The 72,089-nt window shown below is 42.3% G+C and overlaps 1 protein-coding gene and 1 non-coding gene across 2 annotated transcripts; one reads left to right on the top strand and one right to left on the bottom strand.

Moving 5' to 3' along the window:
- Nucleotides 1-25,243: 25,243 nt before the first annotated feature.
- On the bottom strand, nt 25,244-25,350 carry LOC126292493 (U6 spliceosomal RNA). Its single transcript, XR_007552227.1, has one exon. It is a non-coding gene; the product is annotated as a U6 spliceosomal RNA (small nuclear RNA).
- A 32,852-nt stretch (nt 25,351-58,202) lies between these two features.
- On the top strand, nt 58,203-64,358 carry LOC126291751 (uncharacterized). The gene has a single exon (XM_049985429.1). The coding sequence runs from the start codon at nt 58,978-58,980 to the stop codon at nt 59,500-59,502; it is 525 nt and encodes a 174-aa protein (XP_049841386.1). The 5' UTR covers nt 58,203-58,977; the 3' UTR covers nt 59,503-64,358.
- The last annotated feature ends 7,731 nt before the right edge of the window (nt 64,359-72,089 follow it).

Below are 72,089 nucleotides of genomic sequence, written 5' to 3'. Positions count from 1 at the left end.
AGATGAAGATGTAATGGGAGATATGATACTGCGTGAAGAGTTTGACAGAGCACTGAAAGACCTGAGTCGAAACAAGGCCCTGGGAGTAGATAACATTCCATTAGAATTACTGATAGCCTTGCGAGAGCCAGCTCTGACAGAACTCTACCATCTGGTGAGCAAGATGTGTGAGACAGGCGAAATACACTCAGTCTTCAAAAAGAATATAATAATTCCAGTCCCAAAGAAAGCAGGTGTCGACAGATGTGAAAATTACCGAACTATCAGTTTAACAAGATACGGCTTCAAAATAGTAACACGAATTCTTTACAGACGAATGGAAAAACTGGTAGAAGCCGACCTCGGGGAAGATCAGTTTGGATTGCGTAGAAATGTTGGAAAACGTGAGGCAATACTGACCCTACGACTTATCTTGGAAGCTAGATTAAAAAAAGGCAAACCTACGTTTCTAGAATTTGTAGACTTAGAGAAAGCTTTTGACAATGTTGACTGGAATACTCTCTTTCAAATTCTGAAGGTGGCAGGGGTAAAATACAGGAAGCGAAAGGCTATTTACAATTTATACAGAAACCAGATCGTAGTTATAAGAGTTGAGGGGCATGGAAGGGAGCAGTGGTTGGGAAGAGAGTGAGACAGGGTTGTAACCTCTCCCCGATGTTATTCAATCTGTATATTGAGCAAGCAATAAAGGAAACAAAAGAAAAATTCGGAGTAGGAATTAAAATCCATGGAGAAGAAATTAAAACTTTGATTTGCTGATGACATAATTCTGTCAGAGACAGCAAAAAACCTGGAAGAGCAGCTGAACGGAATGGGCAGTGTCTTGAAAGAAGGATATAAGATGAATATCAACAAATTCAAAACAAGAAAAATGGAATGTAGCCGATTAGATCAGGTCATACTGGGCGAATAAGGTTAGGAAATGAGATGCTTAAAGTAGTAAAGGAGTTTTGGTATTTGGGGAGCAAAATAAATGGTGATGGTCAAAGTAGGGAGGATATAAAATGTAGTCTAGCAATGGCAAGAAAAACTTTTCTGAAGAAGAAAAATTTGTTAACATCGAGTATAGATTTAAGTGTTAGGAAGTCTTTTCTGAAAGTATTTGTATGGAGTGTAGCCATGTATGGAAGTGAAATGTGGACGGTAAATACACTCCTGGAAATGGAAAAAAGAACACATTGACACCGGTGTGTCAGACCCACCATACTTGCTCCGGACACTGCGAGAGAGCTGTACAAGCAATGATCACACGCACGGCACAGCGGACACACCAGGAACCGCGGTGTTGGCCGTCGAATGGCGCTAGCTGCGCAGCATTTGTGCACCGCCGCCGTCAGTGTCAACCAGTTTGCCGTGGCATACGGAGCTCCATCGCAGTCTTTAACACTGGTAGCATGCCGCGACAGCGTGGACGTGAACCGTATGTGCAGTTGACGGACTTTGAGCGAGGGCGTATAGGGAGCATGCGGGAGGCCGGGTGGACGTACCGCCGAATTGCTCAACACGTGGGGCGTGAGGTCTCCACAGTACATCGATGTTGTCGCCAGTGGTCGGCGGAAGGTGCACCTGCCCGTCGACCTGGGACCGGACCGCAGCGACGCACGGATGCACGCCAAGACCGTAGGATCCTACGCAGTGCCGTAGGGGACCGCACCGCCACTTCCCAGCAAATTAGGGACACTGTTGCTCCTGGGGTATCGGCGAGGACCATTCGCAACCGTCTCCATGAAGCTGGGCTACGGTCCCGCACACCGTTAGGCCGTCTTCTGCTCACGCCCCAACATCGTGCAGCCCGCCTCCAGTGGTGTCGCGACAGGCATGAATGGAGGGACGAATGGAGACGTGTCGTCTTCAGCGATGAGAGTCGCTTCTGCCTTGGTGCCAATGATGGTCGTATGCGTGTTTGGCGCAGTGCAGTTGAGCGCCACAATCAGGACTGCATACGACCGAGGCACACAGGGCCAACACCCGGCATCATGGTGTGGGGAGCGATCTCCTATACTGGCCGTACACCTCTGGTGATCGTCGAGGGGACACTGAATAGTGCACGGTACATCCAAACCGTCATCGAACCCATCGTTCTACCATTCCTAGACCGTCAAGGGAACTTGCTGTTCCAACAGGACAATGCACGTCCGCATGTATCCCTTGCCACCCAACGTGATCTAGAAGGTGTAAGTCAAATACCCTGGCCAGCAAGATCTCCGGATCTGTCCCCCATTGAGCATGTTTGGGACTGGATGAAGCGTCGTCTCACGCGGTCTGCTCGTCCAGCACGAACGCTGGTCCAACTGAGACGCCAGGTGGAAATGGCGTGGCAAGCCGTTCCGCAGGATTACATCCAGCATCTCTACGATCGTCTCCATGGGAGAATAACAGCCTGCATTGCTGTGAAAGGTGGATATACACTCTACTAGTGCCGACATTGTGCATGCTCTGTTGCCTGTGTCTATGTGCCTGTGGTTCTGTCAGTGTGATCATGTGATTTATCTGACCCCAGGAATGTGTCAATAAAGTTTCCCCTTCCTGGGACAATGAATTCACGGTGTTCTTATTTCAATTTCCAGGAGTGTAGTTTAGATAAAAAGAGAATAGAAGCTTTCGAAATGTGATGCTGCAGAAGAATGCTGAAGATGGGTAGATCACATAACTAATGAGGAGGCATTGAATAGAATTGGGGAGGAGAGAAATTTGTGGCACAACTTGACTAGAAGAAGGGATCGGTTGGTAGGGCATATTTGAGGCATCAAGGGATCACCAATATGTTATTGGAGCGCAGCGTGGATGGCAAAATTGTAGAGGGAGACCAAGTGATGAATACACTAAGCAGATTCAGAAGGATGTAGGTTGCAGTAGTTACTGGGAGATGAAGAAGTTTGCACAGGATAGGGTAGCATGTAGCGCTTGCATCAAACCAGCCTTCGGACTGAAGACCACCACCACAACAACAACAACAACACAGACAGAACAACATGACGTGTACATGGACAGGGTTAACTATGAGTTGTGATAGAGCTAACATAGGGAGTTTACGCCCATTATTTTTGTAGTGTGACTTGCGTGCTAGATACAGCAGACAAATACCACTGGAGCGCGGCTGCAATCGCGTATACAACGCTGAGACACACGTTGCATAGTTTTCTGAGCCTTCAGCTGCTCGTTCAACTCGGCACTCTCAAAGTTGACGTTCCAAAACACAATGCTCTGATGGCTGAACACAAGTATTGATGGTGTATCACTTGAATATCTTGTAGTTTTTACAAAGTAGTGTTGCAATTAGAACGGGTGCAGGCGTCTCAGCACTGCAGGTAGGGGCGTGTGAAGTCTGTTCGTGTGTACTTTATGTAGGCAGAAGTCGTATCGAACGGGACGCGGAGAATGAGGAAGAGATAAGCGGGTGCACCGGCGTCTCAGAGCAATATCAGGAAACTGGCATCCGCTGCGGCCAGCGTTGCATAACGGACTCGTGTAAACAGAGCGAGTCTGTTGACACCGGACAAGGTCACTCTAGGTCACAGGAGGCCAGGCTATATCCTGCGCAGCCTTCACGGGAGCTGTCCCCGACTCGATATAGTTGCGGCGTCCGGCGAGAGATGGCGCAGCGGTCGCCAACGCAGACTTCCCAGTATAACAGCGTAGCTTCCGCGTGGCGTTCTTGGCCACGGCCTTGAGGGAAATCCGAGAAGTGTTGGAGGTGGCAGAAGGCCGTTTTCTTTGGTCAGCAGTAATGCGAGCAGGCCCGAGGGAGAGTTTGCTAGCTGTGCGGCAGCCAAGGGAACTCAGATTACACTTGATATCATTACGTCTTCATCCTTCATTTCGCATTTTTTAGAAAATCAATTTTTTTTTTGAATTTTCGTCATTCTTCAAGGACGCCAGCAAAAACATTGAAAACAATAATACTTTCTTAATTCTGGAAAAAGACTTTTTTTACACTTTGCATTTATACAAAGTAGTCATTAACTTAGTCACCCGTACACAACGCTCAGAACTTATGCAAATATATGTGAAATTTACATAATATTTTGTATAGAAACATAGCTTTAAACAACAAATGAACACTTCTGATAGAGATATTAGAACAAATAAGCCTGCAGTCACAAATATTTGTGACCGAGGGCTTATTTGTTCTAATATAATTCTGACACGGTCACTGAACCTTAGCAGCTATTTTCAAAGTTTTACTTCGGATAGAATTAATGTTACTTTTGAAAATTTAGATCTATAGATCTATGGTGGGCAGCGTGGAGGGTAAAATTGTATAGGGAGACCAAGAGATGAATACACTAAGCAGATTCAGAAGGATGTAGGCTGCAGTAGGTACTGGGAGATGAAGAAGCTTGCACAGGATTAGGGTAGCATGGAGAGCTGCATGAAACCAGTCTCTGGACTGGAGACCACAACTACAGAGGTATAATATGTGTCACAGGACACTTAAAAAGAATTAAACATAAAAAAGATGCACTACTTAGGAATTGTCATAATTGGACGGAAACCAATAGAACTGATATAAATGTAAAAATGAAATTACAATTTCAGAAAAATTGGAACATTTGTTCAAGAGAAACAGCTTTACAATGAGCAAATCGATACTTCGTTGGTACACCTCTGGCCCCTATGCAAGCATTTACTCGGCTTAGCATTGATTATTGGATATCCACTTGACGGATTTCTTGCCCATTTGTGTGCAATCAGCGCGTTAGATCTGATTAATTACGATTTACTAAAGAAATGGCACACGAGGCGGAACACAAAACACGAATGAAGGCCTTGATAGCCTCACTTAGAAAAGACACTCAAAGACAACTTTTTTCTCATCTACTATTATTAAAATTTACGCATTTGATGCTTGCCTGGTGCTTATTGGTGGTAATACTGGAAGAACCAGGACTCATATGAGCCTAGGATTTGATGCAGGTTGCATCACTAAAAGCCTATTGAAGAAGAATGACGATCTGCGTATTCAAATTTCGGAAACGATAGTGAAGGGTCTTGCCGAAAGCGCACGCCAGAAAGATCAGGGTAGATGAAAGAGCTACATGAAGACCAAAAAACGAAATGTATGTTCAAATGTGTGTGAGTTCTTAAGGGAACAAACTGCAGAGGTCATCGGTCCCTATACTTACACACTACTTAAACTAACCTTAGCTAAGAACAACACACACACCCATGCCCGAGGGAGGATTCGAACCCTCTACAGAAGGGTCTGTGCAATCCGTGATATATCACCTCAAACCATGCGGCCACACCGCGCGGCCCCAAAAGTGTGGCTGTGGTCAACATTAAGGTACTTGTTTCAGGCATAAATTCTAATAAAATAACTTTTATACATTTACTGTAACTGTCATTGTTCATGTTCTAAGGAACAACTTCTTCTGAACCATTGAAGATAAAAACTTCCTGTGGTACAAAATTTAAAATTTGTGTGGAGACTTCTAAGGCTGATATTACAAAAACTGATACACAGATTTATTTAAGTATTAAGAAGAACCCATCACGTTCTGAAAGTGATAAGTAACGTAACCTTTGAGAAAATGTTCCTTAAGTGGTAGTATGTTTTCTAAAAGTATTCAGCAACGTCTTGATTAGGGCGGCCTGTACGATTTTGTGCTGTATGTGTCCCTTCACTTTTGCACTTCAATATCACATCGGAACCAAGGGATGTTTTGGAGTGTGGAAATCTCGCGTACACACGTATGACACAAGCGACACGTTCAAAGTCTGTGAGTTCCGCAGAGCGCCCCATTCTGCTCTCTTATTATGTCAAATGACTACTGTGGTCGCTGATACGGAGTACCTGGCAATAGGTAGCAGCACAGTGCACCTAATATGGAAAACGTATGTTTGTATTTTCAACCTTATATAAGATTGCGGTAATGAAACCAACTTTTACCTAGGTTTCAGCCCAAGCAATTGAGCCTTCTTCAAAAGATATACCTGAATTTTTAATATGTCTAAAAGGGCATGGTCTCGAAATAAAACTAAAACAGCCTGAATACGCACAGTCACATTTTAAAAATGCGGTACGTAAGTACTGAGTCAACACCAAGACATAACTTAAGCTCTGGAGTGCGCCTCGTTTCCATACATTTTTAAAATGTGACTACGCTTATTCGGGCTGTTTTAGTTTTATTTCTAGACCATACCCTTTCAGAAATATTATAGATTCAGGCATATCTTCTCAAGAAGGCTCAATTACTTGGGCTGAAACCTAGGTTGGTTTCATTACCGCAATCGAGGCTGATAGTTTTTTATATATTAAAAACGTATGTTTTTGGGGGTGTCCGGATAGTTTTGATCACATAATGTATGAGAATTCTCTAACGAATAAAAAGTCATACTCAAGATTCTAATTTCGGGTGTGGGGGATAACCAAATGCTGCCTCTTGCACCCACTTGCGGTCGGCTGTGATAGAAAGATAATACTCACTGATACAGGAAAAAAAGACACAATGGTCTGCTCCACTTACAGAAGAATAAGTCTAACACCACATGTGCCAGAAATATTCGCAAGCATAACGAAAATTCAAATAAAGCTTAAAACAGCGCTACAACTTGAAGATTAGTTTTGTTTTCGACCAAAAACAGGGACACGAGAGGCCACCATTGCACTTAAAAGTTTTGTAGGTACGGTTAGAAATACTAAGGGATACTTTCACAATCTTTTATTGATCTAAAAAAGGCATTTCACAATATTACCTGAAGAAATTTTGTAGGGTAGCCGATTAGATGGAAAGACAAAAGTAGAAAACTAGCTGTACCCAGCCATGTATGTCTGGGTCTCAGTCTAGCAAACACAGCAGTGCATCCTAAATATTGATGGGAATTTGATATTTGTCCTCCATCTCACCCTTACTTATGTCCATCCCCTCCTCCCTCCACTCTCTGTCCATCTCCTCACCTCCCTTTCTTTGTGCATGTCCTTCTTCACTCACTTTGTCGATCTCTTCCTCTCCCATTCTCGTCCATATCTTCCTCCCCCGTCCAATCCATTTCTTCTTTCTTCCTCTCATTGTCCAAATACACCTCCCCCCTCGCACCACCTACCTCCGCCACCCCCTTTGCATCTCTTCCTCCCCAATCTCTCTGTCCATCTCCTTCATTCACCTCTCTTTGTGCACCTCTTCCTTTCTCCTCTCACCTGGAACTGGTGACGAACATTTCGTTAGATATATCTCTAACATTAGACTCTCTGAATAGATTTCGTCACCTCGCGCACTGCTATCCTGCCTACGTGCTGACGAGCGCAGATATTCCATACACTCTGTTTCTCTACTATCTTATCAACATACACTTTCCCTCATATATCTGCCCGGCTCTTACGCTTTTTGCGTGAGCAACATGGCGAGAACACTCATTCTCATAAGAACAAAAATCCTTTCTGTCTCACTTCAATACTTAGCTGCTTTCTCGCAGTCCTTCTCAGTAGCAGGAACCCGACTCGGGAATGATCTTCCACATTATATCAGAGAACAGATTAAAAAGACACCTAACGTCACGTCTTCTAAAGTAACAATAATGTCTGTCTTTGTCTCTTCGAGCAGTCGTTACCCCATCACATTTTTATTTCTAAACGGATCTTCTTCATTTCCCAGTGCTCTTAGCTGATGCAGCCTGCCAAAATTTGTATCCCTCATAACTCACTACTTCAGAAAAACATCACTTTTTTGCACCTGTAAATAATTTTTCGTATTTACTAATATCATTATCATTATTATTGTTATAGCTATTATTGTAGGGTGCCCAGCGTGGGATGCCCTGATTTCAAAATCAAATACTTGGAAAAAAAGTAAGATGGATAAACGAGAGCAAGAAAAGCTAAATTCAAAATCCGTAAGAATTTTATACAGAAATTTCGAAATATTTCGAAAAGCTGCTAATAGATGGTCCTGTACGCTATGCAGATTGTACAATATTAGCGTGCGAAATTCAACTCGTCCTCTGAAAACTCGCAGCACGGAGGGCGCAAACGAACAAGAAATTTGCCATCACACCCTATAGTGTCTCAACGGAAATGGATTCAGAGAAGTTACCAGTTCAAGTTTGTGCACGTTGGTGGGATGGTTCTGGTAAACAGTGTCTTTCTATTTGATAAGTAGTCACAAAGAGTCATATCGGGCGAATGTAGTGGCCAATCCATCACTCCTCCAGTAAAATTGAAATAATGCAACGCAGTAAGTCTATTCACGCAGTATTCATCAAGAAAGCGAAACACCTGGTCGATGTGATGTGAGCTGGCTCCTTCTTGCATGAACCACTCGGTCCCTGGTCGATCCTCCAACGTGTGGCGACAAATTATTACAAAACTGCAAGTTAACGCTCATTGTTGATCGTTTCACGCATTAAAAATGAGCCAATAATTCCTCTGCTGCAAAGAGTAACTTTGGGACATTGCAGTGATTTCGTTTCACACAGGTGAGGATTTTCGGAACCACAGAACTGCTAATTTTGTTTATTCACGACTCCACTCTGGTGGAAGTGTGGTTTGAACCACCGTGAACCCGATGCTGCCAAAATCAAATCCCTCATTGTCAGTCTTTGTGAGAATCTGGTAAAGGCCTGGTGGATTTGCATTTCCTTCGTGCTGGTTCGCTTCAAATCTGTCTACGCTACAGTTTTTTGGACGAATTTACTTGGATTTTACTGAATAATTCCAGAAACGATGGCGAAATTTTCAGGAGTAACAGCACTTTTGTTGGGGCAAACATTTCTCGTTCTAGATAATCAACAAAGCTGCATCCTTTGGAATTTGCCGAATGGTTTCCACATGGAGGCTATCAGGGTCATTAACTCGTGTTTGAAAACTTGGTCTTTTTGCCGTAGGACGGTGTTCTAACCTGTGGTGTTCCAATATCAGAATAACACATTGTTCAATGGAATTTCTACTTCTCCCTTCATTGGGCTAACGTCCTTTCATGTGGAAGCAGCAGCAGCAGTAATAGTAATCCGCTAATGTTAACTGTATTATTTTTTAATCAGCTCTGTTTATTCACAGTGTCTTTATATACGTTCAAATCATGTTTATTCCAATTAACGCAATTTTTCGTAGTAAACTGACTGTTATTTTTAGAAAACTATGACGTAAAAATGCTGTTTTGTGAAATTTTGGTCCTGTGAAAGAGGGAGGGAAGGCCCTAAACTGATCATGTTAAGTAAATAAATAAAAATAAAAACGCAAAACAGAAATACATAACGTGAATACACTGTCAGTTTTATACGTATGGAACCTTTTTCTAGGCAGTGGTCTTTCCGATAATTTTCATTCACACCACTACGTTCCCGTTTTACGGCGGTAATGTAGTGCGTATTTTTTACACAGGTCAAAGCACTGGACAGACACTTGTCAGACTGAGAAGTAGTTTACGTAAATGCAGCCAGATCAGTGAGGGAGTTTGATTCGGTTACGAAAGGAGGAACCTACAGTTTGCCTTGATTAAGCAATATAAATATATGTGAATGTATTTATGTGTTTGAATTTGCAATGGACAAAGAAATGAAGCTTTGTGGATATGCTTGTAGTAGCATAAAGGTATTAAAACTCTACTGACGTCCACTAAGTGACCAAACTATGAGCCCTAATGTAAATAAGGCTACTGTGTACTGCTTCCCTAAGTAAAGAGACTTATCTCCGACAGTATACTGTAGGGGGGGCATTTGTGATGTACCTTTTGCATTTCTTGCTTTTATGTTTTCGTTTCCTTTAACGGCAAAGAGAAACGGTGAAGCGGTAGCCCAGCGTAGAGCCTGCGCCTACCATAATTTATTTTTGATTTTCAAATGTTAAAAAACATGTTTTTCCTGTTCGTCGGTAAGAGGGAGGACTCGCTCTCTGCTAATGAACGATGGTAGACGCACATTATTTTAGAGCGTAATCAGTGGTAGCCATTTTGGGTTGAGAGAATAAGAAAAAAAGTCTGTATTTTTTATGTGTGTCGAAGAAATAATACATTCGTACCTCGTTAGTGGAAAATTGAGTTATTATTCCAAGTAGTACTGTAGTACAGAAGTATTCAAGAAGCCCACCTGTGTACTTTAGAGTTATTACGAAGATCCGATTACAAAAGAAATGATGGACACGGTCAAAATTTTGTACTCGGATACGGCGATCGGACGTAGTATTATAATTGGGAAGCAAGGGAAAGGCTGTTTCGTCCATGCAAAACTAATATGAAATAATATGAATCCATTTTCAGGCATAGCTTGTCCGAGCGCCGAAAAGTTAATCTCATTATTTCCATTTATCTAAAGCTTTGTAATATAAAAAAATATTATATTATAACTTGTAGCGCTTGTAGAAGAGCTAGCTATTTTTTCAGACTCTATGGATACAGCCAGCAGACAGATAGAAATGTTGAAAAAAAACCTGAGAAAACACGCCTACAAATATGCTCTCAGAAAACGAAATTTATAAGAAATATGAAGACACCCCCCCCCCCAAATAAATATAATGAAAATATATGGAAAAGCTGAAAGCAGTTTGAAGTGTTAAGAGAAGTAACTGAACTAGACATAGTGGGGGACAGTATTAACGCAAGAATTAATAAGAAGAAAACAATCTGCTTCCTTACTAGGGATGTATGGAATAAGAAATCAGCATCAGTCATTGCCAAACTTAGTAAATCGTCCAGAACCTCTTTATGCAGCCAATTGATGAATCCCAACAGACTGACAAAAAGACCGTTTGCTTATTTCGGTGAATTAAAAATGAACAACACACGGTTGAAATAAGTTGAATGGGTATTAAACCATAATTAGCTATTTTTCTTGAATATTAACGCATTTTATTCGGTAAATAATTTCTTGCAGTACACAAGCTGCTAGAACGTTTAATATTACATCGTTAATTGAACTTCGTGTATCACTTATCTACAAAGACCAATAAATCAATACCAATCGCCGTTATTTAGTTTCCTAACATCATATTTCTGGAGAGTATCTATGTTATGAAGATAATTAACGGTATTTGTGAATTTTCTTCCCAAATAACTGATGTGGGTTCCATATTCCTAACAGTGTTCACATAAATAGAAACATAAGAACCTTGTGTTACGTTGAAAAAGGTGTCCTTTTTGAAAAGGTAACTTACGTAGTATCCACTTTTCGGCTGTGGTATCCATGGTCTTATCACATGGGTGGACACACGTTTACTTTTTATTTTTTACGTATTTACCTTTCGTATTTTATTTTTATTTTTACTTCTTATACTCATCATCCTAGAGTGTTCTTATGGTTCCTCCTTGTTGAATAACCATCGAGTATATTTATGGTGTTTCCATAGGTGTACTGGCTTTTTAAGGTATCGTTTCATTATGTATGTCTACTATAGATGGTACCATTGCTTATAGTACTTTATCCGATATATGATCATGTTACCTACTTTACATATGGTTAGTTGGTCACTTTCGCCGTCGTTTACTTTTTGACAAAATCTGTAGAGACTGCCGCGTATAGCGATATATTTTTACAGACAACGGATATACTGGACTGATGCTTGCATTACTGTGACACTTCTGTTTCATAAATACTTCCATTAGGTTACTGAGGATTTCACAATGTGCATGAATAACTAATTAATTTCTGATAGAACATGTCATGGTGTGTCATGTAGATTTTAATTAAGACTGAGTTCTTTTAATTATGCAAATTAATATGAAACGCTTGCATCTTTCACAAAATTCGCTCTGTATTTTAGTATGTACTTATTGCTCTGGAATAACCTTCACTGTTCATATTTTAATTAAGCGTATTGTCTAAAGGATGCAAGTGTTGCATATTAATTTACATTATTAAAATATGAACAGTGAAGGTTATTCCAGAGCAATAAGTATTGTCTAAAGGATGCAAGTGTTGCATATTAATTTACATGGTATTTTAATTTTAATATGTACTTATTGCTCTCTTATAACCTTCTCTGTTTGGGCCTGAAGATGACGTAATGTATCGTCAAAACTGGTAGCCTAAAAATAAAAACAAAACCTAAATAGCCGGCCACGGTGGCCATGCGGTTCTAGGTACTTCAGTCCGGAACCGCGTGACTGCTCGGTCGCAGGTTCAAATCCTACCTCGGGCATGGATGTGCGTGATGTCCTTAGGTTAGTTAGGTTTAAATAGTTCTAAGTTCCAGGGGACTGATGACCTCAGATGTTGAGTCCCATAGTGGTCAGAGCCATTGAAAACCTAAATAACGGCGATTCGTATTGTTTATTGGATATTGACCACCAGAAGATGGAGTTACATTTATCAACAAAGATGTCCGAAGTTTTTACTCTTCTGTCTTCACTCTTTCCAGTATCGGCATTGGTACGAGCGGGATGCAGTTCTAACTGCTCACATAATTACGAGTTATATTCGTACATGCGAGTGGTGTGAAACGCTCAGGGACATAGAGAATCACGTATTACTAATGTGGACGGATATTTCAATAATTAAAATTACGGTAAGCTGACAGACATGTTTGTATCTAGTAACCTGCATGTACTTTTTTCTGTTGAGGACTGTTCTTAATATTGTAGGGTTTCGCGAGTCTTAAGTCATCACTCTTACTGGCTTGAAGCGACCAGCCAAGAATTCATCTCCCGTGTCATCCGTTTCATTCCATAGTAGGACCTGCAACCAACGGCCTCAATTATTTTCTCGCTGTATTTCAATCTCTGTCTTCCTCTACAGTTTTTAACCTCTACAGCTCCCTCTAGTACCATGGAAGTTATTCCCTAATGTCCTATCATCCTGTCCAATCTTCTTTGCAGCGTTTTCCATATAATCCATCCCTCGCCTAATCTGCAAAGAACCTCCTCATTCCTTACCTCATCAGTCCATCTAAATTTCAATATTCTCAAATGAGTCGATTCGCTACGGTTACTGATTTCCCAAAGTCCACATCTCACTACCAAATAGTGGTGTACTCCAAAGATGCATTCTTAGAAATTTCTGCCTCAAATTAGGTCCTACCGCATGTCTGTACAGGTAGACTTCTCTTGGATAGGAATAGGCTTTTTGCCCATACTATCATCCTTTCATCATAAGAATAAACCTGGTGTAAACATTGCACTGTGTATTCTAGCGCGTTTGCTGGAACCCCATTGGATTTCCGTGTCACGTGGGACTGCAGCCAAGCAGTCTCGAGTACTGTCAAGTAAGATAGTATGGGTACCTTTTGTGCTGTGCGTTACGCGCACATCGACTTATCGATAATACGGGACAGCAGCTTTACCGGGGCATTTAACCTGGACAGCACTGGCCGGTCAGCTGGTACAGCTAGGCTGCAGTGACGTGGCCGGCTGCAGTTCACACGTAAAAAGAGACGAGCAGAGGGACAATACAGCTTCGAATGTCATTTAAATTTTAAGAAGAATCAAATAACACACTGCAAATCTCGCATAATATTCTCCTTAGACGACTAGACGAAAACGACAACACGTTATCGGTTTTAGCTAACGTACTATTGTAACTGAAAATAAGAATGATGAAAATTCTTGACTTAACCACAGGGTAATTTTTTGTGCAGTTAAGTACTGAAATCACTGCAAGTATTAATTACAATCAGTCGTCTTGTAATCTCTTATATCCTTCCTTATCCGAATACATTTCAGTTCTGGAAGTGTCACCTCCTACGATGATAACGAGCCTATCAACAACAGAATCAACGAAGTCAACCAGGTGCTGCATTTTCTCTTCTTTTATGACGAGCCGTTCCGTATCCCGCCAGCGTTCGGTAGTGACGTGTGAGAAAACTGCCTGCGTTATTAGTTCCGGTACGTATGGCAGCTTAACAGTCTTGTTACTTCTGGGCCCAAATCCCGCAGCTTGGCTCCAGATCAGTTCTGTTGGGTTCATATTGTAATGGTACAGCAGCAAATTTAAAAATGCACTATTTGTATGATGTGTTCGATGCTGTTTTTCATCTTTCTACGATACTGTGGTATAAAACGATGGACATAGTCCAAATAAAGAGGATTTGATTTTTCATTTTTGCCATAAAAATTAAATTGTTATCTTTTCTTAATTTAAACACCTTTTATGAACAGTCTTTCATAAAATATCTATAATTAATAATTTGTATTTGAAATGGAAGCATGAATTTTACCTTCAATATGTGATTATAAACAAGAAGACGTTTATTATTCATAAAAAAGGTTGATGAGTTTTATAATTAAGAGATGTAGATATTTCAAACTGAACGAGAAAAAAAATTGCAATGGGGAGAATGAAACTACCCCACGAGTAAGGATAATTCGTTCATGTACCATTACGCTACCGACTACGCTACATGTTCAAACCACGTTAAGTGACCACCTGCATTGTATACAAAGGAGGGAAAACTTCAAAGCCGATTATCTCCGTAATTTTATGAAAAACATTAAGAACAGCCTATTTTCTGGCACTTTTTAACCGTGTTCCACGCGCGTGTTTCATTACAGAACAAAAAGCAGCCCCAGCCATTTTCATACTGCGCAGTTAAGCGCGACAATCAGGGCACAAAGCTGCAGCGGCTGTAACTGTACACGGTTTTCGAAATAAAAACTACGTAACTAAAGCGAGATTAAGAAGAACGGTGATGGCTGTTAATTCATTTGAACATCTTAAAGTTTCATGTAACGTAACTTAGTAATATGACACCTAATAACATAAGTAGTACCTATTTCCAAGAGCGTAACAACACCAGTGTCCGTGTGCTACAGGTTCTGACCAATGATCGCATTTGTGTTTGTTTACATTTGGTTTATTCTTATGATGAACGGATTATAGTCTGCATTTCATGTCATCCTCGCTACGCCCATAATGAGCTATTTTGCTGTCTAGGTACCAGAATTCCTTGACGTCATCTAATTCGTGACCCCAAATTGTAATGTTTTATAAGTTTCTCGCTGTTCGCATTCCTGCTACCTTCGTCTTTCTTAGATTTACTCCCAGTACACATTCCGTACTCATTAGACTGTATATTCCATTCAACAGATCCTGTAATTCGTCTCCACTTTCGCTGTGGATTTCAACGTCCTCAGCGAATCCTTTCATTTATATCCTTACACCTTGAATTTTAATCCCATTCTTGAACTTTTCTTTTGTTTGCGTCATTGCTTCTTCGGTGTGTAGATTGAACGATAGGCTCGAAAGGCTACATCTCCGTCTTTCACCCTTTTTAATTGAGTGCTTCGTTCTTGGTGTTCCAGTCTGATTGTTGCCTCTTGGTCTTCTACATATTGTTGTATATTACTCGTCTTTCCCTATAGCTCAGCAACATTTTACTCCCTCATAATGCAAAGATTGTTCCAAAAGAGAAATATGATTGCAACACAGTTTGATTCTGCTTTATCTTTGCAGCTCGTTATTATTTTCATTCTCAATTACACATATGTACATTAATTATTAGTATTTAATTGAACGACTACACATTTTAAGTACAAATACTATTATAATTCCACGCACGCTCCAAGGGGTATAGACGAATTCGGAATTACTGCTCACGATGTCGACGAACGGCAGCAACTGAGAAAGAAATTACAAGATTCCAGAGGTTTCCATGAAAAACTGAAGAAGAAGACTGGAACCACTTGGCCAGAAGAAAGAAGAGAGAAACATAGAGAAATGATGGGAGAAATTTGGAAGAAGAGAATGGAGAAACAGCTGGACTGTGCTTGGTCTGTTTTGGCTTGGACGTAACAAAAGAAGAAACACAGACCAGGTGAAAAAAAATCGGCCAGATCGAGTAGGAATCGCGTTCTGTGGGTACCGTACAAACGTAATTGCGTATGCAGGCAGTTCATCCATCTCGAGAATTGAGAGCCTCGACAATTATTGCCTGTTATCGAAACTGACACCGGTAAGACCTCGGCCCCGGTTCTTCCAAGACTTTCTTGGATTTGTTACTTTCAAGTTGGAAGTCGGATAACAAATGACAAAACAGATGTTTTATTCGTGTGATATAATTGCTAACTAATAATTTTCTGATGTTTCTTTCCTCTACTTGTACCGTGAAACCTTGCGTCTTCCCAAATTTCGTGATTCTACACTCCTGGAAATTGAAATAAGAACACCGTGAATTCATTGTCCCAGGAAGGGGAAACTTTATTGACACATTCCTGGGGTAGGATACATCACATGATCACACTGACAGAACCACAGGCACATAGACACAGGCAACAGAGCATGCACAATGTCGGCACTAGTACAGTGTATATCCACCTTTCGCAGCAATGCAGGCTGCTATTCTCCCATGGAGACGATCGTAGAGATGCTGGATGTAGTCCTGTGGAACGGCTTGCCATGCCATTTCCACCTGGCGCCTCAGTTGGATCAGCGTTCGTGCTGGACGTGCAGACCGCGTGAGACGACGCTTCATCCAGCCCCAAACATGCTCAATGGGGGACAGATCCGGAGATCTTGCTGGCCGGGGTAGTTGACTTACACCTTCTAGAGCACGTTGGGTGGCACGGGATACGTGCGGACGTGCATTGTCCTGTTGGAACAGCAAGTTCCCTTGCCGGTCTAGGAATAGTAGAACGATGGGTTCGATGACGGTTTGGATGTACCGTGCACTATTCAGTGTCCCCTCGACGATCACCAGAGGTACACGCCCAGTGTAGGATATCGCTCCCCACACCATGATGCCGGGTGTTGGTCCTGTGTGCCTCAGTCGTATGCAGTCCTGATTGTGGCGCTCACCTGCACGGCGCCAAACACGCATACGACCATCATTGGCACCAAGGCAGAAGCGACTCTCATCGCTGAAGACGACACGTCTCCATTCGTCCCTCCATTCACGCCTGTCGCGACACCACTGGAGGCGGGCTGCACGATGTTGGGGCGTGAGCGGAAGACGGCCTAACGGTGTGCGGGACCGTAGCCCAGCTTCATGGAGACGGTTGCGAATGGTCCTCGCCGATACCCCAGGAGCAACAGTGTCCCTAATTTGCTGGGAAGTGGCGGTGCGGTCCCCTACGGCACTGCGTAGGATCCTACGGTCTTGGCGTGGATCCGTGCGTCGCTGCGGTCCGGTCCCAGGTCGACGGGCACGTGCACCTTCCGCCGACCACTGGCGACAACATCGATGTACTGTGGAGACCTCACGCCACCACGTGTTGAGCAATTCGGCGGTACGTCCACCCGGCCTCCCGCATGCCCACTATACGCCCTCGCTCAAAGTCCGTCAACTGCACATACGGTACACGTCCACGCTGTCGCGGCATGCTACCAGTGTTAAAGACTGCGATGGAGCTCCGTATGCCACGGCAAACTGGCTGACACTGACGGCGGCGGTGCACAAATGCTGCGCAGCTAGCGCCATTCGACGGCCAACACCGCGGTTCCTGTTGTGTCCGCTGTGCCGTGCGTGTGATCATTGCTTGTACAGCCCTCTCGCAGTGTCCGGAGCAAGTATGGTGGGTCTGACACCCCGGTGTCAATGTGTTCTTTTTTTCCATTTCCAGGAGTGTAGATCAACCATAAGTACACTATAGGTTTGATGAGTTTGCGAGTGCCAAAATGTGACATAAACCGACATATCTTTTGAAGGCATAGACTTAGAAGCTTATATTTATTATACGTCAAGAGTCTACAGACCTCAGTATGTGACATAAATTTCGACTTAATACGTCTACCCGTTCTTGAGATAAAGGGTTTTACAAACAGTTCGAGGTAAAGTCAGGTAACAAATTACAATTTTTTTGTGTGTGATGTAACTGCATATTAACAAATTTCGGATTTATTTTCTATTAGTCGTACTGTGAAACTTTGCGTCTTGTCAAATTTCATTATTCTTGGTTAATGGGAAGTACCCAATAGGTTTTGGTCAGTGAGTTTGCGAGTAATAAAATACCTGAGATAACCGTATCGCCGGCCGGAGTGGCCGTACGGTTCTAGGCGCTGCAGTCTGGAACCGAGCAACCGCTACGGTAGCAGGTTCGAATCCTGCCTCGGGCATGGATGTGTGTGATGTCCTTAGCTTAGTTAGGTTTAATTAGTTCTAAGTTCTAGGCGACTGATGACCTCAGAAGTTAAGTCACATAGTGCTCAGAGCCATTTGAACCATAACCGTATCTTCTCACTGCATTGACTTAGAAACTTTACTCTTTTAACACCGTCAAGAGGCCGAAGCCCTTCAGTATGCGATATAAATTTCAGCCTGAAATGTCTAATCGCTCTTGAGAATAGGGTTTTTTTTAAGAGTCTGACAGACAGACAACAAAGTGGTGCTATAAAGGTTCCGTTTTTTTGCGTCAGTGCGCTGCGATCTACGAAAGAGACGGTGTGAGTAATTTGATGCAATGTTTGTCTCGTGTGTAGCAACAGACTTGTTGCGGCATTTACGTGCCTCGGATGATGAGAACAATGTCCCGGAAAGCGTAGAGATAACCGACTGCCTCGACTACGCATCGGTCCCTTAACGGCGCGTGATGCAATGGCACTGTTGAAGCGAGAACAGGAAACTTCTAGGACCAGGGGAATGTCTGCTCTCTCTCTCTCTCTCTCTTTCTCTCTCTCTCTCTCTCTGCGTGTGCGTGCGTGCGTGCGTGTGTGTGTGTGTGTGTGTGTGTCATTCTCTGTAGTTCCCCTGTTTTTTCCTGCTACATAGTGCCTGCGTCGTATACTAACACAGTCTCGAGGCTCACAACACAGTTTCGTAAATCTAGCGCGTCCACCGAGCGTTCCAAGATAAACAGTAGAATGGGACGAGACTCTTACTCATTCTACGATGACTGACGACGTAAATGTTACGGCTAGTACACACCGAGCCAACGAACAACCAACCGCCTCGTTGTCAGAGATCTGCTTCGGGTGTACGGACTGTAAATCAGCCACCGTTAACATCAAAGCGTTAGCTGTGCACTCCTCTTCGTATGCCTTTCCTAAAGGTGCGTATGCACTAGGCCGGACATGGTCACCAATGCAGTGGCGGTCGGCGAAGCTATAGTTCAGTTCTTTTATCTTGGCGGTTCGCGCATGCCCGCCCAGACGAGGGAGATTGCTGCGTTGCCAGTTGCAAACGAGGCACGCGCCAAGAGAAGCAGCGCCATAGTATAGTATAGTTCGCAAACGTACGTTTAGGGGGGAGCGAGCAGTTTATGAAGTAAAGCCACCACGGCCGCAGTAACCCTTTCGCTGCTGGAGAGACGTGCTCCCTGTGCGCGATTTTATCACTGCTTTGCTCGCCTGTGCAGACACATGGTGTTCCGACTGCTTTGACACACTTATCATTCGATTTCACAAAAACTATTTGGCCCAAAAATTTGATTTTTACACATCTTCTTGACTAACACCCAGTAGCTCGGCAACGTACGAGTCGAAATTCTGCTCTAAATAATACTTTCAACACTGTCGCAAAAGAATATATCTCAATATGAATAGTAAAACAGCGACTGCGGAAGAGAAGATATACAAACGAAACAGATAACATGAATATTGTATGTGTGCCTTTTCACTGTTTTTAATTGCTGTGAAAAGGAAATATTGGAGGACAAAGTTAGAAAAACCGAAAAATTATGATTATACTGAAGAGACAAAGCACTAGAAATTTCAAAAAATTACATTCAAACGAATAAAATTCGTGAAGTAAGACACTTCGTTATTGTTTATAAATAAAGAAAACATTTAGGACTGATTAACGTTTGAACTCAGGACTTCTCATGTAGTAGCCAAACACCATAACCATTATTCTATTGCAGCTCGCCCCTCAAGAATCGTCCTGAAGACTCTGAAATAGCACGCAAAATACCGACAAACACTATTGGTATGACTATGAATTATTCACGTTTTGTCGAAGTACAATAGGAAATAAACAATTACCGCTGTTCTTTATTGCAAAAAAGCGGTTCTTGAGAATGATATTAACACCTTTCCTTGCTATCGCCTGAATTAGGAGGCTTATTGCTTGTTTGGTTTAATTAATTGATAGAATATGAAGCAACTGGAATAAGGAATGCTTTTTCCAAACTATGTATAAAAGAAAGTCTGCTATCAGACATTGCTTTTGTTCAATTACTTTATTTATGACTGAACGTTTCTAAAACTAAAGGCACTTTTCTATGCTCTGCACTGCAGTCGAGATCTGGCAACGTCGTCCTCTGTTCATTGGCTTACTGTGTTTTGTGATGTCAGATGCGGAGAGCAAACCTAAACTCAGCCGCCGTCATAAATGACGCGCTCTATAGTTAACACGACGACACTAGGATGCAGGCAGCTGCGCTATGGGCGCTGATGACCTCGATGTTGAGCGCCCATAAGCCCCAACACACCACCAGCTGCGCTATCGGCCACTGCGCATGTTCTCCACTTGTTTGCACAATTCGTCGGTGAAACTATACACTTCCGGCGTGTTCCAACTTTGGCGACACTACTTTCATGAGTTTTCAGGCTATGTGTGTTCGTAGACTGTAGACAAACTGAAATATGGAGTGTGAAACAGAGAATAATGTTCGCTTTTTGGATATCTATGTTTTGCCCAGATCTTTTGTAAGTAGACTGTTTAGGTTTTTATATTGGTAACGCCACGTAGCGCTCTGTATGAAAATCACTGGCTGTGCTGTGGCTGGGTGGCATTGTTGGAATAGTCGCTATTGTAGTGTTGGGCAGTATGAGGTGAGCCGCCAGCAGTGGTGGATGTGGGGAGAGATATGGCGGAGTTTTGAGAGCGGATGATCTGCACGTGTGTCCATCAGAGACAGTAAATTTGTAAGACTGGGTCATGAATTTATATATATATATATATATATATATATATATATATATATATATATATATATAAGTTCATGACCCAGTCTTACAAATTATATATATAATGACTTTTGAACACTGTTAGGTAAATACATTGTTTTTTCTTTATCAAAATCTTTCATTTGCTAACTATGCCTATCAGTAGTTAGTGCCTTCTGTGGTTTGAATGTTTTATTTAGCTGGCAGTAGTGGCACTCGCTATATTGCAGTAGTTCGAGTAACGAAGATTTTTGTGAGGTAACTGATCTGTGAGAGGAATAGGTTAATGTTAGTCAGGGCCATTCTTTTGTAGGGATTATTAAAAGTCAGATTGAGTTGCACTAAAAATATTGTGTGTCAGTTTAGTGTTGATCAGAATAGGTAAAGAGCGAAATGTCTGAGTACGTTCAGTTCTGCTCAGCTGTTTGAAAATCAAATAATGTAAGAGGTTTATCAGCACAGTAATTCATTAATATTTCTAAGGGAAGTTTCACTTTTTGTGGGATTTCAGTGATGCTGATTACAAAAATAAGCAACTCATTGCTGCTCCTGAGACCTTCACGTGCGATCGGAACATAGTCTGACAAGATATGAGCTGCAGGGCAAAATTTATTGAATTAGGGCACATATACGACTGAATTAAGAAAAATACAAGCAAATGTAAGTCTAGCTGCGGAAATGCTCTCGTCTACAAGACTAAAATCCCATCGTTCGATTTGGTAGACTCTCTTTTTTAAGAAATATTGTTGACAGGAGGGAAGGCTATGCAAATCAAGAAGCTGCATTCTTCATTCAATATTCATCTGTTTAAAACATCGCTGCAGTGCTCCCCATTCACATATGGTATAATTTTGAAATATTGCCACTGTATAGATCTACCTTCACGAGCTTAGTTTGGAAACCATTCTCTTCTTAATGCGGCCTGCTTCGAATAATTACAGTTTTTAATGTTAACAATTATTGCTGTTAATGTTAATAAGTATTGGTGTTAATGAAAAAAGCGTAATCACCAACTAAATCAGCATTTTATAGCATGCCTATTGTTCTCGATTGCAATGCAAGCAATGTAATATGTAATTTCAGTTTTGGTGACAGTACTTCATCCAATACAGCATCTTTATTCGTTATCACATAATTAACTCTATTTAGAAGAACAGTTCTGGTGACATTCTAAGACAATTAAAAGAACTTCTTGGGTCGTCCATTAAAAATTATTTCAGCAAGGATGCAAGCTGGCCGGTGTGGCCGAGCGGTTCTTGGCGCTTCAGTCTGGAACCGCGTGACCGCTAAGGTCGCAAGTTCGAATCCTGCCTCAGGCATGGATGTTCATGATGTCCTTAGGTTAGTTAGGTTTAAGCAGTTCTAAGTTCTAGGGGACTCATGACCTCAGATGTTTAGTCCCATACTGCTCAGAGCCATTTGAATCATTTTTTCAGCAAGGATGCTGCACAACCCCCAGATGACGTCTTTTCTTTATCCAGTCAGGAATCGAAACACGTTTCTTATTTTTTTCCTATCCAGCGATTCCATGCAATAAGTTTTAACCCCACAACTCGTGCGACGTGCAGTTGCCAAAACGTTCATTTCAGACACGACTCAGGAACCCACCAAACGACGAAACTAAGTCTATACTGGTTTCGCCGTGTCTACAGTCAAATATGAAACCATTTCCGTGCAACTCATTCCACGCGAGTGGTTCAACCCAATCTCGTCTTGTAAACTAGGCTTTAGGGTCAAGATATTCGGGCATGTGGCATCACAGCTGGCTCTGATAACTTGCCGACGCTGTTCACGTTATTGTTATAAAGAAGCGTTTTAATTACTGTTCCACCGGCCGATGCTACGGGGGAAGAAGAGTATTTAGCAGCCGTCGGACGTGCAGCATTTATTTTACTGCAAGAAGCTCACCATCAGAAAAAGAAAAAGAAGGAAACACATTGGTGGACGACCTCTCTTTTAAAAACTGGGGAGCTTTGTGGTGGGAGGAAATTAATGTATGACTGCCGCTGAACTGCATAATCGGCTATTTCATAATTTTCTCCTTCATGAAAGCAACAGATTTCGAATTGTTATTGAATTGTGTTAGACCTAAAATTTCCAAAGAGACTGTCTCTTTTAGGAGAGCAGTATCTGCAGGGGAAAGCTAAAGTCACTCCCGGTTTTGCTTGTTCCTCTTTGTCGTTCACCGCGAAAAGATGTCACTGAAGACACCATTTTCTAGCTGAGTTATTTCTCTCCACGTGTCTAGTCTTTAAGATTTGTTTTTTCACTGAAGCGCCAAAAAAACTGGTAATAGGCGCCCGTATTCAAATACAGAGATATGTAAACAGGCAGAATACTGCGCTGCAGTCGGCAACGCCTATTTCACAACAAGCGTCTGGCGCAGTAGTTAATCGGTTACTGCTGCTACAATGGCAGGCTATCAAGATTTAAGTGAGTCTGAACGTGGTGTTATAGTCGGCGCACGAGCGATGGGACACAGCGTCTCCGAGGTAGCGATGAAGTGGGGATTTTCCAGTGTACCGTGAATATCAGGAATCCCTTAAAACATCAACTCTCCTTCATCGCTGCTGCTGGAGGAAGCTCCAGCAACGACGACTGACGAGAATCGTTCAACGTGACGGAAGTGCAACCCTTCCGCAAATCGCTGCAGATTACAGAGCTGAATCATTAACAAATGTCAGCGCGCGAACCATTCAACGACACATCGTCGATATGGGCTTTCGGAGCCGAAGGCCCACTCGTGTACCCTTGATGAGTGCACGACACAAAGCTTTACGCCTCGCCTGGGCCCGTCAACACCGCCATTGGACTGTTTGGAAACATATTGCCTGGTCGGATGAGTCTCGTTTCAGATTGTATCGAGCGGATGGACGTATACGGATATGGAGTAAACCTCATGAATTCCTGTACTCTGCATGTCACAGGGGGCTGTTCAAGCTGCTAGAGGCTCTAATGGTGCGGAGCGTGTGCAGTTGGTGATATGCGACGCCTAATACGTCTAGATAAGACTCCGATAGATGACAGCTACGTAAGCATTCTATCTGATCACCTACATGTACATTGTGCATTCCGACGGACTTACGCAATTCCAACAGGACAATGCGACACCCCACACGTCCAGAATTTCTACAGAGTTTAAGCAGTTCCGCTGGCCACCAAACTTCCTATACATGAAGCCGGCCGAAGTGGCCACTACAGTCTGGAACCGCGCTACCGCTAAGGTTGCAGGTTCGAATCCTGCCTCGGGCATGGATGTGTGTGATGTCCTTAGGTGAGTTAGGTTTAAGTAGTTCTAAGCTCTAGGGGACTGATGACCTCAGGATGACCTCAGAAGTTAAGTCCCATAGTGCTCAGAGCCATTTGAACCATTTTCCCTATACATGAGCATATGTGAGATGCCTTGCAACGTGCTGTTCATAACAGATCTCCAGCCCCTCGTACTCTTACGAATTTATGGAAAACTCTGCAGTATTCATGGTGTCAATTTCCTCCAATATTACCTCAGACGTTAGTCGAGTTAATGCCACGTCGTGTTTCTGTATGCTCGCGGGGTTCCTATACGATATTCGCAGTTTGACTCTTCAGTCGTATAATCGCATAGGGGCTCATAGACATCCCCGAACACGATAAAACTTTAGCAACTTAAATGCTCTCTCAATATTACACGCTATAATGAAGCATTTTAAACACAATAAACACAAATCCTTTCGTGAGAATAGGCATTACGTGCAGGGGAAACACCGACTGTTGAAATTAAGATTTTCAGAACAGCCATAAGTCGAGCCCAGTATGTTTCATTGACTTGTTTCGCTCCTTAATGTAAAAACCATCTACGGTACTTTAAACTGGACATTAGACAGTTTTATAATGGTGCTCTTGGTACGTTAAAAGACGGAAACCAGTCAAACAAGCATACAGAGTGCGACGTTTCGCTGTCTTGAAATGCTCCCATTGTAGAGACAGAGCAAATCGATACCCAAGCAACGTACATTATACCTGGCGTCCATAGTTGGAGAGGGATCCCAATGTCAACCAACCGCCAACGCTTTAATGTTACCGCCAGTAGACCGAACTCGAACCAAGGCCAACCACTTCATTGGTTCCAATTTGCCACCCGTAGACACTAAGCAAATCTCGGTCAACGAAGCGATTGGTTGTCGCTCGTTGACCTACGTTGGCTTAGTAAGTGACTAGGGCCTCCCGTCGGGTAGACCGTTCGCCCGGTGCAGGTCTTTCGATTCGACGCCTCTTCGGCGACTTACGTGTCGTTGGGGATGAAATGACGATGATTAGGACAACAAAACACCCAGTCCCTGAGCGGAGAAAATCTCCGACCCAGCCGGGAATCGAACCAGGGCCCTTAGGATTGACATTTTGTCGCGCTGACCACTTTTTGTTTGTTTGTTTGTTGCATCTGCTCGGGTCGCACGTCGTAAGACATCCGTTTAAGTTCGTTGTTGATCGTTTAACTCAGGTTTTTTTTTTTTTTTTTATTATTATTATTATTACAGAGGGCAGCTAACCCTCTGACCGAACACGCTGAGCTACCGTGCCGGCAAATGTATAATGCTTCACGATTTTGCGTGTCATCCTTACACAGGGGCCATGTTAATCTTCTCTGTATCGTTCCAATTTTAGTATATGTACCGCCGAAGCGAGTACGATACTCAGCTACCGGGGGCGTACGTTGGTTCAAATGGCTCTGAGCACTATGGGACTTAACATCTATGGTCATCAGCCCCCTAGAACTTAGAACTACTTAAACCTAACTAACCTAAGGACATCACACAACACTCAGCCATCACGAGGCAGAGAAAATCCCTGACCCCGCCGGGAATCGAACCCGGGAACCCGGGCGCGGGAAGCGAGAACGCTACCGCACGACCACGAGATGCGGGCGCGTACGTTGGCTTAGTGTGTACACGCCTTAAAGCAATCCCCTTTTCTGTGACCTGTTTTTCCAGATATTTTTAATTTCATGTTTTATTTTGTGTTGAAAGAAACAACGGACTCTCTTGCAACTATGAGTACATTTATCTTAACGTAATAATACTTCTCGCGACAGCGTGCAACGGTGCAACCACCGACTACATACTACAGGTTATTGCAACAGAGCGTTTCGCTCTCTGAAAAAGTCCTTTTAACTTTAATATTAAGGTGAAGTGAACTACACTGAATTTAGAGTTCTACGGTCTGAGCTTTTGTGGAGTCGAGACATATTCAACGCTATTGCCAAAATATGCAATTGTTGGGAACATTTTAACAATTGTCTAATTTAGAGAATTGCATCCGATTGTGACCGAGCTCTGAAAAATGTTAGCATTTGTTCATGACTGGCTCTCACAATACACGGTATTAAGTTTCAGATAGGTGTCCAGCGTCTTTATTGCATTCTCCTGAATCTGAGTTTCCATGTTTAAAGATTTGTGCCTACGCAAGTTGTGGAAATTTCTGAAGAATGACGAGGTAAAAAAAACCGGACCACGGTCCTTGCATTTTGCGCAAATAATTTAATTACGTAATTTCATTTCATTACTTAACTACCCGTTCGCCCTTACGCAAAGCGCTGCGGTGGCGCAGATGCGGACTCCCTGATACTTTTAATCACGACGCAGAAATCTGTATTAAAAAGTGAAGCATATTGATAATGTACTGTGATAAGAATATGACAGCTCTGATGCAGCACAGTTACGCTGAACATATGAAATAATATTCACGCAAAGAAAAGGTACTGAGATTGGATTTGACTTCACAGAACGAAATTTCGGAGATTAAATTTATTCCCTGTGCTATTCACAAAAGACAGAATTTTAATTCGCACCAAGGTAATTAAAGAACATTTACATTCCTATTTCATGGCAATTAGTGAGCAAAGTAACCAATGTAGTTAAGGTTGTTGTTGTGGTCTTCAGTCCTGAGACTGGTTTGATGCAGCTCTCCATGCTACCCTATCATGTGCAAGCTTCTTCATCTCCCAGTACTTACTGCAACCTACATTCTTCTGAATCTGCTGGGTGTATTCATCTCTTGGTCTCCCTCTACGATTTTTACCCTCCACGCTGCCCACCAAAGCTAAATTTGTGATCCCTTGATGCCTCGGAATATGTCCAATTAACCGGTCCCTTCTTTTTGTCAAGTTGCGCCACAAAATCCTCTCCTCCCCCATTCTACTCAATACTTCATCATTAGTTATGTGATCTACCCATCTAATCTTCAGCATTCTTCTGTAGCTCCACATTTCGAAAGCTTCTATTCTCTTCCTGTCCAAACTATTTATCGTCCATGTTTCACTTCCATACATGGCTACACTCCATACAAATACTTTCAGAAACGATTTTCTGACACTTAAATCTATACTCGATTCAACAAATTTCTCTTCTTGAGAATCGCTTTCCTTGCCATTGCCAGTCTACATTTTATATCCTCTCTACTTCGACCATCATCAGTTTTTTGCTCCCCAAATAGCAAAACTCCTTTACTACTTTAAGTGTCTCACTTCCTAGTCTCCCTCAGCATCAACCGACTTAATTCGACTACATTCCATTACCCTCGTTTTGCTTTTGTTGATGTTCATATGATATCCTCCTTCAAGACACTGTCCATTCCGTTCAACTGGTCTTCCAAGTCCTTTGCTGTCTCTGATAGAAGTACAATGTCATCGACGAACCTCGAAGTTTTTATTTCTTCTCCATGGATTTTAATACCTACTCCTAATTTTTCTTTTGTTTCCTTCACTGCTTGCTCAATATACAGATTGAATAATATCGGGGAGAGGCTACACCCCTGTCTCACTCCCTTCCCAACCACTGCTTCCCTTTCATGCCCCTCGATCCTTATAACTGCCATCTGGTTTCTATACAAATTGTAAATAGCCTTTCGCTCCCTGCATTTTACCCCTGCCACCTTCAGAATTGGAAAGAGAGTATTCCAATCAATATTGTCAAAAGCTTTCGCTTACAAATGCTGGAAACGTAGGTTTGCCTTTCCTTAATCTTTCTTCTAAGATAAGTCGTAAGGTCAGTATTGCCTCACGTGTTACAATATTTCTAAGGAATCCAAACTGATCTTCCCCGAGGTCGGCTTCTACCAGCTTTTCCATTCGCCTGTCAAGAATTCGTGTTGGTATGTTGCAGCTGTAACTTATTAAACTGATAGTTCAGTAATTTTCACATCTGTCAATACCTGCTTTCTTTGGGATTGGAATTATTATATTCTTGTTGAAGTCTGAGGGTATTTCGCCTGTCTCATACATCTTGCTCACCAGATGGTAGAGTTTTGTGAGGGCTGGCTTTCCCAATGCCGTCAGTAGTTGTGGTGGAATGTTGTCTACGCTCGGGGCCTTGTTTTGACTCAGGTCTTAAAGTGCTCTGTCAAACTCTTCACGCAGTATCGTATCTCCCATTTCATCTTCATCTACATTCTCTTCCATTTCCATAATATTTTCCTCAAGTACATCGCCATTGTATAGACCCTCCATAAACTCCTTCCACCTTTCTGCTTTCCCTTCGTTGCTTAGAACTGGGTTTCCATCTGAGCTCTTGATACTTGTACAAGTGGTTCTCTTCTCTCCAAAGGTCTCTTTAATTTTCCTGTAGGCAGTATCTATCTTACCCCTAGTGAGACAAGCCTCTACATCCTTACATTTGTCCTCTAGCCATCCCTGCTTGGCCATTTTGCACTTCCTGTCGATCTCATTTTTGAGACTTTTGTATACCTTTTTACCTGCTTCAGTTACTACATTTTTATATTTTCTCCTTTCATCAATTAAATTCAATATTTCTTCTGTTGCCGAAGGATTTCTACTAACCCTCGTCTTTTTACCTACTTGATCCACTGCTGCCTTCACTACTTCATCCCTCAGGGCTACCCATTCTTCTACTACTGTTCTTCTTTCCCCCATTCCTTGTTCCCTTATGCTCTCCCTGAAACTCTGTATAACCTCTGGTTTAGTCCGTTTATCCATCTCCTTACTATTGACAAAATGACATAGCTTTCACTAACAATTTTCGTTAATATTCAGTCACAATATTTCACAGAATTTAAAGCATTTTCAGAGGTTTATATTCAGTGAGATACATAGATAACATCTGAGTCAGATTATATAAAATATTATTCTAACAAACGACGGCACCGGTAAAGAGCAAGCTTTCGCAACAGTGAGCGAGATTTTCAACACCCTTGAAGCCAGTTTACACTATAGCGTATGGAAGCAAACGAACATTCGTAAACAGTTCGCCAGTGATCGCACGAATCCGTTGATAGGTGTTCACCCTAGAAGGAGCCGAAGAGAACACGAGACAGCATGTAGCCTATGAACGTTCCGTTATTGGTTTTTGGCTCGGATAATCGGAACCAGTATACAACACTACGGAGCTGGAAACACGATGCAAAACTTTGACTTTCAGAGAGGAGTGCTTTGCATGGCGATCGCACTGATTTTGACGGAGTAAGCAAAATGGCACAGGAAAGTAAGAATTTGTACGTAAACGTGAAATGCGTGGAGGTAATGCACCTAATACTGAATAGCAATTACTTACCATGGCGAGTGCACTTGAAATGTCCCCTTGCAAAAATTAGGCATTACTGTGCTGGAAAACCTCTTACGTTATTTGATTTTCAGACAGCTGAGCAAAACTGAACGTACTCAGGCATTTCTCTCTTTACTTCTTCTGATCAACACTAAACTGACACACAATATTTTTAACGTAACGCAATCTGACTTTCAATAATCCCTACAAAAGAATGGCCCTGACTAACAGTAATCTATACCTTTCATGAATCACTTACCTCACAAAAATCTTCGTTACTCGAACTACTGCAATACAGCGAGCGCCAATACTGCCAGCTAAATAAAAGATTCTAACTACTGAAGGCACTAACTACTATTAGGCATAGTTAGCAAATGAAAGATTTTGATAGAGAACAATGTATTTACCTTAATAGCGCTCAAAAGTAATAATATATATGTAATTGTGTAACATCCAATTAAACAAATTTACTCTTTCTGATGGACACACGTCCCGATCGCCCGCTAAAAACTCTGCCATCTCTCTCTCTCCAGATCCACCACTGCTGGCGGCTCACCTCCAACTGCACAACGCTACGCGCTGTTCACATCCAACTGCCCAACACTACACTAGCGAATATTCCAACAATGCCAACCAGCCACAGACTGCACGCAGCGGCACAGTCAGTGATATTCATACAGAGCACTACGTGGCGTTACCAACATAAAAACCTAACCAGCCTACTTACGCACTGATTTTGACGAAGTAAGCAAAATGGCGCAGGAAAGGAAGAACAGTGGCCAAGCGGTTCTAGGCGCTTCAGACTGGAGCCGCGCGACCGCTACGGTCGCAGGTTCTAATCCTGCCTCGGGCATTGATGTGTGTGGTGTCCTTAGGTTACGTAGGTTTAAGTAGTTCTAAGTTATAGGGGATTGAAGAGCTGAGAATGTTAGGTCACATAGTGCTCAGAGCCAGATGAACCATTTGAAAGGAAGAATTTGTATGTAAACGTGAAATGCGTGGAGGTAGTGTACCTAACACTGAATTGCAATTGCAGCTTTTCTTAGTATTAAGTGCAACACTTCGCACATATCGTACCCCTTCAAGAACCGTGACAGAAGTCTCAAAAGGTTAATTTCTAGTTTTTGTAACTGAAAAACACATGTAAAGTGACCACACGAGCACGAAAAACGTCGGATCTCTATATCGCAGTTTGCCCACTTTAGAACAGTTGTGCCAGTTTTATTGTACGGTACTTCATGACTCGTCACGTCAATAACAGTGGCGCTTCATCGTTGCTACTGACATGCGAGAGTCATGCATGAAAAGCGGCACACCCTTGGCCGTAACTCTTTTCATGTAAGTTTAAAGTACTTTGTAATATGATTGATAAATACAGCATCTGCGTTTATAAAGTGGTAGCATCTTACATTACAATGTTCTTCACACATGCATGCATGTATCGAGTCACAGACACTGTTATGACGATTACAGCTGTTGTAAATACTGTTAAATTTCGTGCGGTGCAGCGTACAAGAAGAAAAAGAGAAATTCCCACTGTAAAGAAAGTTCAAATTGAATCCCTTTTCTCGGCGAAAAGTATCCTACCTTTTATAAGCCCTTACATGACTCTATGTTTTCTTAAACGTGTTCCTTGCACTGTGCCTAAATGATGTTCTTTACTAAACTGTATTAATTTTCATAAATTATAATTTTGCATTTTCTATTTTTCCAATAACACAATCGTAACATTTTTTTCATTTTTTGTTCTAACTTAAGTACTAATATGGGTTAAGGAGGTTCGAATGTCGGGTTGTATGAAGATACGTAGAAAAGTATGTTATCTGGGTTTTAAAAGTGGCGAATGTGTTACACATGGAGTCATTACAAAAGCAAGGAAGTTTTGAGAAAAGCAAGAAAATTGACACAACTCAAAGAACTAATAAGACCTCACATTCTAGGAAACCAGAACTGGATGACCATATTTCTGTTACGTAGAATACAGTAGACTGGCTCCCAAAAATACTTGGAATTTAAAGCAAACCTACTCTATTTCAGTATGCAAGTTTTGTACATTTACATCTACATGGATACTCTGCAAATCACATTTAAATGCCTGGCAGAGGGTTCATCGAACCACCTTCACAATTCTCTATTATTCCAATCTCGTATAGCGCGCGGGAAGAAGTCGATTTCTCTCAAGTATATCATTTTTGAGTTGTGTCACTCTTCTTGCCAGGGTGCGACATGTGTATTAACGCTTTTCGCTGACCATTACAACTGAGGAAGATATTTGAAACCAGGATACTAATTCCAGACAACCAACATAAGTTCTACGCTCCCTTATTAGCACCCAGAGATATTTACGTTAGCACTTGACAGCTATTTTATATCGGACAGTTTCTGATGTCTGCAGTGGCATATGCGAAACTGTTCAAGGATGTTATTGAAGTACGTATAAGGAAGATAATGTCAAACAAATATATTTATGGACTATTCCGTTGGTACTTGGAGCGACATAGGCGTACTACAAACTTGAATAACAGTGCTGAAGTTCCAGCATAGTATTTAATAGTTCGTTATGAACCGGCTTTCGGATTTCTGGGCCATCGCCAAATAACGTATGAATAAATAGATAGTCCCAAATGGGGAAAGCCGTAGCCCGGTTCATTACGAACTATTAGATAAATATTACACTACTGGCCATTAAAATTGCTACACCAAGAAGAAACGCAGATGATAAACGGGTATTCATTGGACAAATATATTATACTAGAACTAACATGTGATTACATTTTCACGCAATTTGGGTGCATAGATCCTGAGAAATCAGTACCCAGAACAACCACCTCTGGCCGTAATAACGGCCTTGATATGCCTGGGCATTGAGTCAAACAGAGCTTGGATGGCATGTACAGGTACAGCTGCCCATGCAGCTTCAACACGATACCACAGTTCAAGAGTAGTGACTGGCGTATTGTCACGAGCCAGTTCCTCGGCCACCATTGACCAGACGTTTTCAGTTGCTGAGAGATCTGCAGAATATGCTGGCAGGGCAGCAGTCGAACATTTTCTGTATCCAGAAAGGCCCGTACAGGACCTGCAACATGCGATCATTATCCTGCTGAAATGTAGGGTTTGCCAGGGATCGAATGAAGGGTAGAGCCACGGGTCGTAACACATCTCAAATGTAACGTCCACTGTTCAAATTGCCGTCAGTGCGAACAAGAGATGACCCTGACGTGTAACCAATGGCACCCCATTCCCTCATGCCGGGTGATACGCCAATATGGCGACGACGAATACACGCTTCCAATGTGCGTTCAGCGCGATGTCGCCAAACACGTATGCGACCATCGTGATGCTGTAAACAGAACCTGGATTCATCCGAAAAGATGACGTTTTGCCATTCGTGCACCCAGGTTCGTCGTTTAGTACACCATTGCAGGGGCTCCTGTCTGTGATGCAGCGTCAAGGGTAACCGCAGCCGTGGTCTCCGAGCGGATAGTCCATACTGCTGCAAACGTCGTCGAACTGTTCGTGCAGATGGTTGTTGTCTTTCAAACGTCTCCATCTGTTGACTCAGGCATCGAGACGTGGCTGCACGATCCGTTACAGCCATGCGGATAAGAAGCCTGTCATCTCGACTGCCAGTGATACGAGGCCGTCGGGATCCAGCGTGGCGTTCCGTATTACCTTGAACCCACCGATTCCATATTCTGCTAACATTCATTGGATCTCGACCAATGCGAGCAGCAATGTCACGATACAATAAACCGCAATCACGATAGGCTACAATCGGACCTTTATCAAAGTCGGAAACGTGATGATACGCATTGCTCCTCCTTACACGAGGCATCACAACAACGTTTCACCAGGCAACGCCGGTTAACTGCTGTTTGTGTATGAGAAATCGGTTGGAAACTTTCTTAATGTCAGCACGTTGTAGGTGTCGCCACCGGCACCAACCTTGTGTGAAATCTCTGAATAGCTAATCATTTGCGTATCACAGTCTCTCTCCTGTCGGTTAAATTTCGCCTCTGTAGCACGTCATCTTCGAGGTGTAGCAATGTAGTGTAAAATGGACCGTCAGTACTGTGTATTCAAGGTTTTAATATCAATAAAATATTACTAATAAAATATGAAATATACATATGTCTTTTCTCATAGGTTACTTAATAAAATCTACTATGTAGTTTTTTAGATGGCAGTTAGTGTGAACCCGGCTATACCATTTTTATTTATCTTAAAAAATGTCTAGCATATGAGTGACACTGGTGAAGTTCCGAGAGCGTTGAGTCAACAGATATATTGCTTCCTCGTAATTATATCTCGCGAAAAGAGCGTGGAGATAAAAGTAGAGACATTCGAGCCCGCACGGACGATTATCAAGAATTTTTCTCCCACGCGGGCTATTCGTGACCGGAAAAGGAGAGGGGGAATTGACCTCCACCACACACCGCAAGTTGGCTTGCGGCGTTTAAACGCAGACGTAGATACAGTAGCCATGTAGTTGCAGGTACTGGTCTTATTGTACATTTTTAATCAGCATAATAGATACTCACCGAAAATTATTGTACTTCTTCTTTTCAGTAAAAAGTATTACAAAGCTTGTGTTTATGCAACCATTAATGGATTTATCGTCTTTCCCATGTCCGCAGTACGACCTTTGAGTGCTTCGGCAATGGATTATCCATCATACAATGGTGATTCAAAAAGTAGTAGTAAACTATTGTTTGCGAGGCATACATTTCAGTTACAGTTACAAACAAGACCTCATTTTTCAATATAACTGCCCTCCTTTTCGATGCACTTCTCATACTATTGGACCAACTTCCAATTAAGGGTTTTCGGTTGTGTCCGCAACCAAGACCGCACCACTTCTTTAACTTCATCATCACTTTCAAATCGTAGATCTCTGAGAGTGACCTTCAGAGGTGCAAAAACATGGTAAGCGGAAGGGGACTGCATTACAACTTGAAAAAGTGCTCGGAAGGATGGGGGGGGGGGGGGAGGGGGGGAAGCATGGGTGGCAAGAATCAGCACCAATATTCATGTCTGTATTGGTTGGTTCACGAAATATATCCAGAACTAACCCTACGTCTTGCCTTTAGGTCTAGAAAGTTGAGGTGTCTTATTTTCCATTTCAAAAGTAAACTGAATATTTGTATGCATCTGACTGAATGTGTTAACCGATGTTATTAAATCATGTTCGTTATCAGGATGTAAGAGAAATAACTTATCGCCTAAGCTACGATAAATAACAGAATTGTCAGTAATGGATTTAATTTTCTTGCGTAAATATTTTCTGTAAGTCATTTATAAAAGATGTCAGATGGCGGTTTCTGTTGTGTATTAAGAACGTACTGACAAATTCTTACTTTTAATGTCCCCGGAAAACGGGGACAATAAACTGTACATCAGGCAAGAAGAGAAAAGCAGGCTTTGAAATGTGATGTTATAGGTGAATGCTGAAGATTAAAGTCACTGATCGAACAACTAATGGTCTACATCTTCGTCTGCATCATACTCCACAAGCCACCTAACGGTGTGTGAAGTGTGGAGGAGAACCGCTTCTAGTGTTATTAAGGTGGCATCTGAGATTGTGCGTAATTAGCAAGCGACTTTAGAAACAGAGAAGGAGCTTTTTGCTTAAATTCCGCTTGGAATTCTGCCCTGTACTACTGCTCTCTATTACTAACTGATCCCCCTTTCCCTGTTCCGCCGGCTTGTGTGACCGAGTGGTTCTAGGCGCTACAGTCTGGAACCGCGCGACCGCTACGGTCGAATCCTGCCTCGGGCATGGATGTGTGTGATGTCCTTAGGCTAGTTGGGTTTAAGTAGTTTTAAGTTATAGGGGACTGATGACCTCAGAAGTTACGTCTCATAGTACTCAGAGCCATTTGAATCATTTTTGAGCCTTTTCTCTTCCAGTAGCAAAGGGCGTGTGGAAAAAAATGGTTATCGGTAAGCCTATTAGCTCCAATATCTGGAATTTTCTCATGGTCATTTCGCAAGATATATGGGAAAAGAGGTAATATGTAGTCCATTTCTTCCTGGAAATTGCTTTCTCGAAATTTCAATAGTAAACCAGTCCGTGATGCACAACGCCGCTCTTGTTGCGTCTCCAGTTTAGATTCTTGAACACCTCTGTATCGTTCTTGCGCCGACTAAACGATCCCGTGACGAAATTTACCACTCTTCGTTGGACCTTCTCTATCTCTTCTGTCACTCCTACCTGGTAAGGAACTGACATTAATCAACAGTACTTAAGAATCCGTCGAACAAGCTACTTACAAGCACATTTCCTTCAGATTCTTCCTATGGATCGTTGTCTGGCATCTGCTTTTCCTACTGTTTGTTTTATGTAATCATTCCACTTAACATCGGCGTGGATAATTACGCCTGGTTATTTTACGGTAGGTACTGTTTTCAGCTTGTCATCAATAATGTAATTGCACGGTAGTGGATGTCCTTTCCAATGTATTTGCAATACGTTACATTTATTTACGTTCTGAGTGAACTGCCAGACCCTGAGCCATTCATCAATCCTCTGCAGCTCATTCCGCAAATCGATACGTCTTCTGGCGTTGCTACTTTCTCATAGACAACCACATCATATACGAACAGTCTTAAAGAGCTTCCCTCGCTTTCTACTAGACCATTTGTAAATATTGTAAACAGTGATGGTCCCATCACGCTTCCTTGTGGTCCTCCGGAAATTACCTTTGCATGTGTCGATTTTGTTCCGTTAAGGGCGACAAGGTGAGTTCTACCTACAAGAAAGTCCTGAATCCAGTCGCAGATTTGGTACGATAGTCGATAAGTCCGTATTTTTTTCACTAGCAGAAGACGAACTGAATCCTACCTACCGGTAATGTTTGTGTTTTCTTCAGTTCTTTCTCATATCGATATTTTATTTGAAACCTTTTTTTCTAAATTTCAGTAGCAATTCTGTCGGAACTTGTGTAGTAGTCCAGTGACGGCTTGTGTACCATGAATGCGTGGTTTAGACTTTGGGCAGGGAAACGTAAAGACTCAGCAGACACATTGTAGGAATCAACAACTGTCGTAAGGAATAGTCACAGACACGCGCATGAGATTGTCGACACAGTGCTGGCTTGATCTCGTCAGAGAGTTAAACAGGGTCAATAGAATCTCGTGTGTTGGAAGTTTCTGACTACCAATACACGAGATGAAATCGTCCTTGCGCCTGGGCCAAGCTTTTTGCTGCCTGGTACGGTTTGTACACTACGCAGTCAACTATAAACTTCCAAGTCTCTGTACTTCGTTCCGTCGTGGATTCTGCAGTCTGAATTTCCTCTACAGTTCTGTTACCTAATCCAAATCTAAATTTATTCCTTCCTACAACATATTCTATTTTTCTATGTGTTCACCTGCACGCCCGTGTTAATGAAATCTAGTGTTTTGTACGGTGAATTGTTAGAATGTCGTATCACTTTGCAGGTATTTTCTTCGATGGTGATTCAAACACGCTTAAAAACATTGTAATTAGTGAAAACGCGTTGCAACAAGTTTCGCACTTCCTCTATCAAAAATCGCGAAACGGTGCAGAGTCGTATTTGCACACGTAAGTCTACATACAGAGGTTGGACAAACGAAAGGAGACACACTGAGACATACATGCTTGCATGCTATGCAGACACAGTCCCTTTGACTGTTCAGAGGCGTCACTAAACCCGCCAAAAGATGTAAACAACCATGCAGCGCGTAGTAGACAGAGGGAATCCGACAGCCGATGCTGTGGTATATCGAGAGGTTGTAAAATTGGAAAATTGTACTGAAATGCAAGAGGATCTGCAGCGAATTGACGCATGGTGCAGGGAATAGCAATTGAATCTCAATGTAGACAAGTGCAATGTCGTGCGAATACATAGAAAGAAAGATCCCTTATCATTTAGCTACAATATAGCAGGTCAGCAACTGGAAGCAGTTAATTCCCTAAATTATCTGGGAGTAGGCATTAGGAGTGATTTAAAATGGAATGATCATATAAAGTTGATTGTCGGTAAAGCAGACGCCAGACTGAGATTCATTGGAAGAATCCTAAGGAAATGCAATCCGAAAACAAAGGAAGTAGGTTACAGTACACCTGTTCGCCCACTGCTTGAATACTGCTCAGCAGTGTGGGATCCGTACCAGATAGGGTTGATAGAAGTAATAGAGAAGATCCAACGGAGCGCAGCGCGCTTCGTTACAGGATCATTTAGCAATCGCGGAAGCGTTACGGAGATGATAGATAAACACCAGTGGAAGACACTACAGCAGAGACGCTCAGTAGCTCGGTACGGGCTTTTGTTGAAGTTTCGAGAACATACCTTCACCGAGGAGTCAAGCAGTATATTGCTCCCTCCTACGTATATCTCGCGAAGATACCGTGAGGATAAAATCAGAGAGATTAGAGCCCACACAGAAGCATACCGACAATCCTTGTTTCCACGAACAGTGTAAGACTGGAATAGAAGGGAGACCCGATAGAGCTACTCAAGGTGCCCTCCGCCACACACCGTCAGGTGGCTTGCCGAGTATGGGTGTAGATGTAGATGTAGAAGTCTCGGAACCGAGGTGATGCAAAACTTTTTTTTGTGATGTGACTGACGTTCCCTCCCAAGTGCGAGTCGACGACTATCACTGTGGAAGACTAGAGCACAGCGTCACATACTGAGATGCAATGCGTACTGGGTCCCTATGAGACGTTCTGCGGTAATGAAATTGAGAGATTGAGACCTCGGCCGGGGCGGCGGCCTATATGCACGCTGGCCAGGCGGCGTTGTAGACGCTTCGCCAGGGGGCGTGTCTTGGTCTTCTCTTGTCATAGGCGCGCCTGATATACAATGTCTCCTAGTGCCGACTGGCGTGCTTGCGAAGGTGTACGTCAGCACAAAATAAAAGAACGACCGCTGCGAAAGTAACTGCAGAACTGAATAGTGCAGCTGTGAAGGCTGTCGGCACCAAACCGCATGAAGTGAGCTCCATAAACAGAGAATTGCAGGACGAACAGGAATTCCAAACGACTCACCGGTGATGCAGACGCCCACAACGGGAAAACGTGGTACCAAAGTCGTAAAATCTGGGCTATGGATCAATGGAGGGAAGTAATTTGGTAGAATGAGTCTTGTTTACCGCTACTTCCAACTGCTGGACGTGTTCACGTCCCAAGGGCGAAACATGGCGAGGGGGCAGTGATGATTTGGGAAGGCATAGTGTGGTATTGCATGGGCCTCGGCCCGCATCTCGTGGTCGTGCGGTAGCGTTCTCGCTTCCCATGCCCGGGTTCCCGCGTTCGATTCCCGGCGGGGTCAGGGATTTTCTCTGCCTCGTGATGGCTGGGTGTTGTGTGATGTCCTTAGGTTAGTTAGGTTTAAGTAGTTCTAAGTTCTAGGGGACTAATGTCCATAGATGTTAAGTCTCGTAGTGCTCAGAGCCATTTGAACCATTTGAACCATGGGCCTCGTGGTTACTCTGCAAGGTCGCATTACTGCTGCCAATTTAATATTAGAGCCGGCCGCGGTAGCCGAGTGGTTCTAGGCGCTTCAGTCCGGAACCACGCGGCTGCTACGGTCGCAGGTTTGAATCCTGCCTCGGGCATGGGTGTGTGTGATATCCTTAGGTTTAAGTAGTTCTAAGTTTAGGGGACGGATGACCTCAGGCCATTCTCTGGACCGAAGACCACAACAACAACAACAAAAACAAACGAAAAGGCAGAGGAAGCAGTTCGGAGATCTTCTGATCGCGCCTAAATTGGATAGCGGGTGAAGCGGTTCGGCTGTAAGATGAAAACTGGTTCGGCAGTGTCGGAGGACAGACATGTTATCTGCCGTGGTTTCAGTTAAGACTTGATTTGTAATGTCTAGTTTGTAAATGTGAGCGCTGTAATTGCGGCAACAGACCTACGCAATTCATTAATTTGTTGAAGAACAGAAATTACTTGTGGCTCTAAAGTGGAATGTAATTGTGTAGTTTCTCATGTTCTGCCAATAAAATCGTGTGGCATCCCGTGCAAACAAACTGATTGGAAATCTAATTATTCACATAATTCACATAATATCAGTTCCTCGCTAAGGGTTTCTTTCAACCTCAACATGACGGATTTACTACTTAGGTGCTGTTTTCTGCGCAGGGGACAACAACTGTAGAAGACTGAAGGTTGGTGAATATTTATTAGAACTTACGCATTCCACTCAAGGCGGTGGAAGCAGATAGGCACCTCGTGTGTACAAACGAGATCAGTGAAACGTCATCTGTGGCAACACAGAGGAGGTATGATGGAGAGAAATATTTTTGAGGGAATGGTTTTTCATACACACGTAAAAATATCGCCATCTCTCCGTCCTTGAAAAACAAAACCAAGACGTGTATTTATCCATTCCCAGACGACTATGAGCTCTTTTGAATGACAGTGGGTTTCTTACATTGTATTACGCACCGCACTGTGTCGTGTTTGTGTGTTTCGAAATTTTTGTCCAACCAGCGTATATCCTCCGTTGTCCAGTCTGCAACGCATGGCAGACTGTGTGTCGTATCAATATTATCGCTTTTCCTTCCTATATTGGCCCAAATCTCTCTTCATCTTATTCTCACGATCAGTTAGCGAGATATGCACTAAAAGCAGGACATGGTCGCAGAGCCTTCTTCGAAGATTAACCAACGGTATCCCGCTAAAACCCCGTCGTATCTCTCCCTACGATTTCCATTTGAGATCTCCAAAGAACTGTCATACTTCCGTATAGGCTGTGCCCACCTTAAGGAACTTGGTAGCAGGTTGGGTTGCGTTATTTGGGGCAGGAGACTTGACAGCGAGGTCATCGGTCTAATCGTATTAGGGAATGACAGACTGTAGCGCCTAGAACCGCTCGGTCACACCGGCCTGCGGAACAGGGAAAGGGGGATCAGTTAGTAATAGAGAGCAGTAGTACAGGGCAGAATTCCAAGCGGAATTTAAGCAAATAGCTCCTTCTCTGTTTCTAAAGTCGCTTGCTAATTACGCACAATCTCAGATGTCACCTTAATAACACTAGAAGTGGTTCTCCTTCACACGTCACACACCGTTAGGTGGCTTGTGGAGTATGATGCAGACGAAGATGTAGACCATTAGTCGTTCTATCAGTCAATATAATCTTCAGCATTCACCTGTAACATTTCAAAGCCTGCTTTTCTCTTCTGGCCTGATGTACTGTTTATTGTCCCCGTTTTCCGGGGACATTAAAAGTAAGAATTTGTCAGTACGTTCTTAATACACAACAGAAACCGCCATCTGCAGTGCCCTTTCAAAGGAACCACCCCGGCATTTGCCAGGAGTGATTTAGGTTAATCACAGAAAACCTGAATCAAGGTGGTCAGACGCGGGATTGAACCTTTGTCCTCCCGAATGAGATTCCAGTGTGCTAGCTACTGCGGCACCTCCTGGTAGCAGGTCGTCCGGAAAACGGACGCATCAAAACTGTCTAGGGAACAAAACTATTTTTCTCTTACTGGAAAACCGTACGAGCTTTATTTGGTAAATAAAGTCTAAAAAAAAAAAAAAACACAACAAGGAGTTCTCCAAATTGCTCACAGACTGATAATCACACAGGTATCGACGGAAAATGCACAATTTTGAACTTTGTAAGTCCATGGATGAATGTGTGTCGATGCAGCACAATTTTACCGCGCAGCAAGAATAATAAACAGGGGACACATCGATACACGGCATAAAGTCTTTGCCAGTTTCATTACGTGTACTATGCCTCATAAACAGGCGCGTGTTAGCATTGAAAGGGAGGGTACAGTACCGCCCGACATTGAAAATAGGTACAACATTCTTCGTTATTCTTGTCGGAACAACACATTTTTTGTAATAATAACTCAATTTCACTTAATACACCGAAGCCGGATACCAGTGTAGGAACGAAGCAGAATTTATTTATTTAATTGATCACATGTGCACTCCCACAAAATAAATCCCTACATCCAATTTGGTGAGATCTGTGAAATGAATGGACATATGGTCGTCTGCTAACCGCAGATAGTGAATGTGCAATATATGATCATCTTTGAGACGGTCCTTTAGTCACCTTTGGTGGAACCAAAGGGATGAAATTTACCTGAGCTTTGAGCGCCTGAAATGTGGCTGACCAATATAGCAGCATGGTGTTCCCCCACTTCGTCGGAGGTGCGAGATGACCTGAAGAACGGCCATGTTTCAGCACTCTGGCACTGGATCTCGTGTTAGTAAGACCTGTCTTAGGTGTGCTCCGTAAAGACGAAAGAGTGGAAAGGATGGTATGCATGTGAAATACTGAAGAGTAGTTTGGAATAATTATTTCTCTATTTTAGGAACTTTTGGGGGGAGAATTAAATGACAGGCAGGTAACATTAAGAGGATCGTAGTAATCTTCGGAAGTGACCAACGGTCACAATGAAACCACGTGTAGCAATATGTTGAAATACTTGCGAGTGCTAGTACTAAGTTGAAATACTTCCGAGTGCTAAAGTTAAGCTGAATTACTGGCGTGTGTATTATAAGTTAGAAATATTTCAGAAATGGCGTGTGCAGGACTTGAAATTAGAGACGAGCACTTCCACATAGTGAGTACTGTGTGAGTCTCAATCTGAGTATGAGACAAAGGTTAAAGAGAAGTACTCGTCCAAGGTATCAGTTGAGGACTCGTGTGTGTGACGGATATGATCTTAACGTTACTTTGCGTGTTATGTTTCCGTGTGACGCTAGATTCAAACTCTAATACTCTGAGAGAGAGGCAAGGTGAATCAGCCGTCTATCCAGCAACGCCACTTGGCTTGCATTGCATAAGAAGACGTGCATATATTCTCCAGAGTTCGTAGTAGGAAAGAAAAGTTACGAAGTGGGGCAGTGTCGTGTGAAAATGGGATGAATACTAATTGAAGTGAGAAAGCTGAAAGTGAAGTGATTCTAACGTTGTGATTATTCTTTGTGATGTATTCTATGTTGCCAGTGTGGTGTATTTCATGGAATTTAAGTATGTGTGGTTTTGCATGGGAGAGTAGCAAGATAGGTTCAGAGGCAGTGGGTTATGCATGTTCCTTTTTGTACCGTTCGGTCTGGAGTAAATTTTCGTGATGATGGGTGTGAGAATGAAGTGTGAGACATAGTAAAAGATCCACCATCTTATCCAGAAAGTGCACTGTAGCGTTAGATAATTACGAGACCGTAAGATAGAGAATCACCAATGTAAGGCCATGCCCACTGGGCGTAGTTTCTCATGTGTAATTGTTGTATGAAATGTAATGGTGTGTTTAGGTTATCTTTGAATCACAGTAGAATTTATCGCAATAAAGAAGATAGTGAAAAGGAAAAGGTTGGTGGCCTTGTTCTTCGAATAGTGTGTCATCATGATATCCAGAATTTATAATGTGTGCGTCATTCAGATTCAGTGCGATGGCCACATATAGTATTGCTAGAGCGTAGTGAACAATCAGAGTTGTGTAAATTCCAAATAGTCAGATGTGCGTTATCCGTTTCCGTGCGTAATATTCAAACAGGAGAATAATTTGTAGCTTAATTGTGGGTACTAGAGCTCATAATCAGTCATTGATGTTACTCGAGAAATAAGGAAAAAAAAATCCACTCGCTTGGCAGACCACTCATCTTGCAGGCCTGACTGCTTGATGCCACAGTATGAGCAAGGCATGTGGGTGCCTCTCATCATCTAGGAGAGGACGTGTAGTCGGGCACAAACAAGCCGGTTGGAGTAATCGGCGAAATTCTCGACAGTTGAAAGGCAGCGATGTTACTGTGCGGCGATGTTGGCACGAACGAGTGATCCATGGCCGAACACAGCATCAAGACAGAAGCGGTCAGCCTAGAGACGCGACAGGACGAGAGGACCAAACAACCGTCAGAGAAGCACTCAGAGCTTCGGATTTATCGTTGCCTTCGATCCGATCGATCAGTCGAGCGACTGGTGTTTCAGTGTCCTGAGGCGGCTCTCAGGGAAGGGGCTGAGCTCACGGTGCAACAATTTGCTGACCTCCAAGGTAAGCCGTCCTGGGCTTACATTCGAGCAAGATAATGCACAAAAGTGTTCCGGGAAACTCCGGAATACAGAAATGCGAGGGTCACACCAAAAGAAATGCAAACTATTTTTTAAATCCATCTTTTATTGTACATGTTTGAAACTTTTACAGTGTGTAGATACATCCTTTAGGAACAATATTTTCATCTCTCCACATAATTTCGATCCCTCTAAACTGTCTTACGTCATCTTGGAATCAGCGCCTGTATACCCGCAAGGTAAAATTCTGGACCAACATGTTTGTGCCACTTTTTGGCAGTGTGCACAAAGGAATCATCATCTTCAAACCTTGTTCCACGAAGAGAGTCTTTCAGTTTCCAAAAGAGATGATAGTCACATGGAGCCAGGTCAGGACTGCAAGGCGGGTGTTTCAGTGTTGTCCATCCGAGTTTTGTGATCGCTTCCACGGTTTTTTTACTGACATGTGGCCGTGCATTGTCGTGCTACAGCAAAACATCCTGCTTTTGCCGATGTGGTCGAACACGACTCAGTTGAGCTTGAAATTTCTTCAGTGTCGTCACATATGCATCAGAATTAATGGTGGTTCCACTTGGCATGACGTCTACAAGCAAGAGTCCTTCGGAATCGAAAATTACCGTAGCCATAACTTTTCCAGCAGAGAGTATGGTTTTGAATTTTTTTTTCTTGGGTGAATTTGCATTATGCCACTCTATTGCCTGCCTCTTCGTCTCTGGTGAAAAATGATGGAGCTATGTTTCATTACCTGTCACAATTCCTTCCAGAAATTCATCCCCATCATTCTCGTACTGTTCCAAAAGTTCGCTGCATACCGCTTTTCTTGTTTCTTTGTTAGCCACTATCAACATCCTGGGATACCACCTGGCAGAAACCTTTTTAAACGCCAACACTTTCAGTATTCTCCAAAAACTTCCTTCCCCTATCCCAACGTAGCGTGACAATTCGTTCACTGTCATGCGTCTGTCAGCAGTCACCAATTCGTTAACTCTCTGCACATTGTCTGGAGTGTGTGCAGTAGAAGGCATGCCACTGCGAGGACAATCCTCAATATAGCCGTGCCCGCTTTCATCACGTAACCTGCTTGCCCACCGACTAACTGTACTGCGATCGACAGCAGCATCTCTGTACATCTTTTTGCCCTCTTGTGGATGTTTCCCACTGTCTCGTTTTCACAGCACAGGAATTCTATGACAGCACGTTGCTTCTGACGAACGTCAAGTGTAGCAGCCAACTTGAAGACATGCTGTGATAGCGCCACTAACGGGAACAGGTTGAACTAAGTTTGAAAACAAGCGGGAAGGATGTATGTACGCACTGTAAAACATTCACACATGCAGAATGAAAACTGTATTTGTTTTGGAGTGACCCTCGTACAAGTCGCTGAGGACTGAAATAAATAGAAAGTGCAGGGAAGCTAAGGCGAAATGGCTGCATGAAAAATGCGGAGAAATCGAAACAGAAATGATTGTTGGAAGGCATACAGGATACTCAAAACAACCTTCGGCGACATTAAAAGCAAGAGTGATAACATTAACAGTGCAATAGGAATTCCAATAATAGATGCAGACGACAAAGCGGATAGGTGGAAAGAAGACACTATGAGGGGGAAGATTTGACTGATGTGGTAGAAAAAGGAACAGGAGTCGATTTACAAGAGATAGGCGATCAAATATTAGAATCAGAATTTAAAAGCGCTTTGGAGGACTTAAGATCAAATAAGGCAGAATGGATAGTTAACACTTCACCCGAATTTCTAAAACCTTGGGGGAAGTGGCAACGAAACGACTATTCACTTTGGTGTGTAGAATGTATTTCTTGCAACATACCATCTGACTTTCGGGAAAATATCAGCCACACAATTGCGAAGACTGCAAGAGCTGCCAAATGCGAGAATTATCGCACAATCAGCTTTAGAGCTCATGCATCCAAGTTGCTGATAACAATAATATACAGAAGAATAGAAAGGAAAATTGACGATGTGCTAGATGATCGGTTTGGCTTTAGAAAAGGTAAAGGCACGAAAGAGGCATTTCTGACGTTGCGGTTGAGAATGTAAGCAAGACTAAAAAAAAATCAAGACACGTTCATAGGATATGTCGACCTGGGAAAAGCCTTCGACAATAGAATGGTGCAAGGTGTTCGAAATTCTGATAAAAATAGGGCTAAGCTATAGGGAGAGACGGCTAAAATACAATATGTACAAGAGCCAAGAGGAAATAGTAAGAGTGTACCACCAAGAACGAAGTGCTCGGATTAAAAATGGTATAACACAGGAATGTTGTCTTGGCCCCTTACTCTCCAATCAGCACATCGAAGAAACAATGATGGAAATAAACGAAAGGTTCAGGAATGGAATTAAAATTGAAGGTGAATGGATGTCAATGGTACCATTCGCTGACAAAATTTCTATCTTGAGTGAAAGTGAATAGGAATTACATGATCTGCTTAACGGAATATACAATCTAATGAATACAGAATATTGATCGAGAGTAAATAGAAGAAACAGGAAAGTAATGAGAAGTAGCAGATACGAGAACAGGATTTTTGCTCACGAAGTAGATGAAGTTAAGGAATCCTGCTACCTAGGCGGTAAAATAACCAAAGGCAGACGGAGCAACGAGGACATTAGAAGCAGACTAGCAAAAAGTGCATTCCTGGCCAAGAGAAGTATGTTGGTGTCAAACATAGGCCTCAATTAGAGGAAGAAATTACCGAGAGCGTACGTCTGGAGCACAGCACTGTATGGTACTGCAACATGGACTGTGGGGGAACCGGAACAGAAGAGAATCGAAACACTTGAGGTGTGGTGCTACAGACGAATGTTGAAAATTAGGTGATCTGATAAGGTAAGGAATGAGGAGGTTCTGTGCAGAATCGAAGAGTGAAGGAATGTGTGGAAAACACTGATAAGGAGAAGGGACAGGATGATAAGACATCTGTTAAGACATGAAGGAATGACTTCTGTGGTATTAGATGGAACTGTAGAGGGCGAAAACTGTAGAGAAAGACAGAGACTGAATACATCTATCAAATAATTGAGGACGTACGTTGCAAGTGCTACTCTGAGATGAAGGGAATAGCACAGGAATTCGTGGCGGGCCACATCAAACCAGTTAGAAGACTGATGACCCCAAAAAAAAAAGTCCATCTGCACACCGTGGGAGTTTCTGTTGCTTGTATTACTGCTTGAAAAGCCATTCCTTGGTCAGCCATGTCGGTGGGTCTCTCCCCAGGTGCCAATTGGACAGAATTTAGCACGATATTCCTCAGGAGGACATCCAAAAACTCCATCTGCCAATGCCAAGACGAATAATTACTTGCACAAGGGCAAGAGGTATACCATCGTATTATTGACTTGCTCAATTTGTGAAGCTTTCTCTTGAATAAATCATCCAATTTTTCTGAAACTGTTATCATTTGTTCGTCTGTATATGTACATCTACCGATTTCCGTCCCATTTGCATAATTTCTTCGCGTTGTGTCTTTTTTGTCATAGACTGTATGTTTTGATGTATGGAATGAGAAAACGTAACTGGCACCCGAAAATGTTATTGTATGCCAAACAAAACCATTGTTTTTACAGTCGTAGGCACACAGGATTTCATAAAGGATGGTATGTTTCCTAGGACGGCAGGTTCTACCATTAAGCAGGACGAGGCGGCCGCTTAGGGCGGCAAAATTTTAGGGGCATCGAAGGGCGGAAAAGATGAATTTAAAATCAAAACAGAGGAAGAATTATAACACCAAATTGTTTTCAAAAGAATACGAGACACTTGCTTAACAAGGATTTACTTACTTTGATGAAAGTGTGTCCTGAGAAAAATGAAATTTATTCCTCATTCTACAAATCTTTCAATTAAAACAAAAACAGAATAGCGCCACAATCGTGCATATGCTTCGACACTTCTCCCATCAGTATGGCATTATTTCTAAATTTAAGAAAAAAAATCATTCGCACCAGAAAATAGATACACACTTTTGTTATTCCATTTTCGTGCAATTAAATAAAATAAGTAATTGAGGCCAAATTTGTTTGCACTGGTGTATTCAGTTGAGTTTTAGGCTAAAATGTTCAGTATATTCTACCTATTTATTTTGGGAAATTTCAAACATAGAGGGAAAATAAATAAGAAATTGAGGACATTTGTTGTCCTCAATCAGTTTTAAAGAAACTGAGGACAAAGCATGAAAATGAAGACAACTGGTCACATTAGTTTAATGCAGATTTGCATTGTTGTGCCGTTGGATGTTGGTTATGGCTGAGCGGGGAGGGGACGATATCGGGGTAGTAGAAAAGACGGGGTGTAATTTTTCAACTTTTGGCTAGGGTGGCAAAACACCTAGCAATGGTCCAGTTTCCTAGTTAAATTCGCTTCGAAAACGTTGGTTCCGGCGTGTTGTGACGACAACGGATGACGAAGTATTGCGTAAGTGGTGCAATGTTTGGAAAGGCAGAATTTGACAGGAGCGATATGACTGCGCAACTGTGACGACATCTCGCAGAGGCCGTTATCGATGTTCCGCTTCGCATCTTCTTCCGCCGTGGCGCTATACTGCAGGCGACCTTCTCCCTTTATTTGAGATAATAGCTGTGTGATGTCTCAGCGAGTTGTGCTTCACTCGAGCTTCGTCGTGAAGAATCAGAGCGGAAGATGAAGTCGTGATAAAGGGAGGAGAGTGGGAGTCCAGAGATAAAGCGAGTGGGGATTACAGTGCTCTCAGCTCCAGACAAGCGATGATGTTTTTTCGAGCGCCTGTGAAATGCGTTTATTCACAGTATTATGTCGACATTTTACTTTTAGCGAAATCTACGCTGTATGCCATAATTTGCTCTTCGAATCGTCACGTAGCATAAAGTTACATCGTCCATAATCGACTGTGGTTTGCAAACAGCGACTGCTCGCATCGTAAAAGAAAAATTAAGACACTACTCTGTGTCTGTCACTTTTATTCTCACCTACGACACTTATCAAGGGCTTACGCCCACATCTACATGTGGATCAGGGGATTACGCCACGTTTTTGTTTCTTGGATGTAGCCAGTTGTCTGTTTTGAACGTCATTTCCCTGTAAATAAGGAGTAATTTGCACCTGCTGTCGTATTATGGCACTGGAAATACAAAAAAGTGTGTGAATTCCTAAGGGACCAAACTGCTGAGGTAATCGGTTCCTAGACACTAGTTAAACTAACTTACGCTAAGGACAACACACACACCCATGCCCGAGGGAAAACTCAAATCTCCGACCGAGGGGGGGGGGGGGGGTTAAATACTGTTTCAGCAGAAAGAACTCTAAGGCTTGTTATAAATATACATTTTCAACTTCACATGGCACACACAGCAACAAAATGAACAGTTCAGAGATTTTACAGATGTAGAAGTGTAGTACCCTGAAAGTGAAAGTGCTCTTACACCTCAAATTGCTAGTCGAAGATACGGAAGTACATATACAGGACGGAGCAGGTATAGTCTATAATCCGTTCATCATAAGAATAAACCTGATGTAACCATTGCACTATATATTCTTCCGCGTTTGTTGCAACCTCATTGGATTTCCGTTTCACTTGGAACTGCAGCCAAGCTGTCTCGAGTACTGTTAAGTACCATGATAAGGGTACGTTTTGTGCTGTGCGTTAGGCGCACATCGTCTTAGCGGTAATATGGGACAACAGCTTCACCGGCGCATTTAACTTGAACAGCACTGGCCAGTCACCTGGTACAGCTAGCCTGCAGCGTGGCCAGCTGCAGTTCATAGGTAAAGAGAGACGAGCAGAGGGACAATACAGCTTCGAATGTCATTTAATACTTATGCAGAATGAAATAATACACAGCGAATCTCCTGAATACGCTGCTTCGACGACTACACGAAAACCGCAACACGTTACCGTTTTTAGCTAACGTACTATTGTAATTAAAAACAAGAATGATGAAAATTCCTGACTCAATCACAGGGTAATTTTTCTGCATAAGCTTTGTGTAACGTAAGAGAGTTTTGAAGGATTTCGCCGTATAGTTAAATACTAAAGCCACTGAAGGTGTTACTTACAGTCATTCGTCTGCTACTCACATAGCTCCTTCCTTATCCGAATCCGAGAAATATGTTTCAGTTCTGGAAGTGTCACCTGCTACGCTGATAACGAGCCTATCAACGCAGAATCCACGAAGAAACCAGGCGCAGCATTTTGTTTTCTTCTTCTTTTATGACGAACCATTCTATATCCCGTCAGCGTTCGGCAGTGACGTGTGGAAAAGCTGCGTGCGTTAGTTCCAGAACGTCCGGCAGCTTAACAGTCTTGTCACTTCTCGGACCAAATACCGCAGCTTTGCTCCACATCAGTTCTGCTGTGCCGGCAGGAGTGACCGAGAGGTTCTAGGCGCTATAGTCTGAAACCGCACGACTGGTACGGTCGCAGGTTCGAATTCTGCCTCGAGTATGGATGTGCGTGATGTCCTTAGGTTTAACTAGTTCTAAGTTCCAGGGGACTGATGACCTCAGAAGCTAAGTCCCATAGTGCTCAGAGCCATTTGAACCAAGTTCTGTTGTGTACATATTGCAATTGTACAGTAGCAAATGTAAAAACGCGGCATTTGTATGATGTGCTCGATGCTGTGAATATGATTGTTCTACATGTTTCTACGATGTTTATCTACCTCTGTGGTATAAAACGATGGACATAGTCCAAATAAAGAGGATTTGGTTTTTTATTTTTACCTTAAAAATTAAATTGTTATGTTTTCTTGATTTAAACAACTCTTATGAACAGTTTTTCATAAGACATCGATAATTAAGAATTTGTATTTGAAATGGAAACAGCAATTATGCTTTCAATAAGTAATTAGGAACAAGAAGACGTGCATTATTCATAAAAAATGATGATGAGTTTTATAATTACGAGATGTAGGTATTTCAAAATGAACGAGAAAAAAAGACGTTACTGGTTGAACCTACGTGAAGTTTACATTCTATACCGTTAAAGACTGCGCCACACACTCAATGCGGGTCTGATTATCAGCCGCTGTACATACAACGTTGGGAAAACTTCAAAGCCTATTATCTTCGTAAATTTATGAACAACATTAAGAACAGCCTATTTCTCGGCACTTCTTAATCGTGTTCCACGCGCATGTTCCATTACAGAACAGAAAGCAGCCTCAGCCATTTTCATAATGCGCCTTAACAGCGCGACAATCAGAGCACAACGCTACGGAAATAAAAACCACGTAGCTAAAGCGTGACGAAGAAAGACGTTGGTGGCTGTTAATACATTTGAATATCTTAAAGTTTCATTTAACCTAACTTAGTAATAAGATATCTAATACATAATCAGGACCTACTTCCAAGAGCGTAACAACACCAGTGTCCGTGTGCTACGGCTTCTGACCAATCATCGCGGTTGTGTTTGTTTACGTTAGGTTTATTCTTATTATTATCGGATTATAGTTTATATTAATAGCCACTAGATGTCAGGTGTCTTCTGTTTTGCTTAGTAACCGTCATATGTTTAAAATGGCTACTCTGCAGCAGAAATCATTTTGTGTTTAGGAGTTTGCGAAGTGCAGTTCCGTGATTACATTGCAAAGACGTTTCAGGCTGCTGCTAGAGGGCTCTGAATTGTAGCGCGTAACATGGTGCCGTGCAACGTAACAATGCTACTCTATTCTGTGCAAGGTTCTTCATCTCCCAGTACCTACTGCAACCTACATTCTTCTGAATCTGCTTAGTGTATTCATTTCTTGGTCTCCCTCTACGATTTTTACCCTCCGCGATGTTCTCCAATACTAAAATGGTGATCCCTTGATGCCTCAGAACATATGCTACCAACCGATCCCTTCTTCTAGTCAAGTTGTGCCACAAATTACTCTTCTCCCCAATCCTATTCAATACCTCCTCATTAGTTATGTGATCTACCCATCTAATCTTCAACATTCTTCTGTAGAACCACATTTCGAAAGCTTCTATTCTCTTCTCTACAAACTATTTATCGTCTACTTTTCACTTCCATACATGCCTGCACTCCATACAAATATTTTCAGAAACGACTTCCTGACACTTAAATCTATACTCGATGTTAACCAATTCCTCTTCTTCAGAAACGCTTTCCTTGCCATTGACAGTCTACATTTTATATCCTCTCTACTTCGACCATCATCAGTTATTTTGCTTCCCAAATAGCAAAACTCTTTTACTACTTTAAGTGCCTCATTTCATAATCTACACTCCTGGAAATTGAAATAAGAACACCGTGAATTCATTGTCCCAGGAAGGGGAAACTTTATTAACACATTCCTGGGGACAGATACATCACATGATCACACTGACAGAACCACAGGCACATAGACACAGGCAACAGAGCATGCACAATGTCGGCACTAGTACAGTGTATATCCACCTTTCACAGCAATGCAGGCTGCTATTCTCCCATGGAGACGATCGTAGAGATGCTGGATGTAGTCCTGTGGAACGGCTTGCCATGCCATTTCCACCTGGCGCCTCAGTTGGACCAGCGTTCGTGCTGGACGTGCAGACCGCGTGAGACGACGCTTCATCCAGTCCCAAACATGCTCAATGGGGGACAGGTCCGGAGATCTTGCTGGCCAGGGTAGTTGACTTACACCTTCTAGAGCACGTTGGGTGGCACGGGATACATGCGGACGTGCATTGTCCTGTTGGAACAGCAAGTTCCCTTGCCGGTCTAGGAATGGTAGAACGATGGGTTCGATGACGGTTTGGATGTACCGTGCACTATTCAGTGTCCCCTCGACGATCACCAGAGGTGTACGGCCAGTGTAGGAGATCGCTTCCCACACCATGATGCCGGGTGTTGGCCCTGTGTGCCTCGGTCGTATGCAGTCCTGATTGTGGCGCTCAGCTGCACGGCGCCAAACACGCATACGACCATCATTGGCACCAAGGCAGAAGCGACTCTCATCGCTGAAGACGACACCGCTCCATTCGTCCCTCCATTCACGCCTGTCGCGACACCATGGAGGCGGGCTGCACGATGTTGGGGCGTGAGAGGAAGACGGCCTAACGGTGTGCGGGACCGTAGCCCAGCTTCATGGAGACGGTTGCGAATGGTCCTCGCCGGTACCCCAGAGCAACAGTGTCCCTAATTTGCTGGGAAGTGGCGGTGCGGTCCCCTACGGCACTGCGTAGGATCCTACGGTCTTTCTATAAGTCTACAAATGCTAGAAACGTAGGTTTGCCTTTAATTAATCTTTCTTCTAAGGTCAGCATTGCCTCACCTGTTCCAATATTTCTATGGAATCCAAACCGATCTTCCCTGAGGTTCGCTTCTACCAGTTTTTTCCATTCGCCTGTAAAGAATTTGAGACAAACGACGGAGCTGATCCTCCTTGGCACACAAAACGGCTCAGAACACTGCTGCAGAAACATCTGAAAAAAACATGCCAAATTTAAACAGACGCAAAATCTCCAAGATTGGCGGTCTTTTACAGAAGCTCGAAATTTAGTGTGAGATGCTTATAATAGTTTCCACAAAGAAACTTTGTGTCGAAACCTGGTAGATAATCCAAAGAGATTCTGGTGGTACGTGAAATATCCCAGCGGCAAGACAGAATCGATGCCTTCTCTGCGCGGTAGCAGTGGAAATTCCGTAGACGACAGTGCTGCCACAGCGGAGGTACTAAACACACCAAAGAAGACGAAGTAAATATTCCAGAATCCGAATCAAGGACAGCTGCCAACATGAGTAACGTTGAAGTAAATATCCTCGGAGTAGTGAAGCAACTTAAATCACTTAACAAAAGCAAGTCTTCCAGGCCAGCTGTATACTATTTAGGTTCCTTTCAGAGTATGCTCATACAATAGCTCCATACTTAAGACTCATATACAACAGTTCACTCGACGAAAGATCCGTACCCAAAGACTGGAAAGTTGCACAGCTCACATCAAAATTCAACAAAGGTTGTAGTAGTAATCCGCTAAATTACAGGGCCGTATCATTAATGTCGATAAGCAGCAGGATTTTTTAACATATATTGTGTTCCAACACTATGAATTACTTTGAAGAGAACGATCTAACGACACGTAGTTACCACGGGTTTAGAAAACTTCGTTGTTATGAAACACAAGTAGCTCTTTACTTGGATGAAGTGTTGAGTGTTATTGACAAGGGAATTCAAATTGATTTCGTATTTCTAGATTTCCAGAAGGCTTTTGACACTGTACCACACAAGCGGCTTGTAGCGAAATTGCGTGTTTATTATATATCGTCTCAGTTATGTGACTGGATTTGTGGTTTCCTGTCAGAGAGCTCACAGTTCGTAGTAATTGACGGGAAGTCATCGAGTAAAACAGAAGTGATTGGTGGTGTCCCTCAAGGTCGTGTTATAGGCCCTTTGCTGTGCCTCATCTGTATAGGAGATAATCTGACCAGCCGTCTTCGATTGTTTGCAGATGATGCTGTCGTTTATCGATTAGTGAAGTCATCAGAAGATTAAAGCAAATTGCAAAACGATTTAGAAAATATATCTGAATGGCGCGAAAATTGGCAACTGACCCTAAATAATAAAACGTGTGAGGTCATCTACATGAGTACTGAAAGGAATCCGTTAAACTTCGGTTACACGAGAAATCAGTCAAATCGAAAGGCCGTAAATTAAACTACATACTTAAGAATTACAATTATGAACAACTTAAACTGGAAGGCTAACCAAAGACTGTGTTTTATTGGCAGGATACTTAGAAAATGTAACAGAGCTACTAAAGAGACCGCCTACACTAAGCTTGTCCGTCCACTTTTAGAGTACTGCTGCACGGTGTGGGATCCTTACCAGATGGGATTGACGGATTACATCGAGAAAATTCAAAGATCGGTAGCACGTTTTGTATTATTACGAAATAGGGGAGAGAGTGTCACTGAAATGATACCGAATTTGGGGTGGACATCATTAAAATGAAGGGGTGTTTCGTTGCGGCGGAATCTTCTCACGATATTTCAATCACCAACTTTCACCTCCGAATGCGAAAAGATTTTGTTGACCCCGACCTACATAGGGAGAAAGATCGTCTTAATAATATAAGGGAAATCAGAGCCCGCACGGTGAGACATAGAAGCTCGTTCTTTCCATTAGCTGAACCAGAGTGCAATAATAGAGAATTATTATGAAGGATTATTATGAAGGTGGTTCGATGAACCCTCTGCTACACACTTAAATGTGATTTGCAGAGTGTCCATGAAGATGTAGATATAGATGTAAAATGCGAATTACGTTTGTTTTCTTTAAAAAGCTAAGTGTTTTCACATTTCGGCACACACTCTTAGGATTGATCGCACGAGTGTTTTTATGGAATCTACTTTGTAGACTGGTTATATTATTCTATTTTTATATAAGTGACGTGAAGCCTACCTCATGCTTTATCTACGACCGGGCCTATGCGATCGTTCCGTTTACTCCAGCAAATTGTTACACGCAGGTATTTATCTGGGCCGAACGATTCGAACTGTGACTCACCTACATTGTCAAAAGCTACTGCGTTTTTTCGTTTCGGGAATTGCGCAGTTTTACATATCTGAACATTTAAAGCAAGTTGCGAATATTTACACCACTTCGAAATTTCATCAGTATCTGTCTGAACATTTGCGCCATTTTTTTCGGAAAGTACTTCATTAAAAATAGCTGCATCGTCTGTGAATCGCCTGAGATTATTATTAACATTGGCTGCTAGGTCGTTAATATACAACGTAAACACAATTAATCGATTTCGAGACACCTATCTGCGAATTCGAAAAACGAGTGAAGTGTTTTGACGATGACAATGGCAGTACCCAAAGAGAAGCCGTGGCATAGCTTCAGTAGCAATCACTGTTTTATTTGACAAATGCAACGAAGGAAAAAATCAACAGATTTAGGTGTTTAGCGGCTTTGTACCCTCGTTGAAGGAACGAAGTCTTTTTGTGTTAAAAGATCTTTGATTCGCCTTAATAGGAGAAAATTGTGTGGAATTACATAGCACTTTGCCGATATTGTTTTGTTACTTCGTCATAAACAGTTTTTGGTTTTATTAGTTAGCCGTAAACAGTTTTTCCTATTCAGCATTTACTACTGTCATTTACAAGTCACGGTGGAGAGTGAACAAACTGAAGAAACCGTGAAAGAATTTAGTGAAGATGTATTTGTTGACCAATTGCGATGTTTCGGCTATAAAGAACGTACTTGTGATGCCATGTACTGGAACGCGAGACGAAACAGTTCCGCACTTAATGACTTGTGTTTACCTTCTTTGAGGACCACGGTCATACTACACTTTCTAAACGAAATTGCCGACATTTGACTGTAAGTTCTTTATTATTCTTTTATTTCGCACTATCGCGATTTCAGTTTTATTGTCGTCATCAAGCGTGAAAGTGGAAACTGAAATAGAAAGCATGTGGATCATATAGTGCAAGCAGTAATGTGGTAACATCAGATCAGTATAGATTTAAAGAGCGTGAAATATACGACTTGTCTGAATGGCATGTCGTTGTCGAAACTTTACAAGACGTATGCGGTCATAGACACTTCGAGCCGTAGCATCATAAGACCAAAGTGCGATAAAAAGAAAAAAGTATGACATTTAACATTACGCACGCTTTAACTCTTCGTTCTTCTTCTTAAACAATTTAACATTTATAATGTGGTGAATTTAGTGTAACCTCATACTAAATGCTTGAGTTAGAAATTTGGGGAAAACATGTTGTATTATAAATATTTGTGAAAACATTGTCAGTGAAACATGGCAAAAATACATAAATTGTAAAAAGTTTTCGTTTTCCACAAAACAACATTATTTTCTGTAGATTGTGGTAAGTCTTGTAATTTTCAACCATAGTGCTCACATTATCAAAAAAAGAAACGAGATAAGTATAATTTTATACTGTTCCAATTGTACTTGTAGTGTATTGTTTGCTTACATGTAATAGTTAGGCCAAAGATGTTCACTCCCTGTCTTTTTCAGTACTGGAATACCTTTCACTTGTTGGAACAATGTCATGCAAACAGAAGAATTTAGAACATGTACCGTAGCGAAGTTTAGTATTTGTATCTTTGGGTCTGGGAAATACGACACACCTGCTTTGTTCTAGTGTTTATGTATGTGTGTTTTTTCTTTCTTTTCTTTTCTTTTTTTTTTTTTTTTTTTTTTTTTTTTAAGGGGCAGTTTGATTGGAATTGGTGTTAAATTTCTTTTTCAGTCTTGGCTGAATACTTAAGATTCCTTACACCATGGAAATTTCATACCTAATAACTTTTCTGAGATGATATCGGTTGGAGACTACTTACTGAACAAACTGAGTTATGAAGAATCAAGTCATAGGCTACATATAAACAGCGCCTTTTTTCTAAAATGAAGTTTGAGGGTGCTCCGACATTGGATATAATGCAGCGAAAATTACTTATATCTGAAGCATGGGATACCACCCGTCTGCTTTTAGCCATGACATCATCAACATGTCGAACTAATATATATATATATCGTTCCAAAGTCCAACACTCTGGACGATCATTTAATTTTCTACCATGCTCACGTTCGTTCACTGCATTTTCACACATAGGTTCAGTGCTCATGTTTACAGTTTCACTTTCATCATCCACTGATGTTGAACTTCCTGGCTTTTCACTCGCACGCGAATTATTGAAAGTTTTTAGTTTTCTAGATGCAGGAGAACAAGTAAAATAGTTTGTTAGTTTCCTGCTCGAAACAGTAATGACATCGCTTTTCCCACCAAAAATGGCACTGGTATCGTTTGTATTGCAATTACCAACACGAAAAAATGAAGTAAAAAAATTACGTCCGTAAAACAAATCTTTGGCTCTCTTCCAAGTTCTCAACATCGTAGAACAATTACTTTGTTGACGAAAAAGTTTAGGGCTACGAGTCCCCCAGCGTTTCCCCAGAAAAACAGCACTGCATATAACACGACCGGTATTACACTTCAACTCATCATATCTGTGATAACACAGACGCTCCACTACTGTCGTGAGGTTTGATAAACCCAAGCGACGAAAAACGTGCCTGTTTTTCTCCACAAAAGGAGCTAAACGCAGAGTACCAACGGTAAAGTCATCTACAGCTTGTGAAAGTGAGCCAGAAAAGTGTTGATGCTCAAATTATTCCCAATTTCATGGCAACGTTGAGTAATTCATTGACGTGTGTGTATGAAAACGAAGCACACTAATCAAGGGTTAACGTTATGTGCTGCTCCAGTGATGACCAGTACAGTGAACCATGTCCAGACACAAACTAAAATTAACATTCGTCTATGCCGCAACAGAGACTGTTACTCACAGTGTGGGCTACATGATCTATGGAGCGGCCACGCCACAGCAAGGAAGGGGAACAGGTTGTTTATTTTTAAAAGACGCGCTGATACAGTGCCAAGAGACAAAGTCGCTGTGATCTAAACAAACACTTCCGCTTTTGATAGGACTGCGTCGTCTGTCGCACTACCGCCTACGTTTCACTCTGTGGAAGACGCGCCGGCAATTAGCACTTGGTTAGCACGCCGCTGCTTCGGCGCTCCGCCGCTAACAATCTGTGACGTCGACCTGGGCGGTCAAACCACGGCGCAGTAGCGAGCCAGCGCAACACGCTGACGCATTCCTCTTGCGTCGTACTGTACCCGCCCTCCCGCCCCCCTCCCACAATCCGTTCCATCGCTTCCGACCTTCTCTCTCCGTCTCTCTCTCTCCCTCTTCATCCGTCCGTTCCTCTCCCTTCTCCGCAGCAGTTCCCTCCCCTCCCCTCAGCGCCCGTGTAAACGCACACACATACACGTACAGAGGAATTTGTGCTGGTTGCAGTACCTCCCCTCCCTTCCCCCGCTCCGACCTACCGAACGCCCTGCAGCTCTCGGCGCCGGCGCCTGTGACGTCACAGGGCGGCGGGGACCCTACGTCACGACGCTCCAGCCAATCGCAGCGCCAGGCGGAGCTGCCGTTATATAAACGCCATCTGAGCGGTGGGGCGGCTTCATTCCAGGTTGTGATTGCGCGCTGAGAAGACGTTAACCCAGTGGCAACGTTCACGAGACACTGCAAGCGCGATAGCATTCCGAAGCTGACTGTTTAGTTTCTTTTTCTGTTTTCCTCCCGCCGGTACCTCAGTGAGTGTTCTTTTCTAGTTACCTCTCGCGGAACTGTGTAGTGTTTCGACTGCTGTGAACTGACCTAATTCTGTGGTACTTTGGGAAGTTAGTTTCTGCTGCGACCTGCGAGTGATACGGCAGCGGTCAGGAGTGTGTGCATGCGTCGAGCCGTAACGAGTTTAACATTGACATACTTGGTTCTGCCAGCCGGGGCGACGTATTCGGTGCAGCACTGAGACGAAAGCAACAACGGAGCTCAAAGTGAGAAGCGACACTTTTTCCGCCGACGGCAGACTTTCTATCGACTCGGACTGCTCGCGTTCGGCCTCGCATCGACTTGCCAGCGCAGCACTCGCCACATCGACCGGCAGCCAAGGCGCTTTATTTATAAACACTCGATCGGCCAGCGCCGCATCAGAAGTGGCTAACCGGCAGCGGCGCCATCTCGAGACATTTCGAGGAAGTGAGTTTGGAGCTCGGCCGTCACCCCTGCGTCCAGGCCGCAGGAGTAGTCACTACCGCACGAGACTGTCGCTACACACCTAGGCGTCTGATTTGTGGAGAGGAGAGTGACTGGTCCAGTTTTGGAAGCAGTTGAAGGTGAGTGCATTGGAGTGTTTGGAAGCTTTTCACGCGGGACTGTCCAGTAGCAGACCGGAGCCATGGCGTTTATGATGCCCGTGGTGAAGAACGACTGGGATATTTACAAGACAGGGAGGTCGAGACGGAGCTCGGAGTGTTCCAACCCGCAGTCGTGCCCGCGCTCGAGGAAGGTCAGCGAGTGCAGCAAGTCTGAAGGCCCCAGCCTGTCGACGTCCCCGGGGAGCGACTTCGTGGTGGGTGGAGTGGCCTCTCCCGGTCACCACAGGGCTTCGGTGCCGGTCGCCATGTCCTCCATGAGCCGGCAGTTCTCCAGCAGGGCGTCTTCCAGGGCGTCTCTCCAGTCGCCGTGCAAGTCCGCCTCCTGTTCGCCCCCGAAGGCGGCGAGCCTGCACGCCGGGGGCGGAGGCCACCACGGGGGCGGCGGCCACCATCACCAGTCGTCTGCGCCGGCGGCGTCCAGCTCCGCCTCGCAGAGCTCGCTCAACAAGTTCCACTCGCGGCTGGTGGACAAGCTGAAGCGGTCGGTGCTGCGCAAGGAGAGCACCGTGACGCCGCCCCCGGCGGGGGCGGTCGCCGCCTCCTGAGGCGAGGAGACGGCGGAGGACGCGCTCGCCCTGGCGGCGGCAGTTTCTTCGTCGGCGTCCTCCACGGTCTCGGTCCCGTCTCCCGGGGGTGGCGCCGGCACTGCCCCCGGGGGCGGCGGCGTGCCCATTCCGGGGGCGGGCGGGCGCCGCCACGGGCAGCAGCGCGTCGCCAGGTCGTTCCCCGGCACGGGGCCGTCGTGGGGTGGAGGACGCTACTAACTGGCGCCGCTCGCGGAGGAGCCCGGGGGCGGCGGCGACGCTGCCTTCCGCCCCCGCGACCGCCCCCGCAGCCTCCATCGCCGGTGACGACGGCGGCGCGGACGGCGCCAGCCTCTGCAGCGCAGGTTCGCCAGAAACGCAACGCAACCCTCTGGGGGGTCAACTGCTGACGCAGCTGCCTCCGAATGGTGCACCGCCACTTGCTCCAGCTTAAAGAGGTCTGCATGTCACATCTGCTGTATCGTATTATTCAGTTTCACAACTGCTCCTCAAGCGATTTCAAAATTACGTTACTGTATCTAAATCAAACTTTCACAGGCATGGATATAAATACATATGCTTCCAGAGCCTTTGTAGTCCCATTAAAATCCTCCCCAATGTACTGCCACATCATATTACAATATACATGAAATGCTGAAATAATTAAAGGCTGACATTTCAACTGTGTTGCAAGTACCTTCCCCCAACATATTCTTTGAGGAAGACCACTGCAACATTATTGAAGCGTCAGATTTTTGGTGTTTAAGCATTTTAAGTATTTTATAACATGGTGTAACAGTACACACGGACGGATTTTAATGAGATTCGTAGGTTCTGGCTACCAAAACCAAAGTTCTCATGCTTATATGGTCACATAGTTCTTCAATTTTGTATGCTCAAAAGTTTCACTCGTAATATCAAGACCTTTCTCAGCTACTTTCAAATTGAACATGGCTGATACTGATGATGAAATAGAGATGCTGTAACGAGAACAAAGTGGTAATACTGTATATGTTGTAAGGATATTGTGACTGTCTTAAAGGTCATTTTATAAATCTTGATGCATTGGTAAACGATGTGGCCATGCAGCTGAGAATATCTGCTTGTGAATAAAAGATTATCATCTTTTCTAAATACTTTTGCAGTATGCCTGTTAGGAAATTTCATTTAGTTAATTATAAAAAGGTCACAACATCAGCACAGCACTTTCTGCTTCTTCTCGAAATTCACAAGCCTGTAAATGATGTTGACTCTGTCATATTACCCAGTTCAGAGCCTTCACAGATGTGAGCCTACATAAGTCTACAAGGTATTGTGGTACTATTATTCCAAATTAAATAATTTGTGCAAGTTCACAAATGACTTCTTTCAGAACTGAAGAAGTACACATTACTTTTCAGATATATTAGAAAACTAGTGTTTTGTTTGATTCCCTGTGTATTCTGGGGGAACAAGTACATAAACTACAAGGCCTTGTCTTATCAACTTCAGAATTTTTACTATTTTTCCATCTTTTGTCAAAAAAATATTGAAGGGTTGGAACAATGTACTGAAACAGTACCTACAATGATTTCTCCCTCAGGCACTTATCAGTATGACATGAAATTGAGATGATGTGCTTAAACAGCCTGTTGGCAGCTTCTAAAGGTTACATGGTATTATGCTATAAAATTCGTATATCAGTTTATAGCTGGAGCAAAACAAAATGAAAACAAAATGTAGAATAAAACCACATTTATTGTTGTGGATCATAATTATTGAAGCATCTGTGATACCAGAATCTTTTATGGAAATGATCTATAGAGTTTTAGCCATCATCTCTTGCACAACTAAAATTTGAAACATTTGTACCAGATCATTATGATTTCTGTCCTGTTTGGGCAACATTCATCTCAGTTCTGCTTGCCAATAATAAAGCTAACAGTGTGGAATGTGTCTGTGCTGGTGTAGTGATATTATTAGGTACATTAATGTGCCTCACAAAATTCCTTTTGTAATGTGAAGAACAATCAATGACAATAACATTTAATTAGTAAGAGGGTAATGCAAACAACCTTGTACAGCATTTTTGATTAATTTGACTGACTACACTTTGAGAAATAAGTAATTAGCAGTTAATTTGATGGGAATCAGATTCAAGTGACATAGAATATGTGAACATATTTACATTGCAGCAGACAATTGCTTTGGAGTTTGATGACAACACATGGGCAGTTTCAGATAGAGTTGTCATCTTTTTTGTATTCCAAATTTTGTGTCCAAATGGCGGTGCTACATTTTGTGCAGCTAACAGAACTCGCAAATTTTTCATGTACCGTCGGCCGTGCACCATCCTGAAGAATGCACTGGCAAACATTTGTATATATTTTTAGTGCAGATGTGGAAATTAATGCTTGTTTACATATTTTGTGCAGTGTGTCACATAGCTTTCTCCACAGTGCCATTGTTCCATATACCTACATAGGAATGCATGTTGCTGTCATTCAGATTTTTTGAAAATACTTTATTCTAAATTACAATAGCATGTTTTACGTATGCAGCATTTGAATACCTTTGCTCAGTGATTATAGATACAAATGCCTAAGTATGTCAGTTAACTATCATCAATTTTTAAGTATGTCACAAACCCTAATTTTCCCGTTATAATATTTATTGACTTATGAAGATAACAAAATCATTTCTGTACTATTTAATTTGGTGCCTGAATATGAAAAACAATGTTATGAGGCAAAAACTGTATGGTCTTGATTGTCTCTGTTGTACATTGCCCTGTATTTCCTTGTGACTGAAATTAAGTACTTACTTTTTTAAATATTTTAATTCAACTTCAACTGGTTATTTTGCTTACTGCAGTTAAATTGTAAATTAGAAATACAAAGTTTGTTCTAGGTTCCATCATACTGACAGGCGTATCTCTGCTTCTCCAACAGCTGACAGCTGTTACATGTTAGTTGTATTCATACACACTGCCATAAAATGTGAATGCTGTGATCCTTTTTGCAGTGCACAGTATTTTTTAATTATTATTTCAAGAAGAGGGTTGACTGTCTTTTGAATGCAAATGTTCAATAAGGACAAATATTTGTTAGCTTTAATTATTTCATGACTGAGTATATGGATACCAAGCTTCATAGTTATATCTGTAGTTTCTGTCTGTGTCTGAACGAAAGGGGTTCAATTGTGCCTTCAAGTTCATGGCAACTTGTTACTGGTTTCTCTAGTCTGCCTCATGTAGGCTAAAACGTAACTTTTGTGGTTAAGGTTCATGGCCGACGGTCACCTAGCACTAGCTCCCAAGCATAAGCATATAGTTCCTCAAATTGCGATACCCTTTGCTTGACCTCGCCTTATCTTGGACATTAATACGTCCGGTGCCAATGGTTAACTTAGTGTCTGGCAATGCGTCTTTAAGTACTGTAGAGTTTATTAGCAACATAAAGTGTAATGGATGTACTGTATGTTAAAATATTTAGTTTTTTGCTACTAAAGAAAACTTTGTGCTGTACAACACAGCTGCAGTAATATTTTGGAAGCATCTAGCAAGTCAGAAGCAGCCTTGCCAGTCTTTTCTGCCTTAGGCATTAATTTACAAAAATGAAAACTATATTAACTGGAACAAAAGTTGCCTTTATTGAGAACATATAACAATAAGACTTTATGAACTAACAGTCTGATTAGAAAGGGCATCTTGTTGTGAAAGAAGCTTGATGTGGGCTTTCTTGTATGGATGAACGTTTCCTACCATAGGTAACAAATTAATTAATTCAAAGTCTTCTGAAATTACACAAAATTATCTTGGAATTAAATTGACTTTATCTCTGTATTTATCCCTCTCAGTAAAACTTGATTTCTGTTTATAAATTGTTATTCCACATACATTGATTATAAAACCTTGACACAGTTGCATCTTCTTGTGTGATATGTTCCTCTTCATGTCAATGTTACAATTCTCAGTGTACTTTCAATGTAAAAATGTAACACACATTTTACTATTGTATGTATGATTCAAATCAGAAAGCTGTGTTGGAGCTAGACTGCTGGGTGCCAACTTACATAGTATATATTTTTTGTTCTCTCTGTGATGAGCAGTGGATCAGTTGGATTCTACTGTAATACTTTTCTTAGTCCATACTTGGTAGCTTCATAGTTCATAGGCCTATATAGCATTTGCCATTATTGGCAAAATATAACTTAATGTTGATTCTTTTAGAGTATATCCAAATGTATTTGACAAAAAAGACTTGAAAGATGACCTCACGTTGTAATGAGGGGTCTAAATGTATTTATTGGTGAGCTTTTAATAGGGTTTCTCTATTTTAACTTGAGAGAACTTCAGTTACTTATTTCATTTTATTCTGCAGTAATGCATAACATTCACACAGACTGATGCAAGTAGAATGTATGTGTAAAATTTAGATATAATCCAGCTTTCATTATTCATTTGTATTAATCATTGTATGTTGCACCCTCATATCATGCAATTTAAATGATAAAACCAAATAAAAAATGATACATTCCAGATAAATATGTAAGTTATTTTTTCTATTGAATGAATTGAAAAAATATGCACATAGTAAAAATTGTTGCCAATTGTGAGATTTAAATTGCTGACAACAAAATCCATAACTGCTCAGTTAGGTCTTAAAATGCATAATTTCAGTTGTAAACATTCAGTAGCTCTGTTCATCATTCATTTTATGTTTGTGTTAGTGATTTGTTGATTATTGACTGTAATGTTTGCAAGAAAGATATGTTGTAGATCTGAGAAATGTGTGAGCCTAATGTTTTTAATGAATGAGTTTTGTATACATTTGTGTAACTGATTGATGTAACCACAAAAAATCCATATCTCTACAATATATGTGTTTAAAATGAAACTGGTAGTAATTTTATTTGCCCTGGATCCCATATCCACCTTCCTCAACATTTTTTTAGAAATTTAAAGCAACAAAAGCATACAGTTACAACAATGATTCTCTCTCTACTAACGAATAACTTTATAGAAGTTTATTTGAAAAAATGCAGTTAGTATGATGAATGTGTGTTTTCCAAAGGTTGTAAAAAATATTTTTTATTTAATTATGCATAAGACAACATTATTTGTATTACACTGGCTGTAGAAGTTTGTATAAATTCAATGAAGTGTCTTCAAAACTTATGTAGTGACATGTTGTTAGGAAGCATTTCACATGGACCATTCACTAACTTTGTATAAAAAGGAGAAAATTTTATTACTGATTAGTGCGGAATTATATAAGCGACCACAATAAAAAAATATCAAATGTAATATATGTACAGGTCAAAACTATTTGTGATTCTATTTGAGCTGTTTATATGAAAAATACTGAAGGTTTTAAATATTTCTGTTATTGTACAGATGCGGCTACTGACAAAATTCATTTCAGTTTATATGAGGCTATAATTTTGCACAAAATATATTTTGAAAACAGTCTGAGTGCATTGACAAAGCATAAGTGAAGTGGATGCAGTTATCCGGTGATTCTAAAGCACCATAATTTCTCAGGTTGCCAAAAATATCCAAGAATTACTGTTGGCAACTGCACACTGGGAACACCTACATGAAGCGATTTTCTGTAATAACAGAATGGAGGTTTGTCCACTACTTCATTATGCTCCTTTCCTTTGATATTTCACTTTATCACTTAAAAATTGTATAAAAATTCACAAGAATATTATATTTAATGCCAACTAGTGAGATGTGGGAACCAATTTCTTAAGGCACAAATACAGTCTTTCCACAGTTTCATTACATTCGGTAAGTGTGTAACAGCCGCATTAAATGTATGAGAGAGAGCTCATAATTGATGTTAAGGTCCAAGGAAACAACTGTATTACTTTGAAAATAATAGAGTAATTGTAGTAGGATAATAGGTGAGAATGGACTAAAGCAGAATTAGAAGGCGCCCCTGTGTTTTTTTCTGTAGTTCGTATACTGCTGCATTATATTTTTTATCGAGCATCTCGCACAACTTCTCAGAGCTCACATCGCATGTAGAATGAACAATCGAAAGTGTTGCTTGCCCTTAAATTTACATACAAATTGTTGAGCGCACAATACTCCTGTGTTTTTGGACCGTTGTTAGATAATCTGGGTGTTCTAGTTCCATTACTTCTTTACGAGTAGCAATTGGATTTTTTTGCTCTGTCATTGGTGCTTTACGTCAGTAAATGCCCATATTGTGGTTACATTCTTTCGCAGAAACTGTTCGATTATACTACAGATGCATATAGTGTAAGGTCAAAGTTTCTAACCTGACACCCATGAAAGTACAGTGATGCGCAGAAATTTGTGTTCGTGGCAGGAGAATAATAGGACAAAGGAATAACGTGGATCTAAGTGTTCAAAACATAGCACATGATGTTTTTTTTTCGGAATAATACAATTCGGTTAAGTCGTAAGATACGTTCGTTTTTTACGGTTGTACACAAGTGGAAAAAAAGCGTTAGTAATGAAAAATTTGGATCCCTGCAACATCTCTCTGCAAATCATTGAAAAGCACGTGGCAGAGGGTACCTTCAGCAGTACTGTATATCAAAATACTCTCTCAAACTATTAACTTAAGGCTTGTCAAGCGAATGATTGCATGCACAATCTCGACAGCAGTAATACATTTGCCAGGTAAGAACCAATATAACTGAACTGGATGAACGGTGTATGGTTACTGTTGCTGGCTGCCTATCCAACGGCTCCCAGGGGCAAGAAAAATTTGATTTTCAGTGTGTCGTATAATTATCGAACGAATTTAAAAACTTAAAATACTGCCATAGTCTACTCATTAAGAGGTACAATCTTACATTAAAGGTAAGTTACAAACTGTTCGCATGTTTTGAGGAAGCGTTACTAACACCTTGCAAGTTTCCCAGACTATATTCACCCAGTCATTGAGCATAAGAGTCGGTAGCATTTTCCAACGAACGTGAAACATAATCTCAACCTTTTAGAATCTTTTAAACACAGACACCCACTCATCCCCCTCCCCGTGAACACAAAATATCAAGGGAAAAAAGTTTATAGATTACTATATTTTCGCTGTTTATTCAGTAAAACACAGGCATCAGACGTTTTAGTTTATTACTTCTTTACTACTGATTCTATTCGCAATACATTTTGCAGGCAGTATCCATACACTCTACTGAGTGTGTGGGGCGGCTGTGCCGTCTTTTACAAGAGAGCATGAAAACTATTTTTGTGGTCAGCCAGAAAGTGGTGGAGAACGTACTAATCAGAGATTCCAGTCTGCAAGTCCACATTCTTGTCTTGCCAACCGAAAGAAATATTCCTATTGTCTGTTTACTCAGCAGGACCAGGAATTGTGATTATAAGTGAAGATTTTGGGTTCTCATTGATAGATATATTTGATAAACTTTCACATGCAAAACATAGTAATATTTCTGAAGATGGTCGTATGTATGTCGTTTCTGGTCGGATGTAAAGTACACATGCGGCAAGACGCAGTCAATACCTTCACTGCTCAGTGCCGATGGTACTGTTACCGACGACTGTGCCGCTAAAGGGGAGTTATTGAACGCAGTTTTCCGAAACTCCTTCACCAGGGAAGACGAATGGAATATTCCAGAATTTGAAACACGAACAGCTGCTAGCACGAGTTTCTTAGAAGTAGATACCTTAGGGGTTGGGAAGCAACTCAAATCGCGTGATACGGGCAAGTCTTCAGGTCCAGATTGTACACCGATTAGGTTCCTTTGAGATTACGCTGATACAATAGCTCCCTACTTAGCAATCATATACAACGGCTCGCTCACCGATAGATCTGTACCTACAGATTGCGCAGGTCGCACCAGTGTTTAAGAAGGGTAGTAGGAGGTAGGAGTAATCTATCGAACTACAGACCTATATCATTGACGTCGGTTTGCAATAGGGTTTTGGAGCATATACTGTATTCAAACATTATGAATCACCTCGAAGGGAACGATATATTGATACGTAATCAGCATGGTTTCAGAAAACATCGTTCTTGTGCAACGCAGCTACTTTATTCGCACGAAGTAATGGCCACTATCGACAGGGGATCTGAAGTTGATTCCGTATTTCTAGATTTCCGGAAAGCTTTTGACACCATTCCTCAGAAGCGACTTCTAATCAAGCTGCGTTCCTATGGGGTATCGTCTCAGTTGTGCGACTGGATTCGTGATTTCCTGTCAGGAAGGTCGAAGTTCGTAGTAATAGACGAAAAGGGAAGGGTCCTGGGACTTCTGCTGTTCCTGATCTATATAAATGACCTGGATGACAATCTGAGCAGTTAGGTTGTTCGCAGATGATGCTGTAATTTACCGTCTAGTAAGGCCATCCGAAGACCGGTATCAGTTGCAAAGCGATTTAGAAAAGATTGCTGTATGGTGTGGCAGGTGGCAGTTCACGCTAAACAACGAAAAGTGTGAGGTGATCCACATGAGTTCCAAACGAAATCCTTTGGAATTCTAGTACTCGATAAACAGTACAACTCTCAAGGCTGTCAATTCAACTAAGTACCTGGGTGTTAAAATTACGAACAACTTCAGTTGGAAAGACCACATATATAATATTGTGGGGAAGGCGAGCCAAAGGTTGTGTTTCATTGGCAGGACAGTTAGAACATGCAACAAGTCCACTAAAGAGACAGCTTACACTACACTCGTTCGTCCTCTGTTAGGATATTGTTGCGCGGTGTGGGATCCTTACCAGGTGGGATTGACGGAGGACATCGAAGGGTGCAAGAAAGGGCAGCTCGTTTTGTATTATCACGTAATAGAGGAGAGAGTGTGGGAGATATGAGACGCGAGTTGGGATGGAAGTCAGTAAAGCAAAGACGCTTTTCGTCGTGGCGAGATCTATTTACGAAATTTCAGTCACCAATTTTGTCTTCCGAATGCGAAAATATTTTGTTGAGGTAGGAATGACCATCAAAATAAAATAAGAGAAATCAGAGCTCGAACAGAAAGGTTTAGGTGTTCATTCTTCCCGCGCGCTGTTCGGGAGTGGAATGGTAGAGAGATAGTATGATTGTGGTTCGATGAACCCTCTGCCAAGCATTTAAATGTGAATTGCAGAGTAGTCGTGTAGATGTAGGTGTAATAATAATAATAATAACAATAAATATGATATTTCCATCATAAATAGCATTATGAGCATTTCAGAGGCGACCTCTACCGTAAGTTCCCAATAAGTGGTCTTCCGCTCTAACTTCTAGACTCGAAGTTAACCGCTCGTCACAAAAGTGCCACGCGGTTTTGCTATCATTACGGTCGGCACACAAACATTAACTTCCGCGAAATCTAAGCGATCCAGGACAGTGTACAGTCCTAGCGAGTTCAGATTCTACCAAAATATAGATTTAGTAGTGACTAGGTTGTGACGTAACCCAAGGCAGCTCGTTAGCCGGCGTTTGACTGACGAGGACCGTATGGTAGCTGCGTCCGAAGTGCAGTCCTCTTTCCCGGACACATATAATTTTATAACACTGTCGTGAATAAATTTAGAGTCTTCGAAATTTTTGTATGGGTGGAGTGAAGTAGGCTACAATCACAGAAAAAGTTTTAGCTCGACTGCAGTAAAACTTCGCCGTCTAGAATTTTTAGAACGGAACTGACAGTAGAACATGACTCCTGAACTACAACTTCAACATCATAGTGTTGAAACGTTATAGTCCTATTATCTACTGGGTTTCATAAGGTGCTGTAATCAAGATTTTCTATCACTTACGTAAACGATACTTAATCTACTACAAATAGGGACGTTTTTGTTCCAAATTTAGTTTTCCGTAAATTACTCGAATGCTATTAGAGGTAGCTCAATGGGAACGCATACTTAAAGATTTTATTTCGAATTGAGTCTTCATACAAATTTTGAGCTTTCTAGCTTTATTATTTAGCGCCGCTTATTTTTTTTTAAAACATGGATTCTGACTAAAAATTTTGTTCCGATCAAGTTCAAACTTGTAACAGTTAATTTTGACATAAATTTGCACATTCTGACCGATTTTATGCATTATAGATTTATTATTTAGCGCCACACACTTTCTCTTACTATGTGATCAAAAGTATCCGGACACGTGGCTGAAAATGACTTACAAGTTCCTGGCGTCCTCCATAGGTAATGCTGTAATTCAGTATGGTGTTGGCCCACCCTTAGCCTTGATGACAGCTTCCACTCTCGCAGGCATACGTCCAGTCAGGTGCTGGAAGGTTTCTTGGGGAAGGCAGCCATTCTTCACCGAGTGCTGCACTGAGGAGAGGTATCGATGTCGGTCGGTGATGCCTGGCACGAAGTCGGCGTTCCAAAACATCCCAAAAGTGTCCTAAAGGATTCGGGCCAGGACTCTGTGCAGGCCAGTCCGTATAGGGATGTTATTGTCTGTAACTACTCCGCTACAGGCCGTGCATGTTGAAAGATACAATCGCCATTCCCGAATCGCTCTTCAAAAGTGGGAAACAAGAATGTGCTTAAAACATTAGTGTAGACCTGTGCTGTGATAGTGTCACGGAAAACAACAAGGGGTGCAAGCCCCCTCCATGAAAAACACGACCACACCATAACTATTGCCTCCGAATTTTACTGTTGCCGACACAGAAGGTGGCAGATGATGTTCACCGGGCATTCGCCATACCCACACCCTGCCATCGTATCGCCGCATTGTGCACCGGAATTCGTCACTCCACACAACGTTTTTACACTGTTCAGTCGTCCAATGTTTACGCTCTTTACACCAATCTGGGCGTCATTTGGCATTAACCGGCGTGATGTATGGCTTACGAGCAGGCGCTCGACCAAGAAATCCAAGTCTTCTCAGCTACCAACTAACTGTCATAGTATTTGCAGTGGATCCTGATGCAGTCTGGAATTCCTATGTGATGGTCTGGATAGATATCTGCCTATTACACATTACGACCCCCTTCAACTGTCGGCGGTCTCTGTTAGTCAACAGACGAGGTCGGCCTGTACGCTTTTGTGCTGTACGTGTCCCTTCACGATTCCACTTCGCTACCACATCGGAAACAGTCGACCTAGGGATATTTATGAGTGTGGAAATCTCGCGTACAGACGTATGACACAAGTGACGCCCAATCACCTGACAACGTTCGAAGTCCGTGAGTTCCGCGGAGCGCCCCATTCTGCTCTCTCAGAATGTCTACTGACTACTGAGGTCGCTGATATTGAGTACCTGGCAGTAGGCGGCAGCACAATGCACCTAATATGAGAAACGTATTTTTTGCTGGTGTCCAGATACTCTTGATCACATAGTATATTTAAGGAAAGATCACTCTTAGATTTGACAATTTAAACATTAATGTACTGAAGCATGCGTTGACAAAATATAGAAAAGCTATTTTAATTTTTAATTTCATTCTCCATTTATGGTGCAAACACTTGATGCTACGCACAGAAGCGTAACGGTGACGTGACCCTAGTAGCAGTGAATTGGTGTAACTTCTGGCACACTCGCTCGCCTTTGTATCTCTCAATTGATACAGCGCTCGTTTCGCCACAAGCCTACCTGCAAAATTATAGCATTTTACGACACATAGTTAGGAAGGTGTGTCATTTTGTACTTGGGGGTCCAATTTCTAAAAGAAGAAGGTGTGTATTGGTGCTGTACACCGGGTGTTGCAGAAAAGCTTGCCTTACTTTGAGATGTGTTAGTATGGACCAAAATTAAGGATAAAATGTCCAGTAAGTATGTGGTCTGATCACGTCTCTTAACTTATGCGTGCTAGCGCCTCTATTCACTGGACATTTTTTATTGTTGTTGTGCAGACTACCTTCTCTCAAAATACGGAAGGCAAGGAGCTTGCAGTAGAAAAGATGTGTCTCGCATTAGCGAAGATGAACAAGTGCCCAGTAAAGTATGAATTTTAGAGGCCATATTTACTGGTCATTTTGAACATTTTTTTGGTCTGCACTACCAGACCACAAAATATGGAACACTTAAAAAAGTACCCTTTCTACCAGTAGTTTGCAGTCTGGGGGCTATTAACCCCTGTTGGTTAAAATTAAATTTTCTGAGACGTAAAAACAAATGGTTTCAGTTGTGCTTATTATTCACTTCGCAACAATAAATGAACTAGATGATAGCAAAACACAACAGTAACTATGTAACAGCTACTACACTGCTCTATTTTTACTATTATTATTATTAAGAGGGTTGGAACTTTAATAGTGGCAACTATTTATTTACAACTCGCACAAAATAGATAGACACGTGTTTCAAAGTTTTACTGACCTTCAGAGTAGTCACCAGCATTGTGTATAACCAGTTGCCAGCGATGTGGAAGTCGTAGAATAATCTTAGCAGCGCCAGCTGTGTTGCCCGACGAATTTGTAGCAGTTCTGAAGCGATTGCCGTGAAGTGTTTCCTTCAGTTTAGAAATCGAGTTGAACTCACGAGGGCTTAAGTCGGGGGAGTGCAGTAGGTGGTATAGCACTTAACAGCCGCATCAGTCAAACAAATCAGTAACAGATTGCACTGTGCGTGCTTGAGCATTGTCCTGCAAAATGATGGTCAGGTCCTGCAGAAAGTGTCATCACTTCTGTCTCTATGCTGTTCATTTTTGGAACACAACCTACTGGTTCATGCCAAATGAAAACCCGG

Source organism: Schistocerca gregaria, chromosome 9 (assembly GCF_023897955.1).
Source record: "Schistocerca gregaria isolate iqSchGreg1 chromosome 9, iqSchGreg1.2, whole genome shotgun sequence".
Taxonomy (NCBI): Eukaryota; Metazoa; Arthropoda; class Insecta; order Orthoptera; family Acrididae; genus Schistocerca; species Schistocerca gregaria.
Note: the sequence above shows the minus strand (reverse complement) of the source record. Positions and strands in the feature narration are given on the sequence as shown.

Bases quoted from the DNA above. Each gene is read 5' to 3' on its own strand.
- LOC126291751 (XM_049985429.1), top strand. From the start codon at position 58,978: ATGGCGTTTATGATGCCCGTGGTGAAGAACGACTGGGATATTTACAAG.